This window comes from Spinacia oleracea, chromosome 5 (genome assembly GCF_020520425.1).
Source record: "Spinacia oleracea cultivar Varoflay chromosome 5, BTI_SOV_V1, whole genome shotgun sequence".
NCBI classification, from domain to species: Eukaryota; Viridiplantae; Streptophyta; class Magnoliopsida; order Caryophyllales; family Amaranthaceae; genus Spinacia; species Spinacia oleracea.
In genome coordinates, this window is record NC_079491.1 from 100,138,879 (window position 1) to 100,202,387 (window position 63,509).

The 63,509-nt window shown below is 37.8% G+C and overlaps 4 protein-coding genes and 1 long non-coding RNA gene across 38 annotated transcripts; 3 read left to right on the forward strand and 2 right to left on the reverse strand.

The window, feature by feature from the left end:
- Nucleotides 1-3,497: 3,497 nt before the first annotated feature.
- Nucleotides 3,498-19,577, reverse strand: LOC110793816 (uncharacterized). 33 transcript variants are annotated; one of them, XM_056828697.1, is made up of 10 exons: nt 19,286-19,577; nt 16,248-19,175; nt 14,950-15,139; nt 13,035-13,222; nt 6,730-6,784; nt 6,575-6,639; nt 6,358-6,408; nt 5,774-5,868; nt 5,586-5,646; nt 3,498-3,865 (listed from the first exon to the last, which is right to left on the reverse strand). In XM_056828697.1, the coding sequence occupies exon 2, from the start codon at nt 18,962-18,964 to the stop codon at nt 16,820-16,822; it is 2,145 nt and encodes a 714-aa protein (XP_056684675.1). In that variant the 5' UTR covers nt 18,965-19,175; nt 19,286-19,577; the 3' UTR covers nt 3,498-3,865; nt 5,586-5,646; nt 5,774-5,868; nt 6,358-6,408; nt 6,575-6,639; nt 6,730-6,784; nt 13,035-13,222; nt 14,950-15,139; nt 16,248-16,819. The 33 variants fall into 33 exon arrangements, with proteins under 33 accessions (XP_056684675.1, XP_056684667.1, XP_056684671.1 ...); XM_056828689.1 differs by having other exon boundaries at nt 6,575-6,784; nt 14,950-15,136; XM_056828693.1 differs by lacking the exon at nt 5,774-5,868.
- Nucleotides 19,578-36,631: 17,054 nt separating this feature from the next.
- Nucleotides 36,632-37,033, forward strand: LOC130461739 (uncharacterized). The gene has a single exon (XM_056829922.1). It carries the CDS (start codon nt 36,632-36,634, stop codon nt 37,031-37,033), a length of 402 nt encoding a protein of 133 aa, XP_056685900.1.
- An 81-nt stretch (nt 37,034-37,114) lies between these two features.
- On the forward strand, nt 37,115-40,822 carry LOC110793820 (uncharacterized). The gene is made up of 7 exons (XM_056829923.1): nt 37,115-37,332; nt 37,368-37,828; nt 37,978-38,328; nt 38,568-38,817; nt 38,944-39,040; nt 39,136-40,472; nt 40,564-40,822. Exons 1-7 carry the CDS (start codon nt 37,115-37,117, stop codon nt 40,820-40,822), a joined length of 2,973 nt encoding a protein of 990 aa, XP_056685901.1.
- Nucleotides 40,823-45,274: 4,452 nt separating this feature from the next.
- On the forward strand, nt 45,275-46,354 carry LOC110793819 (uncharacterized). Its single transcript, XM_021998746.2, has one exon. It carries the CDS (start codon nt 45,275-45,277, stop codon nt 46,352-46,354), a length of 1,080 nt encoding a protein of 359 aa, XP_021854438.2.
- Nucleotides 46,355-46,595: 241 nt separating this feature from the next.
- On the reverse strand, nt 46,596-57,762 carry LOC110793815 (uncharacterized). 2 transcript variants are annotated; one of them, XR_008921247.1, is made up of 5 exons: nt 57,562-57,762; nt 55,649-55,836; nt 48,972-49,022; nt 48,388-48,482; nt 46,596-47,889 (listed from the first exon to the last, which is right to left on the reverse strand). It is a non-coding gene; the product is annotated as an uncharacterized lncRNA (long non-coding RNA). The 2 variants fall into 2 exon arrangements; XR_008921248.1 differs by lacking the exon at nt 48,388-48,482 and having other exon boundaries at nt 57,562-57,761.
- Nucleotides 57,763-63,509: the final 5,747 nt, after the last annotated feature.

The following is a 63,509-nucleotide window of genomic DNA, read 5'->3' on the forward strand; positions in this document are numbered from 1 at the left end:
ACGAATAACATAATACCTTAGGCTAAATCTAGTTAATTGAATCTACGGTTTTTTCATGAAATGCCCCTGAGGTTTGCAATAATGCACCAAATACCCCTGCGCGTTTTAAAATTCATAGAATACCCCTATTTTTTCCAACTGTTCATAAAATACACTTGGATTTAACGTCCGTTAGTCCTCCGTTAGTATGAATTTACGTTTTTACCCTTATGTGGCTTAAATCCCATTCATCTGTACACTTTCTCTCTCTCCCACCCAACCCACCCAAACTTTCTCTCTCCTCCCACTGAACCAACACCACTCCTCACCCCGTCACCATCTTAGCCCCCGCTACCGTCGCCAACCTCGGTCAGGATTTGACTTTCTCTGGTGCACCGTCGATGGCATCGGTGACCCGGTCAACTCTCTATCTCCTCCATTGGCGTTGTCGACGAGTGAGATTTCATCAAGGTGAGAGGCGTTGATTAAGGGGAGGAGAAGACGGCGGGAGGAGTTGATCCCGGAGCGGAGGAGAGAGAATTAGAAAAAATCAGGTTGGCGGAGGAAGAGGAGCTTCCACCATCGTTGGGCGGAGATGACGGAGGCGGGGCAACACCAGAAACGTCCGTTGTTGGCGTGGTCATGGTGGGTGAATTCTGCGGCGATTTCGGTGGGAGAAATTAGGGTTTTGAGACCGGGTCGTTTGCTAGGGATGTTGCTATCATGCTATGCATCCTGAGACTTGGATTGATTTCCCTTTGCCTGAGGATGACGAGGATGAAGGTTTGATTCAACTTTCCTTCTTTATTTATTCAAGTTGTGAGCTGCTAAATTGCCAATTGTGTTTTTATCTTTGGTTTGATTCAATTTTTCTTATAATTTCGTTGAATTGTTGAATAATTTGTGCAAAAATAATGACCAGGAAGTTGAATTGCATAATTATAAACGGATAACGGGGAGAGAAAATGTGTGATAGATCCTGCAATGACCTCAGTTTGCGGTGCACCAGGTAATTTTTAGTGTTTTCCAGTTAAAATTTTATAAAATTTCGGCTAAAATTTCAGAATATTTTGTTAAAATGTTATTGATTTATTGGATTGTAATGAATTGAAGCTAGATTGAGTGTTGTGTGCTTATTATTGACAATTTTGATTGTTCATTGTTCTGTAATTTTGTTTTTCCAATTTTATTACTCATGTTAGGGATAATTTTCAAGCAATTAGAACTCAGAAGGAGATTTTTTTTAGGATTAGGTTTGTGGTTTTTCTTTGTGTTTTGGGTTGTATAGTTAGAATTTAGGTTGAGTTTCGTGGATGCGACAGTATGAATGTATGATCATATCAATTGCGCAACCTATGGTGCTTTTGGGAGCATTGAAGTATTGTGCTCGAAATGAATGCGGTTTAGAGACTCTGGACGCTAGCTGTACCTATATCTTCGACCAATTGGGACTGCAGGACTAGCTAATTTGCGTTCTACCGGTGTGGTTCTTTCTATTTAAGGGTGGAAATGGCTCAAGCAAGGTAACCAAGAATGTGATGCATTGTAGTACAAGAGTGATTGTAAATGTTCATTGCAAGGGTATTATTACCGGCTTACTTTGAATTTTCAAGAACTTTTATAGACTTTCAAATGTAATGGCAATGGCAATATAATCAGAGTTTTTGTAAAGCTACTCTGCAAATTAATCGGCTTTTTATGGAATATAATTCCTATTTATTGCTGGAAATTTGTTACAAACGGTTCTACTTCATTGTTAGGAAAATTAGAAATTCAAACTAGCCGTTGAATTCAAATTCTGCAGTTTTAAAGGAGTTTGGGTATTTGGTGCAAAGAACTTTATAAATTGGTGTATATTATGCAATAACTTTATATGTAGGTGTATTTTATGAATTATAAACATGACTTAACGGAGGACTAACGGAAAGTCATAATAGGGGTATTTTATGAACAGTTTGGAAAAAATAGGGGTATTATATGAATTTTGAAACGCGCAGGGGTATTTGGTGCATTATTGCAAACCTCAAGGGCATTTCATGAAAAAACCGTTGAATCTAAGGTGGTACGAATAACATAATATCTTTTCAATAATATATATATCCAAAGAGTTGCTAAACTCAATGGGAGCTTAGTGTTTGTTATTCAACAAACTAAGGCCCAAGTATAGGTATATGTTTCATTGTGATTTGTTCAAATGAGACACAAGGGTATTGTTTCTACCACAAATTTTGAGAACATAATGTTTGTTTGCTCGAAATAGTGTCCTTTTGGAGATTCGTTTCCAAAATGACAAGTGGGAGAAAATAGACCTCGAAAGTCTTCGAGGCGAACAACAAACATAAACGGACGTTCCGGAGGCTTTTCGAAGTTCTTCAGAAAATTCGAATACTTATTCTTTAAGGACTTTAGATGTGGCTTTAAAGAATAGACATCTCTTAGAAGACTTTACAAGTGCTTCAAGGAGAAAAGAATATTCAAAGGACTATCAAAGTGTCTGTTGATATTCTATTGTTTGATGTTCACCCAAGTAGGCATAGAGTTCAATTCGCTGAAACTATGAGATTCTTCTATTAGATAGTGAAGAAACATAGAGTTCAGGTCAATGAAACTATGAGATTCTTCTATTAAATAGTGAAGAAACCTACAACTTGCAGTCAAACTATTATCATACAGATTAATGAGTTTGTGACTTATAAGAAAGCTATGACGAAACCCAGATTCCCTAAAATGGTTAGAGGCCATATATAGACTCAAATGTTTTAGATGGTTAAAGGCCATAAAACATACTTAGTGTTTTAATGACAAATTGAAATTTTGTTGAGTTGCAAGAATGATTTACATCTATTGGTTGCAAATTGGTTTTAAGAATAACAACCATCAAAACATGGGATTGTGTTCACACACAAAGCTAGATTAGTTGCTAAAGGTTACAAACAAAATCACGGCATGGATTGTGTTGAAGCCTCATGCAAAATCGTAATGCTCAAGACTATAAATCAAGCAATAATTGCATCACTACTACAAAAATAGCCTAAGAAACCGGGCAAAACAAGGCAAAGAAACCTCACTTTATACGGTGCCTAGGTAGTAGGTCTCTTAGCATAAGAGACCGGAGTTTTTACCTGGTTTCTTTGATATATCTAAGAAACCTACTTTGACAAAAAACTGGTTTCTTTGTTTATTTCCTGTCAATTTAAATACAAAGAATAGGAGACCGGATTGATAAAATATGCGGTTTCTTTGACTGTACTAGGAAACCACTTTGTTACAAAGTGCGGTTCCTTTGATTTTTTTAAGAGACTGTAATTTAAGCATCTATGGTTTCTTTGATACTCTTTTGGGTATGAACGTCTGTAGTCTAAGAAACCAGATTTATTAAATATCTGGTTGCTTTGATTTTTGTTAATTTTTTTATTAAATTTTAAATGGCTGCTGCAACCAATAAATTATTGACAGATAATATATTTTCAAATTACATGGTGCCTGTTAGATGCCATCCAATATCCAAATTGTCTCAATTGACATTTAATAATCCATCAACTCTATATATATTCATAAAAATTCTCCAAATCGACCAATGTACCAACTTCTTGTTCTCCAAAACAATTTATAAACTAAATAAAACTACTGTGAGAATTACAAGTTCAAATCCAAAGTACTTCAAATGTATTAACTTGCTACGAGATTCCCAAAAAAAATGTTAGAAAGTTTCAATATGCACTAACTACAAAGATTATTCATGACCAAAGTCCAAAAGATCATTTTCTTCATCTTCATCAATTCGATCATTGATAACTTGTTTTTGCTTGAAAAAATATGTAACCAAAGTATCCCGTGTCTCGTTAATCATCGCTTGAGAATAAGTGGCAAGAAGTTGAGGAAAGTACTACATACAAGACAAAAAAATGATTAGAATAGGTATATGTTAAAAGATAAAAACTAATCAAGTACATGCAAAGACAACGGAGGAACAACCGCCTTGGCACAGTGCATTACCAAAGGCAACAACCCTAAAAGATCTTTGTCCTACTGCGACTCTTCTTTTGTCTTAGCGTAAAAAGCTTGAGTATTGTTGTTAGGTATTCTTAGTTGTTGTTGGGTATGTAAACTGAAGTATGTTTTGATGATGTATGTATTGTACCAAATATTAACTTACTTCATTGCGCGCTGTTCGGATTTGTTTTTGCATTATTAACTTCTCAAGGTTCTGCTGATATTTGCTGTATTTTTCTGTCTACTTAACTGTTTTATTCATTCTGAGAAATTATTTTCATAATCTTCTAGATCACATCTTTGTACGTCTTCAGTAGATGTAGGACCATGAAATCAATCAGCCTTCTTAGAACAATTTTCCAGCTTGAATAGTCAGGAACGATTAGCATACTACAAGACATAGTGAATTTTCCTAAACTCATGAGGTGTTGAAAATCACTACCTGCCTGGATTAACCAACAACAAACCTTCTATTAATGTGTAATGTAAACTGGAAATTTAAAACTATCATGCATTATCAGTGGATGAACGGGATTTGTTCAGCCTATGCATTATCAGTAGATACAAAGGATTTGATCGTTGTTGTTTATTTTGGTGGGATTTCTAGCTGATTTAGAAATTTTATTGTACCATTTTTTAGAGAAAATGTTGCAGGCCTTCTGTTTCCAGGAAGTGATTTTTAGGAGATGATTAAAAGGTATTATTACAGGGCATATAAATGTAAATGAGTTGTAGGGAGTTGAAGGGGTTCATGCAAGGTGAAAACTCTTTGGTTGATCAAGGCCTATTGGTTTCCTAGAAACTAGAGCCTTAGGGGAGAATCTTAAACTTTCCACTTTGATACCCTGAGGTTTTGCACTCTTTCACTTTGGTGCCCGACTGCCTGTATTTTCACTATTTTTCATTTGGTGCCCTGGCGTTTACATTTTTTAACTTGAGTGCCGCATAGTTAACTCAGTTAAGAGCTCTGTTTAAGTAATCCTCTTTCCTAAAGATTCTTGCTAATTTTTGTTTGGAACATAGAAAAAATCATGTCCTCTACTTTATTTTAATGTCAATCAAATTCTTTACATATTTGGTTTACCCTGCTATAAACCTACAGGTTAAGACAATCAAAAAGATTGTTTAGTTTATTTAATATTGTAGTGTATTATACCCAACAAATGCTTACTCAAAGGTTTTGCAGGACTGCTAAGACAAGAAATGACAGTAGTAATGTATTTTGTGCTTGGATCAATTATTTTACATTAATAAGTACGATGGAGAATTTTGAAATCAAGATAAGGGATAAAGTTGTGTCTAGTCAGTAATCATTTTTCATAGCACTTTATTATCAAGCACCAGCGGAAGGTCCTCGTCATCATTAAGTTCAAAAATCTGCCAAAGGTACAAAATTTCAAGGTTTGAGGAAAGAATAGAAGAAAATGTCGTGGCTGAAACTCTTTCTATGAGAATGGGTTTAAAAATGGAAAAAGATAGGGGTGGAATCGGGTGAAATCAGGCTGCCCATTCAACAACTCAGGTCATTACATGTATGCAGAAGAAAGGGGAAGGGTAGAATGAAAATATGGGCATCAAAGGGGGAAACGCAAAGGAAGTCAGATAGAGAGTACCTAAAAACACCAACAGGAGGATACATAATGGAGATAGCTTAACTATGTAGCCAAGGCAAAGCTGAAACAGCAGCAAGGCAATGTTACAAGCAACCATATTTCAAAAAAGTATAATAACAGAGTTGTAAGCAATCATATTACAAAAATAAAATAATATAAAATAGATGAAGCAAACTCGGGAAATGAACCTCCTTTTTCCTCTTCTAAGCCTTAGTCTCAAAATAATTGGGGTTGGCTAACATGAACATCGGTTCATGTCCATAAGATGTGACTATATATAAACCTGAAATACGGGGTAGTTACACATTCCATATAATGAGCATTCAGAGTTTTCAGCAGTGGTATAAAGTTACTATTGTTATTAAATGTTAATAGACAACTTCAAAATGCAGTCTTATGTGTTAATTATATGGCTGAAGCATCCACTGAAAGAAATTGTAACAGAACTTTCACATTAAATAGGAAACAACAAAATGCAGTCTTATAGTATTCCTTCTGCCTCATTTCTTTTGTCAATAAATCTATCTTCTCCACCCACTTAAATCAGCAGAATAAAACTTTATAGATTACTTTATATACTAAGAATATGGGATGCAGAAAGTACTACAATGCCTCTCGATCATCATAATTCCCAAGCAAGTAGGCAATACACATTGTCAAGTATGCAGATTTTAAGTGCAAAAAAAAGTCATCATATGCAAGATACGAATGCATTGTTAGTGACAAATGAAAAAAAACGAGTCACTGAAAGTTTTCATTACGAAATAGATACCTGTAACGTTGCTGCAACCTCAGTGTCCAAGGAAAGTTTCCTTTGTGGCTCCTGTACAGTGAATAGTTTGTTTATTTTTTTTTTACAAAGATGGCTTTCTCAACAAAATTCATTTCAGGTGGGAAAACCACCATCAACATGAATTGACAAAAAAATTAAGAGACTTTAGAACTTCCAAGCAAATAACAAATCAAAATAGTAGGCATCAACTATTTACCAATATCAAAATAGTGGCGGTGCAAAGATACTCACGGTCTTCTAAATAGTAGATGCATCAACTTTCTGAACACAAATTTACCAATATCAATCATTTTGTTATAAACATTCTATCAATTCTACCCATAGTGTTGTGGGATCTTTTACGGTGCTGACGTGTCACGCATTCCTCGGAGGTATCAAGTATGACCTGACACGAACTTCTGGCAACCTGCAAAACAAGAATATTCCCGTAGGAATATTCCATCCGATGCTTAAGTAAGTATAAGCTAGAGAGAGAAGTAATTTATAGAGAGAAGGCAGAGCAATGATAGGTTTTGGTTGGTGGGAATGAATTGATTGCCCCTTACCTTGGGATCTGAGCCTTTTATAAGGCTAGGGTTTCTCGGGAAGTGATCCCTCAACCCTATCTGCGGGATGCGTGCCCCCCTGGGGATTTGGGACACATGTCCCTTAGCCTTCAATCATGGGCCTTTTACAAACTGGGCCAGAGATCATGGGCTTCCCCACTTAGGGTCGTGCCTTTATGTTTGTTTGAACACCTAAGGTCCAAGCCTACTTCCTGGGCTTGAGCCATGGGTCAGTTAAGCTGGCCTGATAGGATATTATGGCTTCTTTGGGCCTCGTGGTGGAGGCAATTATTAAGCCCACATCATTTGCCCCTCATGAGGAGTGAAAACAGACGTTAGTTTTCACTGCTCTTGGAGTGTTCAATGGGATGACGACGCGTGGCAGGGTTAATCATTTCTTACCCCTCTATAAATAAGTGGCCATTTTGAGTGACTTTCCCCCTCATTTCTAGTGATTATTTGAGAGCTATAAGAGAAGGCGGTTTCCGACGTCCTACATCCACCGAAATCCACTGTAGCGCCGCCACAATCTTCAAAGCCCTGTTCTTGCAGTTCTTCATCAAGTTTCTTCAAAAATTCTCTTTGATCTATCATGTAATGCTTTATTTTGGGAAAATTTGTTTGTTGATTTTGATCCTTCCCAATTCTCTTTTCTTAACTATGTAAGGGTTACGTCAAACTGAGGGCGTCAACCTGTCCTTTTGACGCCTTCTCTTTTCAAGTAATGCCCCTCGTCTTGAGCCAAGTCTTCAGCCTGTGCAGGATTTAATGACGCGAATAGAAGACGAAGAACAATTCGAAGGGGAATCTTCTTCTCCCATGGAGGAGGACGTCCCCTTAAACGAGCGCGCCAATGTCGCGCCGGCGAGCACGTCAGGTGGGGAGGAAGGTCACCTTCACCCAAGCGCAATCTTCCCACTTCAGCCGTGGCTGACGTTCCTCACCATTCAGGGGAGGGATTATGGGAAGTCTCTGAATCTAGGTTCGGAGTATAAGTTTCCTATGCTGGCTGGTATGGACTGCACCAGCTTTGGACTAGTGGAAGGGGAATTCGCCGTGTATAGCTCCATTCTGAAGCTTGGCATGAGATTCCCTCCTCACCCCTTTGTGGTGGAATTGCTGGACGGCTTCAACATTGGCCTGAACCAGATGTCCCCCAACTCTTGGGCTAGTGTGTTCGGCTATATCTCCTGTTGTGAGCTCGAAGGTATAACTCCCTCCTTCCCGGCGTTCCTGAGGATCGCCTCCATGTCCCAAGTTTCCAAAGCTGCCGCGGGTTGGCTAATTCTTACGTACAAGGGAGCTTATCGGACGGTGATGGGCAAGGCGTCCAAATGGCATCACTGGAGAAAAAAGTGGGTGGTTATCAAAACCACCAATTTGGAAATGTGCGAGCGGATGAGACGTTGGACTGTTAAGCCCAACTTGGTTGGAAAGGGCAGCTCTTTCCCTCCGGTCTCCGCCGCTCTCTGGGAACGGATCTCGTCTTTGTTCAAGGCCAAGCCGCTCATAGTTAAGGACAAGACGACCTACATACCCGAGGGGTGATTGCCTCATCTGGATCAACTGGCCGATCCCGTTTTCCTCTCGGCTGTGGGCTTGTGTCTGTATATGCCGAGAGGTAATGTATCTATACCTCAAATCTTTCACTGTTTCATCAAAACTACTTTACTAATGTCTTTATTTGTTTTTTAAGACGAGGCCATGGATAAGCTAGACGATGCCTCCAAAGGTCAAGTGGATATGTCGTCCTGGCTGGCAAAGGTACTGGACGCCAGCACCTTTAAGGCTTGGCAGCGTCAGCAGGCGGCCGAGCAAGCCGTCCCAGAGCAGATGGCTCCCCCTTTTGTTGCTGAGGAGAAGGTATTGTTCAAGCCTTCCTATGTAATTCCCATTATAGTTTGCAACTTATATATTTTTGTTTCTTTAGAATGCGAGGAAGGCGGTCACGGACGCGGCACCCTCTTCCAAGCGCAGGGATGGCGGCACAGGGAAACCCGTCTTCAAGTCAACGACTTCGAAGGCTCCTAAGGTGTTTGCCGTCCCTAAGACTGCATCCGCTTCTCCTAGCTTTCGGAAAGCTGGAGCGACGGTCGATCCTCTTGCGGGGATTGCTGAAGTCGTTCGCCGGAATATTCCTCTAAAGGCGGCGGAAAGAGCTAGGAATTTTGGGGGTAAGTTTTACTCCAATATCGTAACCACCTGCCGTTCCTCGTCTAGCAGTTCTATAGTCTCTCCTAGGGATTCTAAGGCCGTTGTTTTTCCCATAGAAATACTCGACCCTCAGAAAGACATTGATGCTGAATTGGATCAGATCCCTTCTTCAGGCGGGTTCAATTCTCATGACCGAAGGAGGATAATGACGTTGATGCGCAATGCCATTCCTCCCAAGTATGTTGAGACCCTTCCTAAGGCGGCCGAGAATATGCTTGCCGCTATGCAGTCCTCGGCACTGGATGTGAGTTTCATTATGCCTTTATTATTTACATATTCTTGTTTCTCTTGTGTTTTACTCTTGCTGTTTTTGTGCAGATGTTCATCCTGCTGGACTCGCTAAAGAAGTGGCGCACTGCTTTGGTGCACGAAGAGGCTCGACACCGTCTTCTGGCTAGTCATTGTGGCGATCAGCATTTTGCTGAGCTGGAGAAACTTCGTTTTGACAGGCGGGAGGAGATTGACGCTGTGACCAACTCCCTGGCCTCCCAACGTGCTGAGAACGCGGGTCGTCTCCTGCAAATTGATCAGAACTTTTCTCAAATGGAGGACCTTTCTGAGAAAATTATGGAGAAGGAAGCTGAGTTTTCTCATCTTGAGACTCAGTTTAAGGAGTTGGAGGTCCAGCTGGAGGCGGCTCGCAAGGAGGTTGCTTCGTCAAAGAGTGTTCTCGACAAGTCGGCCATGCTAGGTGAGAAATCAACCCGAAGGGGCATGGAACTTGCATGGAATGCCGAATTTTCCAGTGAACGTCCCTTCAGCTGGTTCGAGAAGTTCCTCACCTATCAGATTGAGGTGGAGAAGGCTCAGAAGGAAGGACGCACGCCTCCCGAGTTTGTTCCCAGCGAGGATGATGAATGAGAGCTTCTAGGCGTCTTGTATTTATTTTGAGCTTGTTTTCGTGACTCCTTGCTTAGTGGCACTATGTGCATAATTTTTGTAATTATGACTAATTTTTGGAATGACATGGCATCGTTTGAACGTTTTTATTGCTCTTTAGCTTTTGTCATCTGTTTATTTGTGATTGATTCTACGATTATATCTGACGCCTCTAAATTGAGACGTCAGATGCCTGCCTTGGTCTTTTTGCCGAGGTCTTTAGCTACTTTATATAGCTATTTTTAGAAATGTGTGACCCCTGTGTTCTAGGTGATCAGCCTAGTGAGGGTGCTAATCTGGGCCACTTCTTAGGCCTTTAGACGACTAGTCTTTATTTCTTGGGAGAATGTTAGTTTGCATTTCTCCAAAGAATTTGGTAACATATTTGTCATAAAGATTTCCCAGCAATGCCGGCTTGCGGGGAATTTTTCATTTAATGTTTAAAGCATGCTACATGGTGCGTCTAAGTTTTGGACGTCTTTACAAAACATATAATCAAGATAACATAAGTGTTAATCTAAAAAAAGTACTTCTTGAGGTTATCCGCATTCCATGTACGCAAAATCGGACGTCCCTGCATGTCTTGGATCCGGTATGTTCCGTCTCGAACCTCCTCGTAAATCTCATATGGGCCTTCCCAAGTAGGAGTGAGTTTCCCTTTTCGTTGGCGTGTCCGACGGCTTCCATTTTTCTAAGCACAAAATCTCTGACTTTTAGTATTCTTCTAGAAACCCTTTTGTTGTACTCCCTCGTCATTCGGAGTTTGTATAGCTGCTGTCGTAGAGCCGTGTTTCCTCTTGTTTCTGGTAAGAAATCCAAGGCTGCCTTCATCATTTCCCAATTGGCGTCTTCATTGGTAACTGAGGGAACTCCAATAGAGGCCGGGAGTAAGATGAAGTGGATTGGACGAACGATGCTCCCTCCGAATCCTGCCAAGGGCCCGAACACCTTTTCTATGGCTTCAGGATCGTGCTTTAATTTCCGTAGACATTGCAGACTGATTATGTCGGACGAGCTCCCCGTGTCCACCAGTACTCTCTTCACCTTGAGGTTAGCCACCTTAATCTCTATAACCAGAGGGTCATCGTCATATGGTGCTGCCGCCCTTCTGTAATCGTCTTTGGAAATTTCTACAGAGGGTAGATTCGTCTGTGTAGGGCGAAGATAAGATGGGCCTATTTTCCGTCCTTCCTTACATGGTTCTCCTACAGCTATTCCCCCTGATATTACCATAACTCTTTCGCCTGAATACTTCTTAAAGGTGAGGCTCATTTCTTTGTCTGCGTCCGTTAAATGGATGTACTGGCGGAGGTGTCCTTCAGCTGCGTGATCACTTAATATCTTCCTCAACATCCGACAATTTTGGGTGTCATGTCCTTCATCGTTGTGGAAAGCACAAAAAGGGGCCTGTTGGCTGGAGGTGGTCAGTCGTCGGGGGGACGGTTCTATTCCCAGACTCGGTCCCTCAGCCAGGAGGATGTTTTCAAGAGCCGTGTTGAATATAAAGGAGCCCCTAGAGGACGACCTCCTTCGCCTTCTTTTCTCCTCAGTGCCGCGGGCATTCTTTCTCAAGATGACGCTCTCATGCTGTCTTCTAGGAGTCTTGAGAGAGTGATGACCCTGGGCCTCATCATTCTTCTGTGAAGTTCGTCTCGTCCATCTTCCTGGACGTTCCTCTTTTACATGCCGACTCTCCTTCTCCAGGGTGCGTCCTTTCATAAGTGAGTCGGGATCTTCTAATAAAGATTCTATCATCCTGCCATTATCGTGCTTAGGATTGACTTCGTGAGCGCCATTCAACAAGGGCTGCACAGAACTCGCGGCAGCAGGCCGGCTAGCTTCCGCGTCACAATGATTGTTGGACCTATCTTTAGACACCCCTCCCCTGACTGGGGGTCCCGTTTTGTCCTGGGGTTTTCCGCACTCAGATTGAAGTTCAGCCATGACACTGTACCTCCCCACAGACGGCCCCAAATGTTGTGGGATCTTTTATGGTGCTGATGTGTCACGCGTTCCTCGGAGGTATCAAGTATGACCTGGCACGAATTTCTGGGAACCTGCAAAACAAGAATATCCCCGTAGGAATATTCCCTCCGGTGCTTAAGTAAGTATAAGCTAGAGAGAGAAGTAATTTATAGAGAGAAGGCAGAGCAATGATAGTTTTTGGTTGGTGGGAATGAATTGATTGCCCCTTACCTTGGGATCTGAGCCTTTTATAGGGCTAGGGTTTCTCGGGAAGTGATCCCTCAACCCTATCTATGGGATGCGTGCCCCCTTGGGGATTTGGGACACGTGTCCCTTAGCCGTCAATCATGGGCCTTTTATAAAATGGGCCAGAGATCATGGGCTTCCCCACTTAAAGTCGTGCCTTTATGTTTGTTTGAACACCTAAGGTCCAAGCCTACTTCCTAGGCTTGAGCCATGGGTCAGTTAAGATGGCTTGATAGGATATTATGGCTTCTTTGGGCCTCGTGGTGGAGGCAATTATTAAGCCCACATCACATAGTTTTTGGCTTTTTAGAGAAAGCATGTTCAAAAATTCTACCTACCAACAAGTTCATAAATTAGAAAAAGGGAGATTCAAGAACATATAGAAATTTCCATGGAAGTAATCATCCAGAATAATCACTTCTTACACTTGACTGACATTGTAGACTCAAAAAAAAAATCCCCAATTAAATCATACGAAAGTACAGGAAAACGGTCACAAAATTATATATCTAGGGTGAGCATGAATACAATCGTATAGGGTAAAGAAAATAGAATCAAATAGCATACATAGAAAAGTTAAAATTAATTCAGGAATCAGAAAAAAATCGAATGCATAATAGTTATATGGAATATGAATCGCTAGAACAAGGTTAAAACAAGGATGTTCATAAAATTAAATCATACGAATTCACTAATGAAGAAACCCTAATTTAAGCCTCAAAACCACACAAAAATGACTAACAATTCAAAATACAACTTAAGTTGTGAATTTTAAGACCAAGTTCGAATCGAAATATATAAACTAACCTTGTTCTTCTCACAATTCAGAACGCCAATTGCTCATTTTTCTAAACTCCAATTTAGATACCAATCGTCAGTGTAAAGATCAAATCACCTGTGTAAATACCTAATCCCCAATTCGGATGCTTGAAAAATCGAAGAGGATGGACCAAGGAGAACGAAGAGGATGAAAGGTTTTAGGAGAAAACTGTACACTGAACGTGGAAGGGAGGAAGAAAAAAAATTAGCCTAATTTTATTAACACATTTTAATGGTTGACAAAAAAATTTTAGCAATATTTCCTTAAAAGACTAGAAAGATAAACTGTTGCAATAAAAAAAATTTAATTAACAACTATTGCTATAACTTTTCTACGGTAACGCTTTTCTAAAGTTAATGTCTAATCAAATGAATGATTATTTAACCGTTGCAATAACTATACTATAGCAACAACGGTAAAACTGTTACATAAAAGGGTGTTGCTATAACCCTTATTTCTTGTAGTGTTAGCTTCTGATAAGAAGGAAAGCATCAACATGATCAATCATCCTCAAAGCAATGTAGATGAGTTAACTAACATAATTATGGATTGCAGGGAACTGAAAATACTTTGTTCAGAGATGAGGCTCAGTACCAGGGTAGGAAAACAAACCAACTAGCTGTCGTGCTGACAAAGGATGCAAAGGAGGGAAATCAGGAAATGTTCACGACTATTATTATGCAAATCCCGATCTTCTATTGTAATTAAGAATTCATATGAAGCGGAACTTCATAGATGTTTACCTAATGGGTCTGTAACTTAATGCCTTACAACTATTTGCACCATATATGGAGGAACTTTGTAACCTGGTTATTGCTGTTTTAAAATACTTTATAGCCCCTTTTTCTACCAGAAAAATACATTACACGCACACATTCCTATGCATATTCAAGCAACAAGCAATTTACGCTAGTAAAAAAAATTCATCAAGTTATTAATTGTTAAGTGATTAAAATAAAAAAGAGGAGACAAAGGGATAAGGAATTATATATACTCACTTAATTCAAGTGCGGACACCAATAAAACGATTTTTTTGATAGAATCAAAATATTAATTATATGTTATTAGAGCATAATCACTTATATAGTGAATTTTGTCTTTCCATGTTTAATGTTTAATGTTAAATTCAAAATATGTTTACAATCTTCATGAAATAAAGCAACAATTGCCATAGAAGTGATAAATTATACTATACCATGATAAGATAAATTCAGACCAGATAGCCTTATTTCAAGCAACTCGATTTTGAGATAAAATAAGTAGGAAAAACTATACCTTATTGATTAACTAACCTTAAGTAATGGAAATCCTATGTCTTTTCGTGATTAGGTAAATATTGATAGTGGTTTCGAGCTTTAAATATGGAGACTCCATTACCTATATCCATAAGTTTCAGTTCTCAGGTCCATGTTGTTCAAGAAGGTTTCAAGTGTTCATTTTCAACTCCCAGCAACAACATTATTAGCAGGAATAATACTAGCCTTTTTTCATCTAAAGACCATATTTCGAGTACATTGAGGACAAAGGTGAATAGAAGATTGAGTTTTTCAAAAGAAAAAGATCATGGAAAGTGGTATAATCAGTGTTTACAAACTAGTAGAACAGAAATTTCATGTCCTACATTTTATGCTTCAGAGTCTGATTTCACAGAAAGTCATAAAAGTTCATTAGCAATATACTTGGAAAAACATCAGAATCAAGGGAAACAAGTTTCACAGGATTATGTCAGTGATGCCTCTGATTTGGGTTATCAAACTATTCAACTGTTTGCAAGAACGGAGTTGGGATTACTCAAGAAATATCTTGACTCACTCAAAGAAGGTAATCAACTAGAATTAAAGGCTTATTCGACTTTTAAGTCTTAATATGAGTTTAGTAAAGGCTTGTTTCATGAAATCTTACTCTCTTATCTTGTTGCAGATGCGAAGTCTGAAGAATGTTTACCCTATTTTTCTGACAGAAATACATCAGGAAACTTTGAAGATTCTGTTAGCATCAAAGGCATGGCAATACAAGAATTCGAGAGAAGGACTGCTTATGATAAGAATGCTGCATCACCTCCTATGTATGACGAGCTAGCAACAAAAGGCTACTGAAATTGAATAGAACAAAAAAAACATAAGGTTAAATTTCTAATATTAACATATGGCCAACATATAAAAACCTGAATTATTTAACACTAAAGGTTATGAGCATGGGAACACTCATTTTAACTAGCTTCTGCTAGACCTGATAGACATATGCAGCGATGATGTGTAGAAAAATGGCGAAGAATTAGAGAAGATGATGAAGCTAACAAAATGATGCATGCACACTGATGCAACAAGAAGGCTTATAATATCTACTGTGGTGAATATTTTAGAGAGTGCACTGAGTTAATGAGTTGTTGTTGTTCTGACTAACAACGTACATTGGAATAGATATTTGGGTGGTGGTTGCTTAAAGAATTTCTCTTTCATAAGATCCTTATCATGTTTAGGGTGATCGCTTTTAACATGACTTTTTTCCGTAACCCCTTAGTCTTGTGTTTTAGTTCGTAAATCCCTTCATTATCTTTTGTTTGTCAGTTCTGTTGCTGGAAAAGAATTTTAATATATGAGTGGGGTTTCATTTTATTGGAAATTATCTAGGATGGAGATTGAATGGTTCCTCCCATTTGTACTTTCTATTTTATGGAAGCTGATTAGTTTATAATCTGCAGATTCTTAAGCATGACTTGCCTGCTAGGTGGCAAAGCTTTCAACAGCCACCTAATCACCTAGCTAAGGTCAACAGCCAACAAGAGCATACTGACTGAAACCAACACAACTAAGTCAACCTTATGATCTATTTATTTTCAGTTCAGCTTTCAGTTACCCTCATTCCCTTGTCATCTTATCAGCCACTGCAAATTCAATTGGTCAGTTGTTCCCACTAAATTTTTCCTGCTAAATCAACTACCATTGCTCTCATACAAACATTTTCTCTTGCAGAGATTTCAGAAACTATGAGTTTAGAGCTTAAGACTATGTCACAGACTTACAGTGCACATCAGAAAATTTAAAACCACCTGAAATCATACCATATACCCCGCTTAGGGCGGGATGCTAATTGCTAAGGTAGTTTGGTGTAGATACAAAAAGGTTGTTGTTTGACAGAAAAATGTTCTTATTTATTTTGGGTTTGTTTATAAATTACGGGAGATATGAAGAAGTTCCCACCTTTCTAGGTAACCAAGAAACCAGCCAACCACACACCAGGCCCGGTCCTGACTTTTTGAGGGCCCGGGGCGAGATGTCAAGTTGGGGCCCTTTTTGCTAAAGTCACTAGCCACTTCAGTGTTCATCCTTCGGTTTGCCCTCATTTATCCCGCCAACTTCAAAACCAAAAACACAAAAAATTAAATTAGACGATTTCTTCTAGCATTTCGAGATGCAAAATCATTAATAATATCATCAGCATCAATGTTTTCCAATATGTCTTTCTCGATAGATAAAATTGCTAATCCACTTAATCTTTCCTGCGACATTGATGATCTCAAGTAAGTCTTTATTAATTTTAATTTTGAAAAACTTCTCTCGGCAGATGCTACAGTCATAGGTACTGTTAATAAAATTCTATAAGCTACAGAAACATTTGGATAACAATCTATGGCTTTGACAAATTCAAGAATTTCAATGGATGATAGTAATTCGTTTGGCAATGTTACTTGTAACACTTTTAATTCGGAGAAAAGATCATTTAAATCAAAATCTGATACATCACCATGAGAAAACGTAGAGTACAGGTTTTCTCAACATTTTCTTAAATGAATTTCATCTAAAGACTTTAGCTTATTTGAATCGCATAAAAACCCAAATATACTTTCGAAAATCTTTAGTTGCTCAAATCTACTTTTCAAAGAACTAATAGCCATATCCACAACAACCAAAAAATAGTTAATTCGAAATGACTCTTCTGGTGACATAATTTCCTCATCATGATCATGCTCATCAAATTGCTTCTTCCTAGTAATAAGCCGTCTAGTTGGAAGGATAGGCTCTACATTCATATCAAAAGCAACAGTTTTAGCAACTATCATACAAGATTCAAAACCTTTATCTCTATAGTTTTCAAAATATGACAGTATACCTTGTACTTGCTTAATAGTAACGTCGATGCACATGGACTTAGATTGTAACTTTTTACTCACCATGTTAATAGTAAATAAAACTTCATACCAAATAACCATACCAAATAAAAACTCAAAACTTTGAAGTGCATTAATCATACTTTCTGCTTCACTTTTTGCCTTGGCATCTTTACCACAAGTTTCAGATAATTCCAACAAAGCCAACCTTAGTTGAGGAGCTTGAAATCTAATAGGTTTGACACTTTTAACGCGACTCTCCCAACGAGTATTAGACAAAGATTTCACAGTCAAACCGGGAACAAAATCAAGGAAAGTTTTCCATCTTTTTGTAGAACTTGAAAATAAACAATACATGCGTTGAACAATCCCAAAAAATGAAATAGCTTTAGTACAAGAATGTGCCATATCACTACGAGTGAGATTAAGGCTATGACAAGCACATGGCATATATAAGGCTCTCGGATTTATTTCAAGTAACCTCTTTTGAACTCCTTGATGCTTACCTTTCATATTTGAACCATTATCATAGCCTTGACCCCTCACATCATCAACACATAGATTTAAACATTTCAAAACATCAAGTAGTTCATTAAAGAGTCCCAACCCACTTGTATCATCCACCTTTAGAAACTCAAGAAAGTACTCTTCTATTTTTATGTTTTGACTTGACATATTCACACATCGTATTATTAAAGTCATTTGTTCTTGATTACTCGTATCGGGGGTACAATCAAGAATAATAGAAAAATACTTGGCTTCTTTTATTATCTTTATTATGGAATTTTTCACATTTTGGGCTAACAGTGAGATGAACTCATTTTGAATTTTATGGCCAAGATAATGATAATGAATTTCCTGACTTTTAATGCGTCTAATATGTTCTTGCATTACCAAATCAAACTCCGCAATCATTTCAACCGTTCCCAAAAATATCCCATTGCTATCTTGATATAGTTTCTCATTAGATCCGCGAAAAGCAAGATTGTTCTTAGCAAGAAATTTCACAACAGAATGGATTCTACGTAAAACTTGTCTCCAACGTTCTTTCTCTTTCATAACCTGTTGTTGTAAATTTTTATCAATTGTTTGATTTTTGTCGAATCTTACTCTCAACTCATTCCAAGTATTCATGTTAGTCATATGTTCAGTGCTATTCTCGTGTTGCTTAAGTCTTTCACTAATATGCTTCCAATCTCTAAACCCGACATTTGCTAACAAACTTCTGTTAATATCAGATTTAAACAATTTGCAACAGAAGCAATAAACTTTGTCTACATGTTTGGAATAAACCAACCATTTTCTATCAATAATCTCACCATTGTTTAACTTTTTAGAGTAAAAAGAACACGAAAAATGCCTACTGAGATTATCTAAAGGGAAGTTAAGATTAAGTTCTCTTACAGGAGGCCCTTTCTCAACTAAGATGTCTCTTTCCTTGTGATCCAAATTATCCCAATTTGCAGGATCATAAATGTCAGGGATAGTTTCATCTTCACCGACATTGGGATTTTCATTGTGCTCAATTGGCACTTCATTAGGCTCAATTGGCACATCATTCGACACATTTGGCACATCAATAGACACATTAGGAACAACATTAGGCTCGTGATCACTAATATAATTTTCATGATCTAAGTTTGCAGTCAACTGATCCCCATTAAAAGTACCACTACAATTTTCTTGAGAATTATTTTTTTTAATAACAAATTTATCCATAGATCCTCTTTGTGATGTTTGTAATTCATCCAGCCGTTGTTTTTTTTTTCTTTTTTCACTTCCAGATTTATATTGCCTTTCGGGAGACATTGAAAAACAATTAAAAAAATACAAGACAATCACAAAATCACTCAACTATAAACTGTTACTAAATGTCTAAATACTAATACTTTGTAATTCGTATAAGAATATTAAAGAACAATAGCACCTGGATGGCTGGATTTATGTAGATCTACTTGACTATTTCTCAGTTCCCACAAGTCAAAATTGCACATAGTTCCCAAAATCCCAATTCCCAAATCTGTAAACATAAATAAACAAAATCAGATTAATTAAATATTTGAATAATTGATGATACAACTAGAAAAGCAAAATAATTTACCAAAAATTAATTAAAGATGAATTACCAACCTGAAGAATTCAGCCATGGACCATCATTTATGAACAATTCAGATAAACACCAAGAGGAGATGCAAATAGAGGAGATATGCAATCCAAAGGAATAATTTGAACCGTTGAAGATATGCAATCAAAATCCCAAATAATTTTGTTATTATACCCATGATTATCAATAGTCAATAACCGAAGGATATTGATTTTCAGCCGTTGAAGATGAAGAAATCTGGAAAAGAATGGAAAAGAGGAGTATGTCTGTATGTCAGATTATGCGTGAGAATATGGGCTTGTGACTTGTGAGATCTTTAGTTTTGTAGGTAGAGTAGCTTAGAGCTTCTACTAGCTTAGTCACGTGATATTTTAGTTTTGTGGGCAAATAATTATTTTTTTTGTATTTTTTTTTTAGATTTAGGGGCCCCTATTTTTTTGGGCCAGCATGGGGGCCCAGGGCGACCGCCCCTCTATTCATAGCTCAGGGCCGGGCCTGCCACACACACAAGAAACAAGACAATTCGTTTTTGATTGATTATGAAGTATGGACCAAGGTTTCCAGATGTAATTTCCAGAAACCAGCCAACCACACACTCAAACACAAATTATTCATTGAATAACTTTGTCTATCTTACAGGAAAAATTGCTAAACTGATAAAAAAAGGTTCCCTATGACAATTATAAACTAAGTTATAATTTATACTGTTGGGGGAGAAAACTGTAAAAATATAATAAGGGGAAAAGGGTGAAAAGAGGTGAAGAACAATTACCTAAAATCACAGGAGCTGAAGAACTGGCGGCAGAAACGGTGGTTGTACGTGGTGGGGGAGACAGTGGTTGTACGTGGTGGTGAAGACGGTGGTTGAGTTAGCGACGGAAGTTCCAATCAACTACAAAAGTAGAAGAAATTAGAGATGGAGAAGAAATTGGCGATGTAGAAGAAATTAGCGATGGAGAACCGGTGCTTGAGCTCTGTGAATTAAAGTTAGGTTTTATGAGTTCTTGGTGAGTTGGGTTTCTTTGAGAGATCGTGGGAGGTTTTCTGGGAGCTGGGTTTTTTGAGAGATCTTGGGTTTAGGAAAAGGTTTTTTTGTTCCCTTAAAATTAAATGATTGAAAGCGTTAAAGCGGGAATCCAAAAGGCAAAAAAAATTCACAACCCATTTTTTTAAGAAAAAAAAAATAGAAAATGACAATTCTATATAATGTGTAGTATGTGAGTAAGAAACTGGTCTAGAAAGATCTCCGGTTCCTTTGATTCTTTCTTAAATATAATATTATCTAAGAAACCACATATTTTAGATATGAGGTTTCTTATATTTTTCCTAAGAAACCGCACTTCTAGGATAATTGGTTCCTTTATCTAAGAAACCTAATAAGTGACTTATGCGGTGCCCTAGCAATGGTTCTTTATCCCATTTTTGTAGTACATATGGCAATTTGATGACAAAACATCTTCCTCAATCAAATGGTGGAAGAAACTATGTACATGGCATGTCATAGGATTTGTGGATCCAAATAAATACTTGTAAAGGAAAGCTAGCTTATAAAATCTAACTACAGGTTTAAGCAAGCAATTGGGAATTGGAACTGTATTTCAGTGAAGCTAATAAGTATTTTAGTTTCATAAAATGTACATAATTCTTATAGATGTATAAGAAATTTAGTGGGAGTACGTAAAAACTTAATTGGTCCTATGTGTATCACACACATATCTCTGTGTTGTGAAATAACATTCAAATGCTAATGACTTAGATTTGAAATTATTCATCAACGATGGACCAAGGAGAAACTTAGTACATACTGGGTACTAAGATCTATTTACAAAGATCTTAGAATATTGTTTTGGAATAAGTAATGGTATTTACTAAATCAAACACGAAAGACTCCATTGGAGATATTCGACCCATATGAATAAATCTAAGTAAAGAGTGGTTGAACTATGTATAATCATTTACTAAGTTAAACATCAAAGAGTCAAAATGAGATTCTTAAACCTATATTATATGTCAAAGAATTTAGCTGGATTTAGTATCTACTGAAACTAGATAAGCTAAAGTTACATGAATCGAATTCAATTGGGAATTATTCTGCGAAGGAATTTATCATGTATGATATAATATGAGGATCGCCGAAAATGTATGGCTTTAGGCATGATGAACATATACCAATCTCTATTGATCTAAGTAAAGATCAACTAGACTGAGATCAAGGAAAACTTATGGTACTTGAAAAGGTACATAAGATTAGTTCTTGATTCAAGGAAATGAAGATATGCTAAATAATTGATGTTACACGCATAAACACTAGCAAATGATCAAGCAAGATCCCTTTGGAGTTAACCATTCGCAAGGATGAGCTATAGAGCATCGTGTTTTGAAATGGCAACATGGATCAAAGACCATGAGTTGTTGCGTGGGAAATTAAATATTTTCTATGTTCTAAGATACAGCTGGAAATTCTTCCACATATCTGTGAAGTGCTTGGATAAGTAAAATCCAGACAAAGCATCACTAGCAACTTATACAGTTGAAGTAAAAACACTTATTGCCTAAGAAGCAATGAAATAGAGATGTTTATGTTAAAGAGTTCTTTGGTGAACTTGGGTGGATCACATGTCTGCTGACTTGATGGTTCTTCATTGCAGAATGCGTAGAGCCTCTATTGTAGCAAGAAAGACTAAATCACAAAATAAACATACTCAAAATATCTTATCATCATATCTCGAGGAACATTCGATGAAAGGGATATTAAGATTGGCAAAGCATGATAACTAAACCTATGCAACAAGTGAGAAGCAACACTCACATTGTAGCACTGGAAATCAAGCATAGCTTTGAATTCCATGAACTGTTTTAAAGAGGGGTTAGAGGCCCATGGTTGCAAAACATTGGGGTTGAACATTTATCATATATGAAATGTATTTTCATATTCCATTTAATATTGGTTTAGTATTAAATGATGAGCCCTTTCAAAATTGACGATATATTCAAGATAGGCTGTCAGGACCAGTCCTGTGATTAAGAAATGTCTATTAAGTGAACTTGAATGTCAAAAGTTGAAAATGGTCCCTGGTCGAAAGCTTTCTATAAAGGTGGACGCATAGAAAACAGTAGACGACTAGAATGTAAGATGACTAGTAGTTCTGTTTCTTGAACTATGTGGACATGGCAATGTCGCAATCATTTGCATAAATTAGTATCGGACAGACCTATGAAACTTTACTGTAAGAGATGAAAATCTGTCATAAGTAAATTTCATTAAAATTATTAGACACTAATCCTCAATACCTGAGTAATTTAAGATTACTTGTTTGAGAACTGGTTACTTTGACGTTGTCAACCGTCGCACCGTAAAAGGAGGCTAAAACGGCAACGCTCGGGTAATCACCTATCAAAAGAAGTCTAATCTCAAGATCACAAGATTGGAATTGTCCTCCCATAAATCGGGATGAGATGTTGAAAGTTGTACAAGGCCACCCGGAGAGCTAGAAACTATAAAATGCATGGCCGTGCTTAGATGAATCATAGGCTATGATTATTTTTTTATTTGATCAGTTGAACTCTGAAACCGAGAAATACCTCTGGACATAATACGGATGACAACTCTTACCTTATGTTCATGAGCAAGCATCAAGCGACAAAGAAATTAGGCAATGCACACTTGTCCCTAAGGACAAGTGGGAGACTGAAGGAAATAACGCCATTGGTCCAAGTATGCATTCAATGCTATGTCTAATAAATGCGGTTCAATATTAATTAATTAAGCAAGTTAATAATTCAGTGAGATCAAGTGAACTGTATGCCTAGCTAGAGGCCGCTTCAGTTTAAGTGGAATTAATAATATTAATCCACAGCTTACTCTTGACGGAACCCGTAGGGTCACACAAATGGTACGTAAACGGATCAAGTATTTAAGTGAATTAAATACTCCATTTATGGATATTCGAAATCGACGGATCTCGGTTCCAGTGGGAGCTGAAATCGTCAAAAGGAAAATTATGAATACTTCGGAAACGATGATATTGCCAGAAACGGAAATATGGATTGTATCAGAAATATAAATATTATCCAAGTCGTAGATGTTGCCGGAAACGGAAACATGGTACGTATCGGAAAATATTATCGGAAATGGAAATATTGCCGGAAACGGAAATATTTCCAGAATTGGAAATATTATCGCCGGAAATAAATTCCGAAATCGCAAATATTAAATATTTGTTTGAAACGGAAATTAATTCCGGAATCGGAAATATTAAATATTGTTCAAATCGGAAATGAATTCCGGAATCGGAAAATAAATCGGAAGCGCGACGTACGAAATAAACATCGGACGAGCTTGCTAGACGCAAGGCCCAACACGAAGCTAGGCCCGCGCCTAGCGAAGCCCGCGCGAAGGCAACCCAGCATCAGCAGCCCGCCTAGCAAGGCAGACCCACCCAAGCGCAAGGCAAGGCAAGGCCAGCAGTAGCAGCGCCCACGCTGTGGGCCGCGTGGCTGCTTGCTGGGCCGAGCTTCGCGCACGCACAGAAGTGCCCCTCGTGGCCTGCTCGTGTGTGGTTCGTGCAAGCCTTGAATCCTTGGTTGGTTAGGATTTTTTCGGTTAGATTATTTTCCTAAAACTACTAGAGTTAGTTGTTAAGTTAAACACTAAAATCAAAAGATTTAATTTAAGTCCAATTCTAATTGAATTAGATAAATTGAATCATAGTAGGTTTCTAGTTCCGATAATCCTACCCTATAAATAGGTGATCGAAATCACAATTTATATACATCATATTCTCAAGTATTCATATAGTTTTAAGGTTAAACTAAGCTTAATAATTTGCCAAATAATTAAGTACGAATAACATAATACCTTAGGCTAAATTCTAGTTAATTGAATCTAAGGCGGATCTGAACGTGATGTGGACTATCTACGGAGGGACTACACTTGGAGTCCTAAACTTATTCTTGTTCGCTTCGGGAGCAGCTAGGGAAGGCACGTGTCACATGTATGTATCCTAGATTATACTAATTGACTATGTGGCAATTAATTTGGATTCTTGGCTTTATGGTTTTTCCGCATGAAATATATGTTTTATGTTTGTCATAACCTAACAACTTGTTGGGTTGTATTGTTGTTAGCCTTCAACCCCTTAATAATCAATGAGAAGGTATGCACTCCGTGTACTCCCTAAAATCTTCACCACAGTAGACGTTATAAGCCTTCTTGTTGTATCAGTGTGCGTGCATCATTTTGTTAGCTTCATCATCTTCTCTAATTCTTCGTCATTTCGTTGCACATCATCTCTGCATATGTCTAGAAGGTTTGTCAACTGTTCTGCATATTTCTTGCAGGTGTTCTAGCATTTAATCTTATGATCTATTTTATTTTATCTTTGCTAACAGCATAGCACAACAAGGGTGTAAGTGAAAGCTGCAAGCACTGTAGTGGAATATTATTAATTCCACTTGAACTGAAGCGGCCTCTAGCCAGACACTCAGATCACTTGATCTCACTGAATTAATAACTTGTTAATAAATAGGAAATTTTGGTATTTAGTACCTTAAAAAATACACCACTTTTGTATATACTACCTTATTAAATATTTATTTTAAATCACTACCTTAAACTTTCAATTTTTTTTTATTTACTATCACTTTACGGTTTTCTTATTTTAAATTTAAGATATCTCTTTCGATTCTTAATCGTTTAATGTTATTCAAAGTTCATTATTCTCCTTCCTCTATAGGGATTTCATTGAGAACGACATTTTCAAAACAATTCGTTTGATAATTCATATATATTTTAAATTTTTACAAATAATATTTAATTCGTTTTACCTTTTGCAGAATTTTAAAAGCAAGATCCATATGGAATCCTTACACATAAGTGAGAAAAATTGGATTTGAATCACTTAAAATGATTAAAAAACGAAAGAGATATCTCAATTTTAAAATGCGAAAATTGAAAAGTGGTAGTAAATAAATTGGAACTTTAAGGTAGTAATTTAAAATAAAATTTTCATAAGGTAGTAAATACAAAAGTGATGTATTTTCAAAGTAGTAAATACCAAAAGATCCTAATAAATACAGAACCTCATTTATTAGACTTAGCATTAAATGCAAACTTGGACCAAGGGCATTATTTCCTTCAGTCTCGCACTTGTCCTTAGGGACAAGTGTGTCTCTTGATGCCTGCTCATGAACATAAGGTAAGAGTAGTCATCCTTATTATGTCCAGAGGTATTTCTAGGGTTTAGATTTCAACTGATCAGATAAGCAGATAATCATAGCCTATGATTCATCTGACGGCCACGCATTTTACAATTTCTAGCTCTCCGAGTGGCCTTATAAAACTTTCGGCATCTCATCCAAATTTATGGGAGGACAATCCCAATCTTGTGATCTTGAGGTTAGACTTAGTTTGGTAGGTGATTACCTGAGCGTTGTCGTTATAGTCTCCTTTTACGGTATGACGCTTGACAACGTCAAAGTAACCAGTTCTCAAACAAGTAATCTCAAATCACTCAGGTATTGAGGATTAGTGTCTAATAACGATGTCTAGGGGGACTTGTTGGCCTGTATTGTTGTTGGCCTTCAAGCCCTTAATAATCAATGAGAAGGTATTCACTCTGTGTACTCCCTAAAATCTTCACCACCGTAGACGTTATAAGCCTTCTTATTGTATCAGTGTGCGTGCATCACTTTGTTAGCTTCATCATCTTCTCTAATTCTTCGTCCTTTTGCTGCACATCATCGCTGCATATGTCTAGAAAGTTTGTCAACTGTTCTGCATATGTCTAGCAGGTGTTCTAGAATTTAATCTTATGATCTATTTTATTTTATCTTTGCTAACAGCATAGCACAAAAAGGGTGTAACTGAAAGTTACAAGCACTGCAGTGGAACACGTATCCCTCAGCAGACTTTTCACACAAATCATACTTTAACCTCAACATTCCTATATATATATATATATATATATATATATATATATATATATATATATATATATATATATATATATATATATATATAGGTTCTGGTGAGAACCTCTCTTAAGATGAGAACCTCTCCTATAATGAGAACCTTTAGCAACCGTAAGATTTAGATAGAATGGACGGATGAGATTTAATCTCATAAAATCTGATATTTTTTCTCAAAATACGCTTTCTTTCACCTTCCCAAAATATCTCACAGTTTCTCTCTCTTCCTCCCTGAAAAATGACGCGCGATTTACTTTTGAAATCCTTCGTTCTTCAAATTCCAGAAATTCGTCCCAAAATTAGGTATAATTTGTCAATCTAAATTTGCAATCACACTTTAATTATTCTTGATATCAAAATTCTTGATGTTTTATAGTGATTTTCAACTTCGATTTTGAAGTTCATCATGCGAAAATTCTTAATATTAATTGTTTGATTTGATTAATTTATTCTAATTTCTTCTGCAGCAGTATTTCAATTAATTCAATTAACTAGAATCGACCTCAAAATTGAAGGTAAATGTTTCCAATTAAGTTCAATCGGATTTCTAGGTTATCAAATTTCGTTAAGATGTTGTGTTTACTTTTGATGATATTGTGTTTACTTTTACTCAATACTATGTTTACTTTTGTTGATAATATCTTTACTTTTACTTGATATTGCGTTTGATTTTATTCGATGATGTGTTACTTTTGATCATAGCTTACATAATTTTTTTTTTGTTAAAATTAAAGGTAGATAAAGAATTCATAAAAGTAAATAAAACTGATTAAAAAGTAAAATGATTTGAATCATTTTAGACATGGTCAAGAGAATATATGTTCCTGAACTGCTTGTCTGGTGGCTTCTTTTTGGAAGTCAAGAAGTCAGTTGGGTGGTTTTGAAGGGCTAGTGATGCAGACTTGTCCTACGTTAACAGGTGGTTAGCTGAACTATTCTACATGGTGGCTCTTAAGGTGTCAGCGGTGTTGTGTGTACGTTGTTGCTGCGGGGGATGAGGGTGCTAATGCAAGCATATACTCTGTCACCAACACTGAAAGCACCAAGGGTCTTACTAGCAGCATTGAAGAACAACACAAGTTTGAGATAGATCAAGCTGATTAAATCGAGTTGTCTGAGGTTAACAACTAAATCAAACTATAGAGACCAGAAATGATGCCAAACCTAGAATGGAAGGACCATGGAAGATTGGCAGAATACACTACATACCTTGGGTTTAGGTTTCCCTTGACAATTTTCTACCCATAATTGGCCATCTGTACCAATCATTGACGATAGCAGCTAAGGCCTAATGGATCACAAATCATCACTTCTCACACTCCACCTAAAACAACACAGGACATAAAACTCAACAAGGAATCTCGTAATGCACTGATATGTGATTCTGAATAACAAAGTTCAACACCGCAATTATATCCTTGTTCAAGAGAGCGAGGGAATCTGATAATCCCCTTCTTTTTTCTCAGTTAGTATCCGCACAAAGTTCTGAATATATTCAAACTCAACTAGTTAATGAAGTTAAATTTTTCACTCTTTCTCACTTAACTTTACCAAACCTAGATAAACGCTAGCAAGTATGAGTACACATAGAATTATAAAAAAGAGTTCAAGGAAATCAAAGCCGAGTAAACAAGCACATCCTCATCAAAGCAAATTAAATCAAATGCACAAAATTCAATTGTAATCTAGATAAAGAAAATCAAAATTGCAAAACAACAACAACTCAGAATATGAAAGCCCTAATATTAACAATCAAAGCCGCAAAAACAACAATAAAATCGCAAATTTAAAAGCCCTAATTTTATCCACCGAAATTGTAAAACACTAAAACATTTTGAAACCTAAAATTCAACAATCAAAATCGAAAATAATTGAAATAAAATCTAATAGAATGAAATAAATCAAATTGTAAAACACTTACTTGGCGAATATTGAAATGGAGAAGATTCAAATAAATAAACTTGAAGAAGGTGAAAACATTGCAGAGAAAAAACGGAAGAGAGAAGCTAAAAGCAAATACTCTATCAAGGAGATGTACTCTAACCTCTGTGATGCCCAACCTAAAGTGCACTGGCACAAACAGGTGTGAAATAGACTCTCTGTGCCTAAACACAGGTTTATCCTGTGGCTCTCTTTGTTGGACAGATTGAAGACAATGGCTAGACTTTTCACCGTGGGGGTCTGCCTGGATAACTTATGTCCAATTTGTGGTATGCATGAGGAAACTGCAATACACTTGTTCTACAATTGTAGATTCAGCTCTGACAGCAAGGCCTATATCTTGCAGTGGTTAAACATCAGTTATAGGGGAGACTCTCTGGTTGCTCTCCTTAGGTGGATCAAGAGGAACTGTAAGGGGGATTTTAGAAGGAAGGTTAGCTACACTGCAATAGCTGCTCTCACATATCATGTCTGGAAAGCAAGGAATAGTGCAATATGGGATCACCTTGTCCCTTCTGTTGATCAAACTATGAATCTGATCAAGCAAGAAGTCAGATTGAGAATCACTAACATCATTAGTGAGAAAGTCAAGCCTCATGATAGGAACTGGTTCTTTGCTTTGTAAAGTTCATTTTGCTTTGTTTGTTTCAGACTGGTTGTAGTCTGCTTAGTTTGCTTTGGTGTGTTTTGGTTGCTTTCTGCCTTCCTTCACCCTTAGCCAGGTTGTAATCTTGTTTTGTGGTTAATATATAAATCCCTCTCTTGCTTGCCAAAAAAAAACGGAAGAGAGAGAAAACGGAAGGAAAAGAGAGAGAAAATATCTGAAAATTGGGAAAGAAAGGGGAGGTCATTCAAAGCATGTGAAATTACTATTTTACCCTTATTTTTTATTTTTTCGGGTGAAGTGTGGGACGTTGGATTGATTGATCTGAGGACTGAGATTAGTTCTCAGTTCTCATCTTAACAGGTGGTTCTCATCTTAACAGGTGGTTCTCACCATGTCCTATTGGTGTTTTGCATTATCAACATATGTCCCCATAGGCCATGCAAAATAAAAATAAAAATAAACAGGATGCACGTGGCCACAAGCTAAACAGAAACATCCATCACAAGAATCATAATGGTGTCATAAAAACCTTAGCCATGTATATGCAGGTTAGCACAAAACTAGTTCTTATCATCAACTTAATAATAATACTTAGAAAGAGTAACAAATCCATGACTAGAAACAAATGAAACACATATACGGGTTATACACCAGTATCTTGTATAGTTTTATATGTAGAGTAGAGTATTTGACACAACCCCTATTAGCTATATATTACTGGAAATTACTTGTTTTACATAATGGCACTTACAAACAAACATACTTACTTGATTGGTGCTTCCAATAAAGAGATGTCGGTGCATCTCACATGTCGATTTTCATGAAGTTTGCATGTGCCTAGTAGTCATCCCTTTCATTTGTTTAAGTAGAATGTCGTCATCCATAAGCACGATATATATAGAGTGTTAGAAACAAAAATAAAGATATGTAGTCATTATTTGGGCTCGATAATAATTACAAATAGACCCTTTCATAATAAAGGAAATAAAATAAAATATTCCTAGTTAAATAATTCTGGATCATAATATTGGAAATCATGATAATTAAAGATAGAATTTCGCAACACCACACCCAAGATAATCACAAAATAAAAATTTAAGCTATTGAAAAACCAAATATAAGTTATATATACTTGGAGAAACAAATAAAATGATGGAGAAACAACAGCATAATTATTTTTTGGTAAGTAAGTGATGTTTTATTACTCAACCCGTCAGACTTCCAGACTTCCCCCCAACATCATATACACTATTCTCAAATCTCCTCTGAAAATCTTAAACAAATTATCTGCGAAACATAAATGATTCAGCTCATATTCCTTTTGATTAGAATGAGTTTCCTATGATCAGACCATGCGTTGGAAACTATATCATATTTCTTTGGATTTATTTTATTAAGAGGCACTTCTCATGTGTTTTTGATCCATATCGATCATGCTACATAATCTGTATCTCTTTAACTAAATTTAACTTGTGCAATTGTATCTATGTTATCAGTAAGTCATAAATTGATTAACGGGTGTTGCTATAATGTCATCTCCTTCATTGGAACTTGTCTTTGACACTTGAGTACATAATCCTTGATTTGGGCCAATGTTCTCCTTTAGTTATTTTATTTTATTGTTATGCAAATATTTTATAAAGCACATAGGCATCACCGTGTAAAATGTCCCTTGTCCTGAAACTTAGAACCAACACTTATTATATACTTTGATGTGTAAGGTAATTGAGCGAGGGGTGTAAAAAGGAGAGTGTATCGGGAATGGATGGATTTTGCGATGTTAATTTTCTTTCTCCGTTAACCCCGGCAGAAGAGACAGATCGATCTGACTAATTTGGTAATGTTTTTGGGTGCAATGGAGGCAAAAATAAAGATAGAGTACTTTTTCCTCCGTACATTGAAAGGTTAGTTACGTTCACTTCATGAACTTTCTTGTTAGTTACGTTCACTTCATGAACTTTCTTAATAATTTTTTGTTTGGGTGCAATTTGGTAATGTTTTTGGGTGCAATGGAGGCAAAAATAAAGATCAAGTACTTTTTGCTCCGTACATTGAAAGGTTAGTTACGTTCACTTCATGAACTTTCTTAATACTTTTTTGTTTGTTATTGGTTTCATTATTAAATTTTATATAGACGACATTGGATGTTAGCTGTCATTAGCCCGTGGAAAGGAAGAGTGTTTTGGCTAGTTGATCCAACAGGACAGGAAATTGAAATTCTAGAATTTGATTAGGGAATCGTTTTGGCGTATGTATCTTTCATTATTCCAATTATAAATAATACTTGCTCATATTCTTTGTATCTAATTTGTCAAATTCTTCAGGGGGATGAAAAACTTTTCCCTGTTCATCGAAAGGATATCAAAATGAAAAAAGAATATCCAACAATTGCGTGGATTCAACCACAAGTATGCAATTCATACCTTAAACTTAGTTCTTAATACAATATGATATATTTTCCTTAAAACAATTAAATATTTTCTGAATTAATGGTTTTAAATTTATTATGAAATAGTGTCATCGTCAAGCTTAAGGAACCAATTATTCTGGATAATATGTACACTACATGAAAATCATACAAATTTAGACGGATTTGTTTCGATGCTTTTGGAAAGCGTCGCTGTAAATTTGGGGGCAAAATTTTTTATTTTACATATTTGGACGATTTTATCCGTCGAAGCATATATAGACCCACAAAAGTGTCACTCTGTTGCAAAATAAACAGGTGCAGTTCACTTGTGCTTCCAATGCCCCGCTAATTAGAAGTTAGATCGAGCATGGTTCAGTTACATCTTAAACCTTTAACAATGTTTCTTTTCCGTGTTGTGTTGCTGCTAACAAGCATGGTAGTGCCACATACACAATAGTGGCGATTTATTTTCTCTTTTCATCCCTCAAGAAAAAATACGGAAAAAAAAATACTATTTGAACGCATTTGAATCTACGTATGGTCCTTCCTCTGTGAGGTTCATCGTCATCAAGAAATTTATTTGGCTCAGAAAATGTGGGATTGATGTGTCAGCAAATTTCATGCTTCTGCTCTCTATCCCTGTCTTAGAACTAATCATCATTGACAGAATTTACTTCGCATGTACTTGATTAGTTTATATCTTTTAACATATACCTATTCTAATCTTTTTATGTCTTGTATGTAGTACTTTCCTCAAGTTACTGCCACTTATTCTCAAGCGGTGATTGACGAGACACGGGATACTTTGGTTACATATTTTTTAAAGAAAAAACAAGTTATTAATGATATGATTGATGAAGATGAAGAAAATGATCTTTTGGACGTTAATCATGAGTGATCTTTGTATCTAGTGCATATTGAAACTTTCTAACAAATATTTTGGGAATCTGGTAGCAAGTTAATACATTTGAAGTAATTTTTTGTATTTGGACTTGCAATTGGAGTTTGGATAATGTTATATTACAGTAGTTATATTTAATTTATTTCTTTGGAGAACAAGAAGTTGGTACATTGGTCGATTTGGAGAATTTTTATGCATATATATAGAGTTGATGGATTATTACCATACCATTGAGCCAATTTGGATATTGGATGGAATCTAACAGGTACCATCTAATTTTTAAATATATTAGCTGTTAATAATTTTTGGTTGTAGCAGCCATTTAAAATTTATAAAAAAAAATTAAAAAATCAAAGAAACCAGATATTTAACAAATATGGTTTCTTAGACTGCACACGTTCATAACAGAGGTAAATCAAAGAAATCGTAGATGCTTAAAATACAGTTTCTGAAATAAAATCAAAAGAACCGCACTTTTTATAACAAAGTGGTTTCCTAGTACAATCAAAGAAACCGCATATTTGATCAATTCGGTATCTTATTCTTTGTATTTAAATTCACAGAACAGGATCTAAGAAACCAGTTTTCTATCAAAATCGGTTTCTTAGACATATCAAGGACACCAGAAAAAAAAAACACTGGTCTCTTATGCTAAGAGACCTACTACCTAGGCATTGTATAAAGTGAGGTTACTTTAGCTTGTTTTGCCCGGTTTCTTAGGCTATTTTTGTAGTAGTGTAGATATTAGGAAAAATGACTTCTTGCACCCTCGGTCTTGACATTTTAAGGGCCCTAGGAGAAATAAGGGATCAGGGCCCGTTACAAAATGATACGTTTTTAACTGAAATAATATAGTAAATTTTTTTTTGTTAAATTTATTATATTGTTGAATTCAAATCAATAAAAAAAAATTATTATATCTCCTTTGCATGATCCTAGAATTTCAAAATCCTGCTCTAGTCGATCTCTTGAAATATTTCAATAAAATAAATACTTACTTAATTACAAGATAATTAATATGTATACATATATTATTATTATTTTTTAAATAAAGATTCATTTTGAGCATATAAACCTATCAGTTAATTTTGTCATCATTAAAATTTGATATCTATTTTAAAACTTATAGACGCATAGTCCATCAAATAAGCATTTTTTTCACCCACGTATAGTTACATCAATTAGAATTGAGTACTAAACGTCAATCCCGCACTTCATAAAACACGTCATAAAACGTCAATCATAACATCATTCTTACAAAATTTCTAAGGGATTGCGGGTACTAGAAATAATTGTTACCTCAATACCGCGATTTGCTAAGTCTTTTCCTAGCTTGGTTCGTTCCTCTTGAGCTCCGAGTCCAATTATTTAATTAGTATTAAAACGATAAATACTTTAAAATCAATAATCTCAATATATATATATATATATATATATATATATATATATATATATATATATATATATATATATATATATATATATATATATATATATATATATATATATATATATATATATATATATATATATACTTTATAATTTCATAAATCAATTTACATGAAATATTATTTATATTCTATTTTTATTAAGTCAAGCTAGTAACTTATTTTAGTGAAATCAGTAGTTAAATTTATTTTCCTTCATGAAAATAAAAAATAATTTCTTAGCGAATAATTGGGTTATCAAACTTTATTTATTAAAACATGAGTATTATTATGTGAAGAATCTGAACATTAAAATTTAGGTACAACTTACCCAAAGCCCAACGTTTTTAGAATTTGGCCAGCTTTTAATTAATATGGATTGGAAACCAAATTTTAAATTAGAACTTGGTTCCTGGGATGTGAGAACACGAGCAGGGGAAGCAGGGGAAATGCGAAGAGGAAGGAGAGGAGGAAGGGAGATGGCGGCTGAGGCCTTGGCGGAAAGGCGGCGCAAAAGAGCGTCGGTAAGCGACGGTGATGGTGGTTGAGGTGCGACAACGAAAGGGGAGGGAGGCCGAGTGAAATGAAAAGGAGAAGCAGGGGTTGCACAGAGGAGAAGGAAGGTAGAGCGCGGGAGAATGGCAATGATGGTGGCTGGGCGCGAAGGAGAGAAAGGGCAGGGGAGGTGAGTGAAACCGAGAAGAAGGAAAGTTTGAGCGAGGGGTGTTCTGGGTCGGTTCTGGGAGGAAAGGGAAACGGTTCGCCGTGGAATATGGAGGTGGAGATGGGTTTAGGAGATGGTAAGGGTGGCTGGGAGTGGTGGCGCGACATCGGTGGTGCAGCAAAGGGGAGAAAGATGGAGCAGCGGAGTGCGAGACTACGAAGAGGAGAGAGACAATAAGGGAGGTTTTGGGTCGAATTTTGTCGGAGATGAAGGCGGAGGTGAGATGGGCGGTGATGGTAGTGGCGTTAAGCATGTTGGGTTATGACAAATATAAAACATATATTTCTTGCGGAAAAACCATAAAGTCAGGAATCCAAATTAATTGCCACATATATAGTCAATTAGCATAATTTAGGATACATACATGTGACACGTGCCTTCCCTAGCTGCTCCCGAACCAAACAAGAACAAGTTTAGGACTCCAAGTGTCGCCCCTCAGTAGATAGTCCACAACACGTTCGGATCCGCCTTAGATTCAATTAACTAGAATATTATCTAAGGTTTTATGTTATTCGAAAGCTTAATTATATTTTAGACAAATTATTAAGTTATTCCTTAAACTTAAACTATATGAATACTAATTGATTGTGATGTATAAATTGTTATTATGAATCATCTATTTATAGGGAGGAAATATCGGACTTAGATTTCCACTAGGATTTAATTTACTAATTCAATTGGAATTCTAGTTAAATTAATCTATTAGAATTTAATGCTTAATCAAACATATAATTCTTGTGGATTCAGGAAAACAATTAATCGAACAATCGTAAACGACTAAGGATTCGTAGCATTGCACAAACCACACACACGCAGCCCATAAGGCCACGGTGCGCGGCTCGGCCCAAGCAGGCTGGCAGCACGCGGCCCATCGTGGGCGCTACTGCTGGCCTTGCTCGCTTTGCTCGGCTAGGCCTGCCTTGCTTGGTGCTCGGCTGGGCCTGCCTTGCTCTCTTGGGCCTGCTGCGCGGGCTTCATTAGGCGCGGGCCTGGCTTCGTGCTGGGCCTTGCGTCTAGCAAGCTCATCCGATGATTATTTCGTACGTCGCGCTTCTGGTTTGTTTTTCGATTCCGGAATTCATTTCCGATTCGAACAATATTTAATATTTCCGACTCCGGAATTTATTTCCGATTCGAACAAATATTTAATATTTCCGATTCCGACAATATTTCGATTCCGGTAATATTTCCGTTTCCGGCAATATTTCTAATTCCGGCAATATTTCTATTTCCAATAATATTTTCCGATACGTACCATGTTTCCGTTCCTAGCAACATCTACGACTTGGATAATATTTCATATTTATGTTATGATCCATATATCCGTTTCCGGCAAATATCATCGTTTCCGGAGTATTCATATTTTGCCTTTTGACGATTTCAGCTCCCACTGGAACCAAGATCCGTCGATTCTGAATATTCATAAATAGAGTATTTAATTCACTTAAATACTACTTTTCCTCCTTCTCTCTAGACATGGCAACCTAGGGTGTACGTTAAGGTTTCTGCTAACGTGCGCCACTCACCATGACAAGGAAGAAGAAGACGCAGAGAAATGAGATTAGAGAGGTGAATGAGGAAGCTTCATCTATACTTCTCTCTGAAGTTTTGAGGCCAAAAAATCAAAATCAAATGCGTAATATGATAGCCAGTTCATCGATGGAAAACTCAACAGATCTCATGAGGAGTAAGGCGGTGCCGCCTCACCCAAGCAACGGACCTCCGTCACCGGAATTGATGGAGGTTATCCAGGCCTATCACGACGCAGTTACTCGACCATTGCCTAACCCAGCATTGGAGGATCTCAAAACTCCAACTTTTGAGGAGAAAGCAAAGACACCGGAATTTGTCCAAAATGAGGGCTTGTTAAGCTCTAAGATGACTGAACTTATGTAGAGTGTCAATGGTGTGTTGGAGATGATGAGATCTGGGCGGGGTGTAAAGGAGAATTCCATACCTGGGAATGCAATTGAAACAGAGCAAGTGAACTTGCAAGGAGAGAAGTAGGTGGGGGAGAATGCTACGGCTCGACAACTTAATATGAACCCGGAAAGTCCATGGCTGAACCTTTTTCAAGGTAATCAAATGACGGGGAAAGGTACATCTCCCTCATTTATTTCTCCTACAGTATCAGATGGCTGTCCTGTTGCTATGTTAGACATTATCGATGTGAGGAAAATGGTTGCAATATGGGAAGCTGCTTTAATCATGTATGTAGTAGGGGATAAACCAACAATTGGGGCTGTTATGCGATTTATCGCCAATGATTGGAAGCATGTTGCTAAACCCAGTGTCTTTTTACATGATGAAGGCTATTTTGTAATAAAATTTAGCTCAAAAAAAGACAGAGATGATGTTTTGAAAGCTGGACCTTATACTTTCATGGAAGACCAATGATAACAAAGCCATGGTCATCTGGATTTAATTTCCAAGATGAAATCCTTCGTATAGTTCCTGTGTGGGTGAGATTCCCCAATCTCCCTTTATGTTGTTGGGGGAGTGATTCCCTAAGTAGAATTGGTAGCTTGATTGGGGTACCACTGTTTGCTGATGATTGCACCTCAAAGCAATTAAGGATTTTATTTGCTAGACTCTTGATTGAGGTTGATGTAACTAAGGATCTCCCTAAGGAAGTGCTGATTCAGGACCACTCAAGAGTGACCATCAAACAGAAGGTGGAGTATGATTGGCTCCCACCTTTTTGTAAAGCTTGTAACAGTGTTGGCCATGACTGTAGTGTTAAGAAGAGTGTTGGTGCACGCTTCCAACCTGCTCCCACTGGTCCAGCACAATAGAAAATCCAGAAAGTATGGAGGCCTAAGAAAGTAGTTGTGAAGGAAGTAGTAGAGCCCCCAACAACTGAGGTGGTGCAGGAAATGGAAATCCCATCTATAGCTGAAGAGGTGGTGCCTACTGGAGATGTTTATACTCCAAAAACAGATCACACAACTGCTCTAGATGATGGTTGGAGAGTGGTTTCAAGGAGGAAAAGGGAGGCTAAAACTCAAAATATCTTTCTTGGCCTGGCCCAAGTTCATGCAGTTGTTGCAGATATTTCAGAGGAAGAGGGTGAAGGAGAGGGAGAGGATGAGGAGTTTCCTCCATGAATATTTGCTCTTGAAATATTAGGGGTCTAAATGACCCTTCAAAGGTGGGGGAGGTGAAAAGGTTTGCTGTTGACAACAAGATTGTAGTATTTGCTTTGCTGGAAACAAGAGTGAAGAATAATAATCATCTAAAGATTCAGAGGAAGTTTGGCCAAACTTGGAGATGGGAAATGAACTATTCTGCTTCTCCAAGGGGAAGGATATGGGTGGGATGGAAACACCAGGTGGTGACAGTTCACTTAACAAAATGCACTGAGCAACTGATACATGTTGATGTTTTAGCCAAATCTGGGAATTTTCAAACTGCATTTACTGCAGTGTATGGTTTGCACTCAGTAGAAACTAGGAGACCTTTGTGGACTGATTTGATTCAGCTGAGTACAGTTATTGTTGGTCCTTGGCTAATAATGGGAGATTTCAATGCAGTACTTTACTCAGGGGATAGAATCCTGTCCATGATGCTGAAACCAGAGATTTTGAGGGGTGTATTGATATTGCTGATCTAGCTGAAATCAAGAGCTGTGGGAACTTCTTTTGTTGGAGCAATAAGGGGCAAGGGAATGCTAGAATTTCTTCTAGAATTGACAGAGCTCTAGGGAATATTGACTGGCATAATAAATATGTTGATGCAGTGGTTGATTTTATGAACCCTGGGTTGTCAGATCACTCACCATTGTTGTTGAATTGCAGAGTGGAGTGGGCAGCTGGAGGAAGGCCTTTCAAAATTTTCAACTATATGGCCACTCATGTGGATTTTCTGAAAATTGTCCAAGATGGTTGGGCTCAGAGATGCACTGGATCACTCATGTTTTCTTTGTGGCAGAAATTGAAAGTGGTCAAAGGTGGATTGAAGACCCTACACCAGAAGGAGTTTGCTAGACTAGATGAAAAAATTGATTTGCTCAGGCAAGAACTTGATGAGGTGCAAAGTGAATTGGCCAATGATAGCACAGACACTGAATTACAGCACAAAGAATCGGCTTGTAATGGGTTACTGAAGAAATTTTTGAAAATTTAGGAGAGTGCCTACTGGAAAAAGTCTAGAATTCAGTGGATCAAAGAAGGGGATGCAAACACTAAATTCTTTTTTAGTGCCATGAAAGAGAGAATTTCAAGGAACAGCATTGATGTACTATACAATGATGCTGGAGATAAACTGGTTACCACAGATGATATCAAAGCAGAAATTAAGGGGTTTATGTGAAGCTTATTGGTACTGCAGCTCCTCATCTCACTGGTATTGATATTGAGCTTGTTAGAGAGGTCAAGCAACTTTCTCCTCTAGCTGCAGAAAATTTGATTCAGCCTGTTACCAACAAAGGCATTGATGAAGCTCTTAAAGGCATTGATGTGAACAAAGCCCCAGGCATTGATGGTCTAAATGGTCTTTTTTTCAGGAAAGCTTGGGATATAGTGAAGGAGGAAGTGTATGCAGCTGTTAAAAATTTCTTTCAGACAGGGCATATGCTGAGGCAAGTGAATAATATTGTGGTTACCTTGGTACCAAAGATTCAGAATGCAACTCAGGTTAAAGATTACAGGCCCATTTCCTGTTGTACTATGATCTACAAGCTGATATAAAAAATGATGACAAATAGAATGCAACCAGTCATTGGAGAAATAGTGGGTTCAGCACAATCTGGGTTTATTCCAGGGAGAGTCATTTCCGATAACATCCTAATGGCTACTGAGTTGGTAAAATGCTATTCCAGGAAACATGTGTCCCCTAGATGTATGATAAAAGTAGACCTTAAAAAGGCCTATGATTCCTGGAATGGCCTTTCTTGAAGAGTATGTTGCAAGACCTGGGCTTTCCTGATAAGTTTGTAAAGTGGATTATGGCTTGCCTATGCTCAGTGTCTTATTCTATTCTGGTGAATGGGTTTCCTTCCAAGCCAATTCCTGCTCAGAAGGGGTTGAGACAGGGTGATCCAATGTCACCATTCCTGTTTGCAATAGGAATGGAATACCTGTCTAGATGCTTGTCCTCCCTCAACAATTCAAAAGGATTCAGATTTCACCCAAGATGTAAAAGAATAGAGCTGACTCACTTGATGTTTGCAGATGACTTACTAATGTTTGCTAGGGGAGATGATGCTTCTGTTTCTCTCCTTTTTGAGGCTTTCTCTAAATTTTCTGCTGCTTCCGGTTTGGAAGCTAATATGATGAAGAGTGAACTGTATTTGGCTGGTGTGCCTGATTCTGTAGCTCAAAGTATCCTAGCTAAGATTGGCATCCCTAGAGGTTCTTTCCCCTTTAAGTACCTTGGTGTCCCCCTCTCAACTAGGAAATTGAGCTTTACAGACTGTAAGCCTCTGATTGAGAAGACTGTAGCAAGGGTCAGAAGTTGGTCTGCAAAACTACTCAGTTATGCTGGAAGGTTGCAACTGGTTAGATCAGTTTTATTTGGCATCCAGTTGTACTGGTGTCAGATATTCATTATGCCTAAGAAGGTTTTGAAAGAGATTCAAAGAATTTGTAGGTGTTTCTTATGGACTGGAGCTGAAGGGAACTCAAGGAAAGCACTAGTTGCTTGGGATCAGTTGTGCTTGCCTAAAGTTTGTGGGGGTTGGAACCTTAAAGACTTACCTCTGTGGAACAAGTCAGCTGTTGCAAAACACTGCTGGGCTTTGTCCTTGAAAGATGATAAGTTGTGGGTGAAATGGATCCACACATACTATGTGAAGCATAATGATTTCTGGACCATGCCAATTCCCAATGGCCTTTCTTGGTCATTAAAGAAGATTTGGCAACAAAGGGAGACTCTGAGTAGTTCTGATGATATGCAGAAGTTTGTAATTTCAGGGAAATTTAATATTCAGAGGCTGTATAATCATTTGAGGCAACAAGGGGAATCTGTGAGATGGAAGAGAATTGTTTGTAACAGCCATGCTAGCCCTAAAAGTGCGTTTATTGTGTGGTTGGCCCTGCAGGATAGACTTGCAACTAAAGATAGGCTGAGACGATGGAATATTATTGCAGATAGTGTTTGTAGCCTATGTCACAACACTGATGAAAGTAGAGATCACCTTTTCTTTGAGTGTAGTTATTCTGCTGACATATGGAGCCAGGTTCTGCAGAGAAGTGGAATACATAGAGCTTCTGTAACTTGGAATGAAGAGGTGCAGTGGGTTCAGAAAGCAAGCAGGAGTACTAGAAGCAAAGCTAGATTGTGTAATAGTCTGTTCTGTGAAACTGTGTACTCTATCTACTTATAGTTATTCTGCTGACATATGGAGCCAGGTTCTGCAGAGAAGTGGAATACATAGAGCTTCTGTAACTTGGAATGAAGAGGTGCAGTGGGTTCAGAAAGCAAGCAGGAGTACTACAAGCAAAGCTAGATTGTGTAATAGTCTGTTCTGTGAAACTGTGTACTCTATCTACTTAGCTAGGAATTCTAAAATTTTCTCTAACCAGTTTGAAAGTAGCTTATGTATTGTAAACAGAATTTTGTTTAGGGTAGCTTGTAATAGCTAGTTGTTGCTTTGCCTGTTGTGGTTGTGGCTTGGTTGTTATGGAGTTAGGGTCTTTTTGCCCTCTTGGTAATTAATAAAATCTTATTACTTGCCAAAAAAAAAAAAAAATCACTTAAATACTTGTTCCGTTCACGTACTATTTGTGTGACCCTACGAGTTCAGTCAAGAGTAAGCTGTGGATTAATATTATTAATTCCACTCGAACTGAAGCGACCTACTAGGCATTCGGCTCACTTGATATCACTGAATTATTAACATGCATAATTAAATAATACTGAACCGCATTTATTAGACTTAGCATTGAATGCATACTTGGACCAAGGGCATTATTTCCTTCAGTCTCCCACTTGTCCTTAGGGACAAGTGTGCATTGCCTAATTCCGTTGTCGCTTGACGCTTGCTCATGAACATAAGCTAAGAGTAGTCATGCTTATTATGTCCAGAGGTATTTCTCGGTTTAAGAGTTCAACTGATCAAATAAACAGATAACCATAAGCCTATGATTCATCTGAGCACGGCCATGCAATTTTTAGCTCTCCGAGTGACCTTGTACAACTTTCAGCATCTCATCCCGATTTATGGGAGGACAATCCCAATCTTGTGATCTTGAGGTTAGACTTCGTTTGATAGGTGATTACCAGAGTGTTGCCGTTATAGCCTCCTTTTACGGTGCGACGGTTCACAACGTCAAAGTAACCAGTTCTCAAACAAGTAATCTCAAATCACTCAGGTATTGAGGATCAGTGTCTAATAAGGTAATGAAATTTACGTATGACAGATTTTCATCTCTTACAGTAAAGTTTCATAGGTCTGTCCGATACTAGTCTTCTCAAAGTAAGTATCTATGCAAATGATTGGGACATTTCCATGTCCACATAGTTCAAGAAACAGAACTACTAGTCATCTTGCATTCTAGTCTTCTAGCGATTTCTATGCGTCCACCTTTATAGAGAACTTCCGACCAGGGACCATTTTCAACTTTGGACATTCAAGTTCACTTGATAGACATTTCTTAGTCACAGGACTGGTCCTGACAGTCTATCTTGAATATATCTTCAAATTGAAAGGACTCATCATTTAATACTAAACCAAGATTAAATGCAATATGAAAAAACATTTCATATATGATAAATGTTCAACCCCAATGTTTTACAACCACAAGCCTCAAACCCATCTTTAAAACAATTCATGAAATTCAAAGCTATTCTTGATTTCCAGTGCTACAATGTGAGTGTTTCTTCTCACTTGTCGCATAGGTTTAGTTATCATGCTTTGCCAATCTTAATATCCTTTTCATCGAATGTTCTTCGAGATCGGATGATAAGATCTTTTGAGTATGTTTATTTTGTGATCTAGTCTTTCTTGCTAGAATAGTGGTTCTACACATTTCGCAATGAAGAACCATCAAGTCAGCAGACATATGATTCACCCAAGTTCAATGAAGAACTCTTAACGTAAACAACCCTGTTTTATTGCTTCTTAGACAATAAATACTTTTACTTTAACTGTATAGGTTGCTAGTGATGCTTTGTTTAGATTTACTTATCCAAGCAGTTCACAGATATGTGGAAAGACTTTCCATCTGTATCTCAGAACATAGAAATTAATGTTTAATTTCCCACGCAAGAACTCATGGTCTCCAATCCATGTTGTCATTTCAAAACACGATGCTCTATAGCTCGTCCTTGCTAATGGTTAACTCGAAAGGGATCTTGCTTGATCCTTTGCCAGTGTTTATGCGTGTAGCATCAATATTTAGCATATCTTCATTTCCTTGAACCAAGAACTGTTCCTATGTACCTTTTCCAGTACCATAAGTTTTTCTTGATCTCAATCTAGTTGATCTTTACTTAGACCAATAGAGATTGGTATATGTTCGTCATGCCTAAAGTCAAACGATACATTTTTGGCGATCCTCATATTATATCGTACATGATAAATTATTTTGCAGAATAATTCCCAATTGAATTCTATTCATGTAACTTTAGCTCATTCAGTTTTAGTAGATATTGAATCCAGCTAAATTCTTTGACATATAATATAGGTGAAGAATCTCATTTAGATCCTTTGATGTTTAACTTAGTAAATGCTTATACATAGTTCAAACATTCATCACTTAGATTTATTCATATGGGTCGAATATCTCCAATGGAGTCTTTCGTGTTTGATTTAGTAAATGCCATTACTTAATCTAAAACGATATCATAAGATCTTTGTAAATAGATCTTAATACCCAGTATGTACTTTGTTTCGCCTTGGTCCATCATTGATGATTAATTTCAAATCTAAGTCATTAGCATTTGAATGTTGTTTCACAATAGAGAGATATGTGTGTGATACACATAGGACCAATTAAGTTTTACGTACTCCCACTAAACTTCTTATATATCTATAAGAATTATGTACATTTTATGGTGTAGCGCACGATAAGGTACTCTGCTATCGTACACCCACCATTGAAAATGGCGAGGAATAAGAAGAATCAGAAACAAGAAGTTCGTGAGATCAATGAGGAGGCCTCGGCGCTTCTTCATACTGCCTCTTTGCGCCCAATGAACCAGCATCGGTTGAGAAACACCATACCCAGCAATGGAGATGAAGTTCGAATGCCGCCGATAATCATAACGTCATTCCCGTCGCATCCTTCTGCTGGACCACCTTCACCACACACTCAGGAAGCTATTGCGGCGTACCATGCTGCCATCAACTACTCTCCTTCGTACCAATCGGAAACCAGGGGTATTCACTCCGAGATTGTGGGAGGTATGGAAGAAGGACAGGGGGGGTGGGAGATTGGGTGGCTCTACTCTGGAAAGGGTGAAGGAGATGGTGAGAAACGTTAATGTTGTACTGGGTTTGACAAATGGTACGGAAACCCTCGCAAGCAAAGGGGATCTTGAACCCTCTGAAACAGAGCATGGTGGTAACTCTGGAGACCTTGGAGAAGAAGGAACTAGACCTCCATTAGAACAACATCACACCAGTGTTGACCCGAAATCACCTTGGGTGAACTTATTTCGAGGACCTCAACTCACTGGCAAAGGTAACTCCCTCTCCTTTATTGCTCCCACAATTTTGGAAGGTACTCCTGTTGCTATGCTTGACAAGGTTGATATGAGTAAAATGGCTGCTATTTGGGATTGTGCTTTGATCATGTATGTTGTTGGTGATAAACCCTCCATTGGGGCAGTAATTAGGTATATTGATAGGAATGGGGTCATGTTGGTAAGCCTAATGTGTTTCTACATGATGAGGGCTATTTTGTGGTTAAATTCTGCTCAAAAAGGGATAGAGATGAGGTACTGGTTGCTGGACCTCACACATTCTTTGGTAGACCTATGATCACTAAACCATGGTCATCAGATTTTAATTTCCAAGAGGAAATTCTCAGGGTAATTCCAGTTTGGGTGAAGTTCCCTAACTTGCCTCTGTGTTGTTGGGGCATGGATTCTCTCAGTAGGATTGGGAGCCTTGTTGGGGTTCCTTTATTTGCTGATGAGTGTACCTCTAAGCAGTTGAGGATTTCTTTTGCTAGACTCTTAATTGAAGTTGATGTTACTAAAAGTGTCACCAAGGTTGTTCAAATACAAGACTCTTGTGGTAGAACTTTTAGTCAGAAAGTGGAGTATGAATGGCTTCCCCCTTTTTGTAAGGAATGTAAAATAATTGGGCATGATTGTTCAGTTAAAAAGGGTCAAACAAGATATCAACCTGCTACTCATGTTCAACCAGTGCAGAAAAAGGTGACTAAGGTCTGGAAACCAAAGAAGGTGGTGAATGCTGTTGTTTCTGTACCTGAACCTGTTGTTTCTGAAGAGATCAATCCAAGTTTGATTGCTACTACCCCTTTGCACCAGGCACAGGTGAGTGAGGTTCAAGATGATGGATGGAGAGTAGTATCCAGGAGAAGGAGAGAGTCTAAACACTATGATCATCCTTTGGGATTGGCTCAGGTTCCAAAAGTAGTTGATGTAGTGGAGGGATTTTCTATAGAAGAGGAGGGTGAGGATGCAGAGGTTGAGGAAGGAGATAGGTATCCACCATGATTGTTTGCACTTGGAATGTTAGGGGTCTAAATGATCCTAATAAAGTGGTGGAGGTTAGGAGATCGCTGGAAACCAATAAGATCAGTGTTATTGCTCTGTTAGAAACTAGAGTGAGGGAAAATAAAGCTAGCAAGATTCAGAATAAGCTAGGTAGTTGCTGGAAGTGGGAAATGAACTATTCCTATTTTCCTAAGGGTAGAATCTGGATTGGGTGGAGGCATAGTGAGGTTACCTTTACTATGGGCTTAAAAACTGACCAAGTTATTCATGGTGATTTAGCTGCAAAGGATGGGAATTTTACTGCTCAGTTCACTGCTGTGTATGGCTTGCATACAATTGATCATAAGAGACCACTTTAGACCACCTTGACTCAAATTGGACCAAGTGTGATATACCCTTGGTTTGTCATGGGTGATTTCAATTCAGTGCTGCATGCAGGTGATAGAATCCATGGTAGCCAAGTTTCTGATGCAGAAACAAGAGATTTTGATGCCTGTATTGATGCAACAGGGCTGATAGAGCACAAGAGTTGTGGAAATTTCTTCTCCTGGAACAATAAAGGGCAAGGTGATTTGAGAATACATTCCAGAATTGATTGGGCCTTTGGGTGTGGTAACTGGCATACTAGTTATCCAGATGTATGTGTGGACTATCTGAACCCAGGTTTATCAGGCCACTCCCCTCATCTGCTGGATTGTAAAGTGGTGAGACAGAGGGGAAGTAGACCATTTAAGTTCTTCAATTACATGGCTGAGCACCCTAAGTTCCATCAGATTGTGCAAGAAGGATGGGGATCTGTTGTAAATGGAACTACTATGTTTCAAGTGTGGCACAAACTGAAAGTCATCAAGCAGGGTCTGAAAACTTTGTATAGAGAAGAATTTGCTAGGCTGGAGGAGAGAATTGATGGTATTAGGAGGGAGCTGGATGACACTCAATCTCAGTTAGCTGCTTCCCCTAGTGATATTGACCTTCAACTGACTGAAAAAGAGTGCACTGGTAAGCTTAAAAAGTTTCTGAGTATTCATGAAAGAGCTCTCAAACAGAAATCAAGAATCCAGTGGTTGAAAACTGGTGATTCAAATACAAAGTTCTTTTTCACAGCAGTAAAGGAGAGATATGCTAGGAACAGTATTGATGTTCTTTATGATGCTAATGGGAGGAAGCTTACCACTGCTGCAGAGATTAAAGATGAGATGAAAGCTTTCTATCATGGTCTTATTGGTTCTGCTGCAGACACTTTGGAGGGTATTGATGTTACAGTTGTGAGACAAGGTAAACAACTTTCTGCAGCTTCAGCTCAATCTTTAGTTCTTCCTGTCTCAACTGCTGAGATTGATATGGCACTGAAAGGGATTGGCGACAATAAAGCTCCTGGTTTAGATGGGTTTAACAGTTTCTTTTTCAAAGAAGCTTGGAGCATCATTAAAGATGACATTTATGTGGCTGTTCAGGATTTCTTCTCCACAGGGAAACTTCTGAAATAAACAAACAACACTGATGTTACTCTAATCCCAAAAATTCACAATGCTACCAGTATCAAAGACTTCAAGCATATAGCATGTTGCTCCATTGTTTAAAAGTTGATTTCAAAAATCTTAACTCACAGAATGCAGTTAATAATTGGTGAAGTGGTGAATGATTCAAAGGCTGGCTTCATTCCTGGTAGGAATATTGCTGATAATATCCTACTGGCTTCTGAGCTGGTGAAATGTTATTCAAGGAACGATTAGCATACTACAAGACATAGTGAATTTTCCTAAACTCATGAGGTGTTGAAAATCACTACCTGCCTGGATTAACCAACAACAAACCTTCTATTAATGTGTAATGTAAACTGGAAATTTAAAACTATCATGCATTATCAGTGGATGAACGGGATTTGTTCAGCCTATGCATTATCAGTAGATACAAAGGATTTGATCGTTGTTGTTTATTTTGGTGGGATTTCTAGCTGATTTAGCAATTTTATTGTACCATTTTTTAGAGAAAATGTTGCAGGCCTTCTGTTTCCAGGAAGTGATTTTTAGGAGATGATTAAAAGGTATTATTACAGGGCATATAAATGTAAATGAGTTGCAGGGAGTTGAAGGGGTTCATGCAAGGTGAAAACTCTTTGGTTGATCAAGGCCTATTGGTTTCCTAGAAACTAGAGCCTTAGGGGAGAATCTTAAACTTTCCACTTTGATACCCCGAGGTTTTGCAATCTTTCACTTTGGTGCCCGACTGCCTGTATTTTCACTATTTTTCATTTGGTGCCCTGGCGTTTACATTTTTTAACTTGAGTGCCGCATAGTTAACTCAGTTAAGAGCTCTGTTTAAGTAATCCTCTTTCCTAAAGATTCTTGTTAATTTTTGTTTGGAACATAGAAAAAATCATGTCCTCTACTTTATTTTAATGTCAATCAAATTCTTTACATATTTGGTTTACCCTGCTATAAACCTACAGGTTAAGACAATCAAAAAGATTGTTTAGTTTATTTAATATTGTAGTGTATTATACCCAACAAATGCTTACTCAAAGGTTTTGCAGGACTGCTAAGACAAGAAATGACAGTAGTAATGTATTTTGTGCTTGGATCAATTATTTTACATTAATAAGTACGATGGAGAATTTTAAAATCAAGATAAGGGCTAAAGTTGTGCCTAGTCAGTAATCATTTTTCATAGCACTTCATTATCAAGCACCAGCGGAAGGTCCTCGTCATCATTAAGTTCAAAAATCTGCCAAAGGTACAAAATTTCAAGGTTTGAGGAAAGAATAGAAGAAAATGTCGTGGCTGAAACTCTTTCTATGAGAATGGGTTTAAAAATGGAAAAAGATAGGGGTGGAATCGGGTGAAATCAGGCTGCCCATTCAACAACTCAGGTCATTACATGTATGTAAGAAGAAAGGGGAAGGGTAGAATGAAAATATGGGCATCAAAGGGGGAAACGCAAAGGAAGTCAGATAGAGAGTACCTAAAAACACCAACAGGAGGATACATAATGGAGATAGCTTAACTATGTAGCCAAGGCAAAGCTGAAACAGCAGCAAGGCAATGTTACAAGCAACCATATTTCAAAAAAGTATAATAACAGAGTTGTAAGCAATCATATTACAAAAATAAAATAATATAAAAATGAAAAATTGATATTATCGGTCCCAACTATGGCCGATTTACTTTAAAAGGTCCCAACTTTTGATTATGTCAGGGTGGTCCCAACTATAGAGAGTGTTTTCCAAAAATGGTCCCTTAGTTAAAATTAAGTGCTAAATAACTTAATTAACACTCATATCTCTCGTGCAATAATCATATTTTTTAATTAAATGAAGTAAATGGAACAGTATGATATGCTTAAATCAACTTAATTAATAGTTTAATAAACCAAAGGACCATTCTTGGAAAACACACCTTAAAGTTGAGACCACTCTAGAATAATCAAAAGTTGGGACCTTTAAAAGTTAAACGGCCATAGTTGGAACTGTCAATATCTATTTTTCCATATAAAATAGATGAAGCAAACTCGGGAAATGAACCTCCTTTTTCCTCTTCTAAGCCTTAGTCTCAAAATAATTGGGGTTGGCTAACATGAACATCGGTTCATGTCCATAAGATGTGACTATATATAAACCTGAAAAACGGGGTAGTTACACATTCCATATAATGAGCATTCAGAGTTTTCAGCAGTGGTATAAAGTTACTATTGTTATTAAATGTTAATAGACAACTTCAAAATGCAGTCTTATGTGTTAATTATATGGCTGAAGCATCCACTGAAAGAAATTGTAACAGAACTTTCACATTAAATAGGAAACAGCAAAATGCAGTCTTATAGTATTCCTTCTGCCTCATTTCTTTTGTCAATAAATCTATCTTCTCCACCCACTTAAATCAGCAGAATAAAACTTTATAGATTACTTTATATACTAAGAATATGGAATGCAGAAAGTACTACAATGCCTCTCGATCATCATAATTCCCAAGCAAGTAGGCAATACACATTGTCAAGTATGCAGATTTTAAGTGCAAAAAAAAGTCATCATATGCAAGATATGAATGCATTGTTAGTGACAAATGAAAAAAAACGAGTCACTGAAAGTTTTCATTACAAAATAGATACCTGTAACGTTGCTGCAACCTCAGTGTCCAAGGAAAGTTTCCTTTGTGGCTCCTGTACAGTGAATAGTTTGTTTATTTTTTTTTTACAAAGATGGCTTTCTCAACAAAATTCATTTCAGGTGGGAAAACCACCATCAACATGAATTGACAAAAAAATTAAGAGACTTTAGAACTTCCAAGCAAATAACAAATCAAAATAGTAGGCATCAACTATTTACCAATATCAAAATAGTGGCGGTGCAAAGATACTCACGGTCTTCTAAATAGTAGATGCATCAACTTTCTGAACAAAAATTTACCAATATCAATCATTTTGTTATAAACATTCTATCAATTCTACCCATAGTGTTGTGGGATCTTTTACGGTGCTGACGTGTCACGCGTTCTTCGGAGGTATCAAGTATGACCTGGCACAAACTTCTGGCAACCTGCAAAACAAGAATATTCCCGTAGGAATATTCCATCCGATGCTTAAGTAAGTATAAGCTAGAGAGAGAAGTAATTTATAGAGAGAAGGCACAGCAATGATAGTTTTTTGTTGGTGGGAATGAATTGATTGCCCCTTACCTTGGGATCTGAGCCTTTTATAAGGCTAGGGTTTCTCGGGAAGTGATCCCTCAACCCTATCTGCAGGATGCGTGCCCCCCTGGGGATTTGGGACACATGTCCCTTAGCCGTCAATCATGGGCCTTTTATAAACTGGGCCAGAGATCATGGGCTTCCCCACTTAGGGTCGTGCCTTTATGTTTGTTTGAACACCTAAGGTCCAAGCCTACTTCCTGGGCTTGAGCCATGGGTCAGTTAAGCTGGCCTGATAGGATATTATGGCTTCTTTTGGCCTCGTGGTGGAGGCAATTATTATGCCCACATCATTTGCCCCTCATGAGGAGTGAAAACAGACGTTAGTTTTTACTGCTCTTGGAGTGTTCAATGGGATGACGACGCGTGGCAGGGGTAATCATTTCTTACCCCTCTATAAATAAGTGGCCATTTTGAGTGACTTTCCCCCTCATTTCTAGTGATTATTTGAGAGCTATAAGAGAAGGCGGTTTCCGACGTCCTACATCCACCGAAATCCACTGTAGCGCCGCCACAATCTTCAAAGCCCTGTTCTTGCAGTTCTTCATCAAGTTTCTTCAAAAATTCTCTTTGATCTATCATGTAATGCTTTATTTTGGGAAATTTTGTTTGTTGATTTTGATCCTTCCCAATTCTCTTTTCTTAACTATGTAAGGGTTACGTCAAACTGAGGGCGTCAACCTGTCCTTTTGACTCCTTCTCTTTTCAAGTAATGCCCCTCGTCTTGAGCCAAGTCTTCAGCCTGTGCAGGATTTAATGACGCGAATAAAAGACGAAGAACAATTCGAAGGGGAATCTTCTTCTCCCATGGAGGAGGACGTCCCCTTAAACGAGCGCGCCGATGTCGCGCCGGCGAGCACGTCAGGTGGGGAGGAAGGTCACCTTCACCCAAGCGCAATCTTCCCACTTCAGCCGTGGCTGACTTCCCTCACCATTCAGGGGAGGGATTATGGGAAGTCTCTGAATCTAGGTTCGGAGTATAAGTTTCGTATGCTGGCTGGTATGGACTGCACCAGCTTTGGACTAGTGGAAGGGGAATTCGCCGTGTATAGCTCCTTTCTGAAGCTTGGCATGAGATTCCCTCCTCACCCCTTTGTGGTGGAATTGCTGGACGGCTTCAACATTGGCCTGAACCAGATGTCCCCCAACTCTTGGGCTGCTGTGTTCGGCTATATCTCCTGTTGTGAGCTCGAAGGTATTACTCCCTCCTTCCCGGCGTTCCTGAGGATCGTCTCCATGTCCCAAGTTTCCAAAGCTGCCGCGGGTTGGCTAATTCTTACGTACAAGGGAGCTTATCGGACGGTGATGGGCAAGGCGTCCAAATGGCATCACTGGAGAAAAAAGTGGGTGGTTATCAAAACCACCAATTTGGAAATGTGCGAGCGGATGAGACGTTGGACTGTTAAGCCCAACTTGGTTGGAAAGGGCAGCTCTTTCCCTCCGGTCTCCGCCGCTCTCTAGGAACGGATCTCGTCTTTGTTCAAGGCCAAGCCGCTCATATTTCAGGACAAGACGGCCTACATACCCGAGGGGTGATTGCCTCATCTGGATCAACTGGCCGATCCCGTTTTCCTCTCGGCTGTGGGCTTGTGTCCGTATATGCCGAGAGGTAATGTATCTATACCTCAAATCTTTCACTGTTTCATCAAAACTACTTTACTAATATCTTTATTTGTTTTTTCAGACGAGGCCATTGATAAGCTAGACGATGCCTCCAAAGGCCAAGTGGATATGCCGTCCTGGCTGGCAAAGGTACTGGACGCCAGCACCTTTAAGGATTGGCAGCGTCAGCAGGCGGCCGAGCAAGCCGTCCCAGAGCAGATGGCTCCCCCTCCTGTTGCTGAGGAGAAGGTATTGTTCAAGCCTTCCTATGTAATTCCCATTATAGTTTGCAACTTATATATTTTTGTTTCTTTACAATGCGAGGAAGGCGGTCACGGACGCGGCACCCTCTTCCAAGCGCAGGGATGGCGGCACAGGGAAACCCGTCTTCAAGTCAACGACTTCGAAGGCTCCTAAGGTGTTTGCCGTCCCTAAGACTGCATCCGCTTCTCCTAGCTTTCGGAAAGCTGGAGCGACGGTCGATCCTCTTGCGGGGATTGCTGAAGTCGTCCGCCGGAATATTCCTCTGAAGGCGGCGGAAAGAGCTAGGAATTCTGGGGGTAAGTTTTACTCCAATATCGTAACCACCTGCCGTTCCTCGTCTAGCAAGTCTATAGTCTCTCCTAGGGATTCTAAGGCCGTTGTTTTTCCCATAGAAATACTCGACCCTCAGAAAGACATTGATGCTGAATTGGATCAGATCCCTTCTTCAGGCGGGTTCAACTCTCATGACCGAAGGAGGATAATGACGTTGATGCGCAATGCCATTCCTCCCAAGTATGTTGAGACCCTTCCTAAGGCGGCCGAGAATATGCTTGCCGCTATGCAGTCCTCGGCACTGGATGTGAGTTTCATTATGCCTTTATTATTTACATATTCTTGTTTCTCTTGTGTTTTACTCTTGCTGTTTTTGTGCAGATGTTCATTCTGCTGGACTCGCTAAAGAAGTGGCGCACTGCTTTGGTGCACGAAGAGGCTCGACACCGTCTTCTGGCTAGTCAGTGTGGCGATCAGCATTTTGTTGAGCTGGAGAAACTTCGTTTTGACAGGCGGGAGGAGATTGACGCTGTGACCAACTTCCTGGCCTCCCAACGTGCTGAGAACGCGGGTCGTCTCCTGCAAATTGATCAGAACTTTTCACAAATGGAGGACCTTTCTGAAAAAATTATGGAGAAGGAAGCTGAGTTTTCTCATCTTGAGACTCAGTTTAAGGAGTTGGAGGTCCAGCTGGAGGCGGCACGCAAGGAGGTTGCTTCGTCAAAGAGTGTTCTCGACAAGTCGGCCATGCTAGGTGAGAAATCAACCCGAAGGGGCATGGAACTTGCATGGAATGCCGAATTTTCCAGTGAACGTCCCTTCAGCTGGTTCGAGAAGTTCCTCACCTATCAGATTGAGGTGGAGAAGGCTCAGAAGGAAGGACGCACGCCTCCCGAGTTTGTTCCCAGCGAGGATGATGAATGAGAGCTTCTAGGCGTCTTGTATTTATTTTGAGCTTGTTTTTGTGACTCCTTGCTTAGTGGCACTATGTGCATAATTTTTGTAATTATGACTAATTTTTGGAGTGACATGGCATCTTTTGAACGTTTTTATTGCTCTTTAGCTTTTGTCATCTGTTTATTTGTGATTGATTCTACGATTATATCTGACGCCTCTAAATTGAGACGTCAGATGCCTGCCTTGATCTTTTTGCCGAGGTCTTTAGCTACTTTATATAGCTATTTTTAGAAATGTGTGACCCCTGTGTTCTAGGTGATCAGCCTAGTGAGGGTGCTAATCTGGGCCACTTCTTAGGCCTTTAGACGACTAGTCTTTATTTCTTGGGAGAATGTTAGTTTGCATTTCTCCAAGGAATTTGGTAACATATTTGTCATAAAGATTTCCCAGCAATGCCGGCTTGCGGGGAATTTTTCATTTAATGTTTAAAGCATGCTACATGGTGCGTCTAAGTTTTGGACGTCTTTACAAAACATATAATCAAGATAACATAAGTGTTAATCTAGAAAAAGTACTTCTTGAGGTTATCCGCATTCCATGTACGCAAAATCGGACGTCCCTGCATGTCTTGGATCCGGTATGTTCCGTCTCGAACCTCCTCGTAAATCTCATATGGGCCTTCCCAAGTAGGAGTGAGTTTCCCTTGTTCGTTGGCGTGTCCGACGACTTCCATTTTTCTAAGCACAAAATCTCCGACTTTTAGTATTCTTCTAGAAACCCTTTTGTTGTACTCCCTCGTCATTCGGAGTTTGTATAGCTGCTGTCGTAGAGCCGTGTTTCCTCTTGTTTCTGGTAAGAAATCCAAGGCCGCCTTCATCATTTCCCAATTGGCGTCTTCATTGGTCACTGAGGGAACTCCAATAGAGGCCGGGAGTAAGATGAAGTCGATTGGACGAACGATGCTCCCTCCGAATCCTGCCAAGGGCCCGAACACCTTTTCTATGGCTTCAGGATCGTGCTTTAATTTCCGTAGACATTGCAGACTGATTATGTCGGACGAGCTCCCCGTGTCCACCAGTACTCTCTTCACCTTGAGGTTAACCACCTTAATCTCTATAACCAGAGGGTCATCGTCATATGGTGCTGCCGCCCTTCTGTAATCGTCTTTAGAAATTTCTACAGAGGGTAGATTCGTCTGTGTAGGGCGAAGATAAGATGGGCCTATTTTCCGTCCTTCCTTACATGGTTCTCCTACAGCTATTCCCCCTGATATTACCATAACTCTTTCGTCTGAATACTTCTTAAAGGTGAGGCTCATTTCTTTGTCTGCGTCCGTTAAATGGATGTACTGGCGGAGGTGTCCTTCAGCCGCGTGATCACTTAATATCTTCCTCAACATCCGACAATTTTGGGTGTCATGTCCTTCATCGTTGTGGAAAGCACAGAAAGGGGCCTGTTGGTTGGAGGTGGTCAGTCGTCGGGGGGACGGTTCTATTCCCAGACTCGGTCCCTCAGCCAGGAGGATGTTTTCAAGAGCCGTGTTGAATATAAAGGAGCCCCTAGAGGACGACCTCCTTCGCCTTCTTTTCTCCTCAGTGCCGCGGGCATTCTTTCTAAAGATGACGCTCTCATGCTGTCTTTTAGGAGTCTTAAGAGAGTGATGACCCTGGGCCTCATCATTCTTCTGTGAAGTTCGTCTCGTCCATCTTCCTGGACGTTCCTCTTTTACATGCCGACTCTCCTTCTCCAGGGTGCGTCCTTTCATAAGTGAGTCGGGATCTTCTAATAAAGATTCTATCATCCTGCCATTATCGTGCTTAAGATTGACTTCGTGAGCGCTATTCAACAAGTGCTGCACAGAACTCGCGGCAGCAGGCCGGCTAGCTTCCGCGTCACAATGTTTGTTGGACCTATCTTTAGACACCCCTCCCCTGACTGGGGGTCCCGTTTTGTCCTGGGGTTTTCCGCACTCAGATTAAAGTTCAGCCATGACACTGTACCTCCCCACAGACGGCGCCAAATGTTGTGGGATCTTTTAAGGTACTGACGTGTCACGCGTTCCTCGGAGGTATCAAGTATGACCTGGCACGAACTTCTGGCAACCTGCAAAACAAGAATATTCCCGTAGGAATATTACCTTCGGTGCTTAAGTAAGTATAAGCTAGAGAGAGAAGTAATTTATAGAGAGAAGGCAGAGCAATGATAGTTTTTGGTTGGTGGGAATGAATTGATTGCCCCTTACCTTGGGATCTGAGCCTTTTATAGGGCTAGGGTTTCTTGGGAAGTGATCCCTCAACCCTATCTATGGGATGCGTGCCCCCTTGGGGATTTGGGACACGTGTGCCTTAGCCGTCAATCATGGGCCTTTTATAAATGGGCCAGAGATCATGGGCTTCCCCACTTAGAGTCGTGCCTTTATGTTTGTTTGAACACCTAAGGTCCAAGCCTACTTCCTAGGCTTGAGCCATGGGTCAGTTAAGCTGGCTTGATAGGATATTATGGCTTCTTTGGGCCTCGTGGTGGAGGCAATTATTAAGCCCACATCACATAGTTTTTGGCTTTTTAGAGAAAGCATGTTCAAAAATTCTACCTACCAACAAGTTCATAAATTAGAAAAAGGGAGATTCAAGAACATATCGAAATTTCCATGGAAGTAATCATCCAGAATAATCACTTCTTACACTTGACTGACATTGTAGACTCAAAAAAAAAATCCCCAATTAAATCATACGAAAGTACAAGAAAACGGTCACAAAATTATATATCTAGGGTGAGCATGAATACAATCGTATAGGGTAAAGAAAATAGAATCAAATAGCATACATAGAAAAGTTAAAATTAATTCAGGAATCAGAAAAAAATCGAATGGATAATAGTTATATGGAATATGAATCGCTAGAACAAGGTTAAAACAAGGATGTTCATAAAATTAAATCATACGAATTCACTAATTCAGAAACCCTAATTTAAGCCTCAAAACCACACAAAAATGACTAACAATTCAAAATACAACTTAAGTTGTGAATTTTAAGACCAAGTTCGAATCGAAATATGTAAACTAACCTTGTTCTTCTCACAATTCAGAACGCCAATTGCTCATTTTTCTAAACTCAAATTTAGATACCAATCGCCAGTGTAAAGATCAAATCACTTGTGTAAATACCTAATCCCCAATTCGGATGCTTGAAAAATCGAAGAGGATGGACCAAGGAGAACGAAGAGGATGAAAGGTTTTAGGAGAAAACTGTACACTGAACGTGGAAGGGAGGAAGAAAAAAAATTAGCCTAATTTTATTAACACATTTTAATGGTTGACAAAAAAAATTAGCAATATTTCCTTAAAAGACTAGAAAGATAAACTGTTGCAATAAAAAATTTATAATTAACAACTATTGCTATAACTTTTCTACGGTAACGCTTTTCTAAAGTTAATGTCTAATCAAATGAATGATTATTTAACCGTTGCAATAACTATACTATAGCAACAACGGTAAAACTGTTACATAAAAGGGTGTTGCTATAACCCTTATTTCTTGTAGTGTTAGCTTCTGATAACAAGGAAAGCATCAACATGATCAATCATCCTCAAAGCAATGTAGATGAGTTAACTAACATAATTATGGATTGCAGGGAACTGAAAATACTTTGTTCAGAGATGAGGCTCAGTACCAGGGCAGGAAAACAAACCAACTAGCTGTCGTGCTGACAAAGGATGCAAAGGAGGGAAATCAGGAAATGTTCACGACTACTATTATGCAAATCCCGAGCTTCTATTGTAATTAAGAATTCATATGAAGCTGAACTTCATAGATGTTTACCTAATGGGTCTGTAACTTAATGCCTTACAACTATTTGCACCATATATGGAGGAACTTTGTAACCTGGTTATTGCTGTTTTAAAATACTTTATAGCCCCTTTTTCTACCAGAAAAATACATTACACGCACACATTCCTATGAATATTCAAGCAGCAAGCAATTTACGCTAGTAAAAAAAATTTATCAAGTTATTAATTGTTAAGTGATTAAAATAAAAAGAGGAGACAAAGGGATAAGGAATTATATATACTCACTTAATTCAAGTGCGGACACCAATAAAACGATTTTTTTGATAGAATCAAAATATTAATTATATGTTATTAGAGCATAATCACTTATATAGTGAATTTTGTCGTTTCATGTTTAATGTTTAATGTTAAATTCAAAATATGTTTACAATCTTCATGAAATAAAGCAACAATTGCCATAGAAGTGATAAATTATACTATACCATGATAAGATAAATTCAGACCAGATAGCCTTATTTCAAGCAACTCGGTTTTGAGATAAAATAAGTAGGAAAAACTATACCTTATTGATTAACTAACCTTAAGTAATGGAAATCCTATGTCTTTTCGTGATTAGGTAAATATTGATAGTGGTTTCGAGCTTTAAATATGGAGACTCCATTACCTATATCCATAAGTTTCAGTTCTAAGGTCCATGTTGTTTAAGAAGGTTTCAAGTGTTCATTTTCAACTCCCAGCAACAACATTATTAGCAGGAATAATACTAGCCTTTTTTCATCTAAAGACCATATTTCGAGTACATTGAGGACAAAGGTGAATAGAAGATTGAGTTTTTCAAAAGAAAAAGATCATGGAAAGTGGTATAATTAGTGTTTACAAACTAGTAGAACAGAAATTTCATGTCCTACATATTATGCTTCAGAGTCTGATTTCACATAAAGTCATAAAAGTTCATTAGCAATATACTTGGAAAAACATCAGAATCAAGGGAAACAAGTTTCACAGGATTATGTCAGTGATGCCTCTGATTTGGGTTATCAAACTAATCAACTGTTTGCAAGAACGGAGATGGGATTACTCGAGAAATATCTTGACTCACTCAAAGAAGGTAATCAACTAGAATTAAAGGCTTATTCGACTTTTAAGTCTTAATATGAGTTTAGTAAAGGCTTGTTTCATGAAATCTTACTCTCTTATCTTGTTGCAGATGCGAAGTCTGAAGAATGTTTACCCTATTTTTCTGACAGAAATACATCAGGAAACTTTGAAGATTCTGTTAGCATCAAAGGCATGGCAATACAAGAATTCGAGAGAAGGACTGCTTATGATAAGAATGCTGCATCACCTCCTATGTATGACGAGCTAGCAACAATAGGCTACTGAAATTGAATAGAACAAAAAAAACGTAAGGTTAAATTTCTAATATTAACATATGGCCAACATATAAAAACCTGAATTATTTAACACTAAAGGTTATGAGCATGGGAAAACTCATTTTAACTAGCTTCTGCTAGACCTGATAGACATATGCAGCGATGATGTGTAGAAAAATGGCGAAGAATTAGAGAAGATGATGAAGCTAACAAAATGATGCATGCACACTGATGCAACAAGAAGGCTTATAATATCTACTGTGGTGAATATTTTAGAGAGTGCACTGAGTTAATGAGTTGTTGTTGTTCTGACTAACAACGTACATTGGAATAGATATTTGGGTGGTGGTTGCTTAAAGAATTTCTCTTTCATAAGATTCTTGTCATGTTTAGGGTGATCGCTTTTAACATGACTTTTTTCTGTAACCCCTTAGTCTTGTGTTTTAGTTCGTAAATCCCTTCATTATCTTTTGTTTGTCAGTTATGTTGCTGGAAAAGAATTTTAATATATGAGTGGGGTTTCATTTTATTGGAAATTATCTAGGATGGCGATTGAATGGTTCCTCCCATTTGTACTTTCTATTTTATGGAAGCTGATTAGTTTATAATCTGCAGATTCTTAAGCATGACTTGCCTGCTAGGTGGCAAAGCTTTCAACAGCCACCTAATCACCTAGCTAAGGTCAACAGCCAACAAGAGCATACTGACTGAAACCAACACAACTAAGTCAACCTTATGATCTATTTATTTTCAGTTCAGCTTTCAGTTACCCTCATTCCCTTGTCATCTTATCAGCCACTGCAAATTCAATTGGTCAGTTGTTCCCACTAAATTTTTCCTGCTAAATCAACTACCATTGCTCTCATACAAACATTTTCTCTTGCAGAGATTTCAGAAACTATGAGTTTAGAGCTTAAGACTATGTCACAGACTCACAGTGCACATCAGAAAATTCAAAACCACCTGAAATCATACCATATACCCCGCTTAGGGCGGGATGCTAATTGCTAAGGTAGTTTGGTGTAGATACAAAAAGGTTGTTGTTTGACAGAAAAATGTTCTTATTTATTTTGGGTTTGTTTATAAATTACGGGAGATATGAAGAAGTTCCCACCTTTCTAGGTAACCTAGAAACCAGCCAACCACACACACAAGAAACAAGACAATTCGTTTTTGATTGATTATGAAGTATGGACCAAGGTTTCCAGATGTAATTTTATACTTCGTATTTAAATTATTTACTCAATAATTCAATTAATTGCAACCAAATATTGTACTACCACCATTCGATTAGTTGCAAAAAACAATATGACCGCAGATGAAATTTCAACCAAATTATCACTCAAACACAAATTATTCATTGAATAATTTTGTCTATCTTACAGGAAAAATTGCTAAACTGATAAAAAAAGGTTCCCTATGACAATTATAAACTAAGTTATAATTTATACTGTTGGGGGAGAAAACTGTAAAAATATAATAAGGGGAAAAGGGTGAGAAGAGGTGAAGAACAATTACCTAAAATCACAGGAGCTGAAGAACTGGCGGCAGAAACGGTGGTTGTACGTGGTGGGGGAGACGGTGGTTGTACGTGGTGGTGAAGACGGTGGTTGAGTTAGCGACGGAAGTTCCAATCAACTACAAAAGTAGAAGAAATTAGAGATGGAGAAGAAATTGGCGATGTAGAAGAAATTAGCGATGGAGAACCGGTGCTTGAGCTCTGTGAATTAAAGTTAGGTTTTATGAGTTCTTGGTGAGTTGGGTTTCTTTGAGAGATCGTGGGAGGTTTTCTGGGAGCTGGGTTTTTTGAGAGATCTTGGGTTTAGGAAAAGTTTTTTTTGTTCCCTTAAAATTAAATGATTGAAAGCGTTAAAGCGGGAATCCAAAAGGCAAAAAAAATTCACAACCCATTTTTTTTAGAAAAAAAAAAAATAGAAAATGACAATTCTATATAATGTGTAGTATGTGAGTAAGAAACTGGTCTAGAAAGATCTCCGGTTCCTTTGATTCTTTCTTAAATATAATATTATCTAAGAAACCACATATTTTAGATATGAGGTTTCTTATATTTTTCCTAAGAAACCGCACTTCTAGGATAATTGGTTCCTTTATCTAAGAAACCTAATAAGTGACTTATGCGGTGCCCTAGCAATGGTTCTTTATCCCATTTTTGTAGTACATATGGCAATTTGATGACAAAACATCTTCCTCAATCAAATGTTGGAAGAAACTATGTACATGGCATGTCATAGGATTTGTGGATCCAAATAAATACTTGTAAAGGAAAGCTAGCTTATAAAATCTAACTACAGGTTTAAGCAAGCAATTGGGAATTGGAACTGTATTTCAGTGAAGCTAATAAGTATTTTAGTTTCATAAAATGTACATAATTCTTATAGATGTATAAGAAGTTTAGTGGGAGTACGTAAAAACTTAATTGGTCCTATGTGTATCACACACATATCTCTCTGTTGTGAAATAACATTCAAATGCTAATGACTTAGATTTGAAATTATTCATCAATGATGGACCAAGGAGAAACTTAGTACATACTGGGTACTAAGATCTATTTACAAAGATCTTAGAATATTGTTTTGGAATAAGTAATGGTATTTACTAAATCAAACACGAAAGACTCCATTGGAGATATTCGACCCATATGAATAAATCTAAGTAAAGAGTGTTTGAACTATGTATAATCATTTACTAAGTTAAACATCAAAGAGTCAAAATGAGATTCTTAAACCTATATTATATGTCAAAGAATTTAGCTGGATTTAGTATCTACTGAAACTAGATAAGCTAAAGTTACATGAATAGAATTCAATTGGGAATTATTCTGCGAAGGAATTTATCATGTATGATATAATATGAGGATCGCCGAAAATGTATTGCTTTAGGCATGATGAACATATAACAATCTCTATTGATCTAAGTAAAGATAAACTAGACTGATATCAAGGAAAACTTATGGTACTTGAAAAGGTACATAAGATTAGTTCTTGATTCAAGGAAATGAAGATATGCTAAATAATTGATGTTACACGCATAAACACTAGCAAATGATCAAGCAAGATCCCTTTGGAGTTAACCATTCGCAAGGACGAGCTATAGAGCATCGTGTTTGAAATGGCAACATGGATCAAAGACCATGAGTTGTTGCGTGGGAAATTAAATATTTTCTATGTTCTAAGATACAGCTGGAAAGTCTTCCACATATCTGTGAACTGCTTGGATAAGTAAAATCCAGACAAAGCATCACTAGCAACTTATACAGTTGAAGTAAAAACACTTATTGCCTAAGAAACAATGAAATAGAGATGTTTATGTTAAAGAGTTCTTTGGTGAACTTGGGTGGATCACATGTCTGCTGACTTGATGGTTCTTCATTGCAGAATGCGTAGAGCCACTATTGTAGCAAGAAAGACTAAATCACAAAATAAACATACTCAAAATATCTTATCATCATATCTCGAGGAACATTCGATGAAAGGGATATTAAGATTGGCAAAGCATGATAAATAAACCTATGCAACAAGTGAGAAGAAACACTCACATTGTAGCACTGGAAATCAAGCATAGCTTTGAATTCCATGAACTGTTTTAAAGATGGGTTAGAGGCCCATGGTTGCAAAACATTGGGGTTGAACATTTATCATATATGAAATGTATTTTCATATTCCATTTAATATTGGTTTAGTATTAAATGATGAGCCCTTTCAAAATTGACGATATATTCAAGATAGGCTGTCAGGACCAGTCCTGTGACTAAGAAATGTCTATTAAGTGAACTTGAATGTCAAAAGTTGAAAATCGTCCCTAGTAGAAAGTTTTCTATAAAGGTGGACGCATAGAAAACAGTAGACGACTAGAATGCAAGATGACTAGTAGTTCTGTTTCTTGAACTATGTGGACATGGCAATGTCGCAATCATTTGCATAAATTAGTATCGGACAGACCTATGAAACTTTTACTGTAAGAGATGAAAATCTGTCATAAGTAAATTTCATTAAAATTATTAGACACTAATCCTCAATACCTGAGTAATTTGAGATTACTTGTTTGAGAACTGGTTACTTTGACGTTGTCAACCGTCGCACCGTAAAAGGAGGCTAAAACGGCAACGCTCGAGTAATCACCTATCAAACGAAGTCTAATCTCAAGATCACATGATTGGAATTGTCCTCCCATAAATCGGGATGAGATGCTGAAAGTTGTACAAGGCCACATGGAGAGCTAGAAACTGTAAAATGCATGGCCGTGCTCAGATGAATCATAGGCTATGATTATTTTTTTATTTGATCAGTTGAACTCTGAAACCGAGAAATACCTCTGGACATAATAAGGATGACAACTCTTACCTTATGTTCATGAGCAAGCATCAAGCGACAAAGGAATTAGGCAATGCACACTTGTCCCTAAGGACAAGTGGGAGACTGAAGGAAATAACGCCATTGGTCCAAGTATGCATTCAATGCTATGTCCAATAAATGCGTTTCAATATTAATTAATTAAGCAAGTTAATAATTTAGTGAGATCAAGTGAACTGTATGCCTAGCTAGAGGCCGCTTCAGTTCAAGTGGAATTAATAATATTCCACTACAGTGCTTGCAGCTTTCACTTACACAATTTTTTGATCATAGCTTACATAATTTTTTTTGTTAAAATTAAAGGTAGATAAAGAATTCATAAAAGTAAATAAAACTGATTAAAAACTAAAATGATTTGAATCATTTTAGACATGGTCAAGAGAATATATGTTCGTGAACTGCTTGTCTGGTGGCTTCTTTTTTGAAGTCAAGAAGTCAGTTGGGTGGTTTTGAAGGGCTAGTGATGCAGAGTTGTCCTACGTTAACAGGTGGTTAGCTGAACTGTTCTACATGGTGGCTCTTAAGGTGTCAGCGGTGTTGTGTGTACGTTGTTGCCGCGGGGGGATGAGGGTGCTAATGCAAGCATATACTCTGTCACCAACACTGAAAGCACCAAGGGTCTTACTAGCAGCATTGAAGAACAACACAAGTTTGAGATAGATCAAGCTGATTAAATCGAGTTGTCTGAGGTTAACAACTAAATCAAACTATAGAGACCAGAAATGATGCCAAACCTAGAATGGAAGGACCATGGAAGATTGGCAGAATACACTACATACCTTGGGTTTAGGTTTCCCTTGACAATTTTCTACCCATAATTGGCCATCTGTACCCATCATTGACGATAGCAGCTAAGGCCTAATGGATCACAAATCATCACTTCTCACACTCCACCTAAAACGACACAGGACATAAAACTCAACAAGGAATCTCGTAATGCACTGATATGTGATTCTGAATAACAAAGTTCAACACCGCAATTATATCCTTGTTCAAGAGAGCGAGGGAATCTGATAGTCCCCTTCTTTTTTCTCAGTTAGTATCCGCACAAAGTTCTAAATATATTCAAACTCAACTAGTTAATGAAGTTAAATCTTTCACTCTTTCTCACTTAACTTTACCAAACCTAGATAAACGCTAGCAAGTATGAGTACACATTGAAATATAAAAAAGAGTTCAAGGAAATCAAAGCCGAGTAAACAAGCACATCCTCATCAAAGCAAATTAAATCAAATGCACAAAATTCAATTGTAATCTAGATAAAGAAAATCAAAATTGCAAAACAACAACAACTCAGAATATGAAAGCCCTAATATTAACAATCAAAGCCGCAAAAACAAAAATAAAATCGCAAATTTAAAATCCCTAATTTTATCCACCGAAATTGTAAAACA

What these genes read in the sequence shown, in the direction of transcription:
- LOC110793816 (XM_021998743.2), bottom strand. Translation starts at nt 18,964, where the DNA reads ATGTCTCCCGAAAGGCAATATAAATCTGGAAGTGAAAAAAGAAAAAAA.
- LOC130461739 (XM_056829922.1), top strand. Translation starts at nt 36,632, where the DNA reads ATGATAACAAAGCCATGGTCATCTGGATTTAATTTCCAAGATGAAATC.
- LOC110793820 (XM_056829923.1), top strand. Translation starts at nt 37,115, where the DNA reads ATGGAAATCCCATCTATAGCTGAAGAGGTGGTGCCTACTGGAGATGTT. An exon ending in CAGACAGGGCATATGCTGAG is followed by an intron (nt 38,818 to 38,943) that starts GCAAGTGAATAA and finishes GATGACAAATAG; the next exon opens with AATGCAACCAGTCATTGGAG. An exon ending in TCCTAATGGCTACTGAGTTG is followed by an intron (nt 39,041 to 39,135) that starts GTAAAATGCTAT and finishes CCTTTCTTGAAG; the next exon opens with AGTATGTTGCAAGACCTGGG.
- LOC110793819 (XM_021998746.2), top strand. Translation starts at nt 45,275, where the DNA reads ATGGGTGATTTCAATTCAGTGCTGCATGCAGGTGATAGAATCCATGGT.